Source organism: Oryx dammah, unplaced genomic scaffold (assembly GCF_014754425.2).
Source record: "Oryx dammah isolate SB20612 unplaced genomic scaffold, SCBI_Odam_1.1 HiC_scaffold_20, whole genome shotgun sequence".
NCBI lineage: Eukaryota > Metazoa > Chordata > Mammalia > Artiodactyla > Bovidae > Oryx > Oryx dammah.
In genome coordinates, this window is record NW_024070204.1 from 68,397,396 (window position 1) to 68,469,484 (window position 72,089).

The following is a 72,089-nucleotide window of genomic DNA, read 5'->3' on the forward strand; positions in this document are numbered from 1 at the left end:
TACCCAGAAATTAGGTCAGATTATGATCACAAATAGGTATAGACTCTTACATCATTTCAGTACATATAGTCAATGTTAGAAACAGAAAAACATGTGCAGAGTCCTATATTGTCTATTGTTTGAAAATACTACTGAATGGTATGTGTGCACGCTAAGTCGCTTTAGTCATGTCTGACTCTGCGACTCTATGGACTGTAGCCCTCCAGGCTCCTCTGTCATTGGGATTCTCCAGACAGAATACTGGAGTGGGTTGCCATGCCCTCCTCCAGGGGAACTCAGATACTGAACCTGTGTCTTCTGAGACTCCTGCACTGCAGGTGAATACTTTACTGCTGAGCCACCGGGGAAGCCCCACTGCTTGGTATGGGGGTCCTATATTACCTGATTCGTGAAGTCCTTTGTGTTTTGTGCTAATATTGGTGTTCTGCTGAGAGTTTATCTCCTTGATCTGGCAGACATTCTCATAGGTCTTTCCTTTTGGCCCACCAGTGCTTTCCTGGGTCACACAGATGCACTGTGGCTTAGGGATTTCTCCATCTACCAGCACCTCTTCATCCAAGCCATATGCCAGTTAGTGTCTACACTGACCATAGAGGTTATTATCTCTGCCCAAGTCACAGAGCTGACCTTCCATAGTCTCACTTTCCAAGCAGCAGCCACATCTATCTAACACAGTCCCAAACAAGCGGATTGCAAGCTGGGAGCACAGTTCTAAATCGTATTTTCCTTGGTCACCATCTACCCTGAATAATCTCAGCCAGCTCTTGTGATGCAAAGTGGGGAGACTTTACAAAACATGTAGTCATGCTGCAGAGACCACTGTGCTTACTGGAGGCCTCATTCCAAGCAGCGAACAGGAGCCTTGAATGTTTAGTTTTAAGCCAAGAGGGGGTAAAGTCTCCATTTCTTCTTTTTCCTCTTTCCCCTCCAAAAAAAAAAAAAAAATCACAAATTTGCCACCAATGATTTCAAGCCAATATTGACATCAGAGTCTAAGTCTAGAGAAGATAAATAGGATATTTAAACATCCACAAATGCTCTTCTGGGATGCAGTTTTTATAAGGACGGCTTTTGGGTTTAAGACAAACTACACTCTTGGCAATGGAAGTATAGTTTTGCTTCCTGTTGGTTCTGGGAGCCAAATCCTGAGACAGTTATTATATGAGAATAGAATTGTTTTATACCGTTTAATAGTGAAGCCCAAGAAGTATTAATGAAGAAAAATTATGTAACGTATAAAGTTGATTATCATATGTGATTTTTTAAAAAAGCTTAGGGACTTTTAAGAGTGCTTCAGAGTGATGAGTAATGCACGCAAGAGAAAAGTGTCTGATAGTGAAAGATGAGAAACAAATAAGCAAATAGAAAACAATACTTGTATGAAACAGACAATGTAGGGAATAGAAGGAAACATAAAAAAAGAAACTATATCTTTAGAGAGAGAAAAGAAAAATTTTCATCTCTGGAATAAGCACAAAATGCCATGATAAACATTCAGAGAAGAAGGAATAGACCTTGGAAATGAAAAATAAAGTATCAAAAATAAAAAGCTCACTAGTTTGAGGGAAAAGTTGACGAAATCATCCAAAATAAAAAGGCAAAAAAATAAGCAAGAAGAGATGAGATAGAGGGTCTTAATTCTGGAGTTCCAGTATCTAATTAGTAAAAGTTAAAGAAATAGATGCTGTTAAAGTGCTGCACTCAATATGCCAGCAAATTTGGAAAACTCAGCAATGGCCACAGGACTGGAAAAGGTCAGTTTTCATTCCAGTCCCAAAGAAAGGCAATGCCAAAGAATGTTCAAACTACTGCACAATTGTACTCATCTCACACGCTAGCAAAGTAATGCTCAAAATTCTCCAAGCAAGGCTTCAACAGTATAAGAACTGAGAACTTCCAGATGTTCAAGGTGGATTTAGAAAAGGCAGAGGAACCAGAGGTCAAATAGCCAATATCCACTGGACCATAGAAAAGGCAAAAGAGTTTCATAAAAACATCTACTTCTGCTTTATTGACGATACCAAAGCCTCTGACTGTGTGGATCACAACAAACTGTGGGAAATTCTTGAAGAGATGGAATACCAGACCACCTTACCTGAATCCTGAGAAATCTGTATGCAGGTCAAGAAGCAACAGTTAGAACCAAACATGGAAAAATAGACTGGTTCCAAATTGGGAAAGGGTACATCAAGGATATATATTGTCATCCTGCTTATTTATATGCAGAGTACATCATGAGAAATGCTGGGCTGGATGAAGCGCAAGCTGGAATCAAGATTGCTGGGAGAAATATCAATAACCTCAGATATGCAGATGATACCACACTTATGGCAGAAAGCAAAGAGGAACTAAAGAGCCTCTTGATGAAGTGAAAGAGGAGAGTGAAAAAGCTGGCTTAAAACTCAACATTCAGAAAACTAAGACCATGGCATCTGGTCACATCACTTCATGGCAAATAGATGGGGAAGCAATGGAAACAGTGAGAAACTTTTATTTTCTTGGGCCCTAAAATTAGTGCAGATGGTGACTGCAGCCACGAAATTAAGACACTTGCTCCTGGAAGAAAAGCTATGACCAACCTAGACAGCATGTTGAAAAGCAGAGACATTACTTGGCTGACAAAGGTCCATCTAGTCAAAGCTATAGTTTTTCCAGTAGTCATGTATGGACATGAGAGTTGGACTATAAAGAAAGCTGAATGCCGAAAAATTTATGCTTTTGAACTGTGGTGCTGGAGAAGACTCTTGAGAGTCCCTTAGACTGCAAGGAGATCCAACCAGTCAATCCTGCTGAAGCCAAAGCTACAATACTTTGGCCACCTGATGGAAGAACTGACTCACTGGAAAAGACCCTGATGCTGGGAAACATTGAAGGCAGCAGGAGAAGGGGACGACCGAGGATGAGATGGTTGGGTGGCATCACCGACTCAGCTCCGGGAGTTGGTGATGGACTGCAGTGTGCATGGTGTGCTGCAGTCCATGTGGTCGCAAAGCATCGAATGTGACTGAGGGACTGAAGTGAAGTGAAAGAGAAACAGAGAAATTATCACAGGGAAGGAAATTAACAAAGGAATCATACAGGAAAACTCTTCAGAACTGAAGGCCTTGTGTCTCTAGGTTGAATGGTCTACTACGAGCCCAACACAAATGAGGTCAGCTTCAAGAGTGATCAGTGTGATTTGGGGCAGTTTTAGGCTCCAGTGTGAATGTTGGGGGTGGGGGGAAGCATGCACACCCAGAAAAATTATAAATCCCTTGATGCATTTGATCATACTGAAAGTTTTATGGTACTGTGCAGAGAGCTAAGGATTAATTAGTAACAGAAACATAAAATACTGAAGAAATGAAAGGGCAATGCAATTATTTAATTCCAGAGAAAGCTATTATACAAGAAAAGAAAAAATATCAAGATATAACATTATTGTTGTTCATCTGTGAATAATATTTATATGTCTAAATCAATGAAAATATTGACTATCAGTTCAGTCAACAATTCTTATATTTTTATATTAGAAGGAAAGAAGAGGAGTGCTGTGGGGGAGGATACGGTGATTGAGAGTTAAACCTCATCTTTTATAGTGGTCAATTATAATTCAAAAATTTAAAAATAAAGAAAGAGCAATTAAGCATATTTTAAAAGATAATATGGTAGACAGTATGGGACTTCCCGGGTGGTCCAGTGGTTATGAGTCTGCCTTCCAATGCAGGGTACATGGGTTTGATCCCTGGTCAGGGATCTAAGACCCCACATGCCTTGGGGCAGCTAAAGAAAGCCTTTGCGCCATGAAGAAGACCCAGTGCAGCAAAATAACCAGTAATAATAATAAAGAAAATACAATAGGAGGTAGAGAGCAGAAAAAGCAGTCAAAAGTTGTTTGCTCTGGGGAATGAGAATTAAAGGTGGGAAGGGACGGGGCAAGGAATTGTTGCTATTTGTTTCAAGTCCTGTAGAACTTTTTAATATTCTGTGCACATATTTCTTGCTGCTAAGCTGCTAAGTCACTTCAGTCATGTCCAACTCTGTGCAACCCCATAGATGGCAGCCCACCAAGCTCCGCCGTCCCTGGGATTCTCCAGGCAAGAACACTGGAGTGGGTTGCCATTTCCTTCTCCAATGCATGAAAGTGAAAAGTCAAAGTGAAGTCGCTCAGTTGTGTCTGACTCTTAGTGACCCCATGGACTGCAGCCCACCAGGCTCCTCTGTCCATGGGATTTTCCAAGCAAGAGTACTGGAGTGGGGTGTCATTGCCCTCTCTGGCACATATGTCTTGGCTAAACATAAATTTTAAATTAAAAGTAGTAATAACTTGGTTTAAATCTTGACTCTGCCTATCACCACCTCATGACCTTGGGCAAGGATATTCACCAACTTGAACTTGAAATTTTCTTAAAATTGGAAAACATTTTGCAGAGTTGTGTGAAGATGTAATAAGATACCTCTGTAAAAGCTTCTAGGGGATACAGAAGCACTTAATAAATAGCAGCTTTTCTTTTCTCATTAGTTCATGGTAATCAATAATTATAGTAAAAGTAAGTCTTCTTAGAATAATTAACCCACTCTGGCACAGTAACCTTTGGCTGAATATCACTCTGGGCAGAATATTATATTGGCTTGCTTTAGACTCTTGCTAAGTGGCCTGGCTGTTGCCTGAGAAACAACCATTTAAACTAGACATATGAATTTCTGTCTAAGTATGATAGATGAGGCAGGATAACAGCTGGGAAGGGGGTAATCTCAAGAAAGGTGGGTGGGAAGGGAATTGATTTTGGTTTTCTTCAAAGGGCTGGTGTCATTTTTCTTAGATTTGTCATCATGTCTTGTTTGATCACTTGAAATCTAAGTGTCAGATACCAGCTGCATGCTTTACAAAAGCAGAAGGTTTTATAGAAGAATCTGAAAGTTTTGGGAAATAAAGAGGAAAGGAGGAGAGAGTGTCTGATGACAGTTGCCATCCTCATGAAGGACAGCTATCACAGGACAGGGCGCTTTGAGGGGTCCTTAAACCAGGAGGTAGGATGAGAGGGGCAGCAGGATGTGAGTGTTGAGGGGACACGTATGAAGCATTCTTGTGTTCCAAGTCTTGGCTTGAAACCTCACAGCCTCAACCTTAACCCAAGTAACTAGCTCAAGATAGGGCTATTTATACTCCCCTTCCCCACTTTGACAAATGAGCAAATTTAAGCAAAGAGGTTAAATAATTTGCCGGATAATGAATATTTAGCAGGGCCATGAATTGTACCCAGGTGAATCTCACTTCAAAGTCCATCGATATTTTTCATTCTATCATTCTCTCTCTCTCCAGACATGAATTTATTTTTATGAAATAATTGCATGTAAGTCTTTTGTATGGCATAAAGCATTATACAAATCCAATATACTTTAGATATTATTTAACATATGAAAGGCAAAGATAGCTGAAAATCAGAGAAGTGGTTATACTCATGTAACACTCAGTGTATTTTAGTTTGTGGAGCAGGTTGAAAAAAGAGATGGGAATATGAGGCCAAAATGGAGACAGAGATGAAAGGTGGTGAATTTCAGTTTTTCAAGAGAAAAAGAATAATAACTATTTCTGAGTAGTAGAAATCGCTCAATTGAAACACTTATTTCTTGCATGAAAAATTATACAATATGAATTTTCTAGGTATACAATTAAAAAGGGATTTTTTTGAGGCTAATCCACAAAAGAATTAGGTCCTTGCTACTTAAAGTGTAGCTTGGACAACTCACCTGCCTCACCTGGGTCAGTCATATCCGACTCTTTGTGACCCCATGGACTACCAGGCTCCTCCCTCCATGGGATTCTCTAGGCAAGAGTACTGGAGTGGGTTGCCATTTCCTTCTCCAGGGGATCTTCCTTGACCCAGGGATCGAAACCAGGTCTCCTGCATTCCAGGCAGACGCTTTAACCTCTGAGCCACCAAGGAAGCCCACCTCACCTGGGAGTTTGTTGCAAATGCAAGATCTAGGCCCCATCTGAGTCAGAGTGAGCTTTTAACAAGATCCCCGAGGGATCTGGGTGCACATTTCATTCTCAGAAGCATTGCTTTAGGCCAAAAGCCAAAGCTTGTGGATGAAGAGAAAAGGGCATAAATTTGGGTGAGGAGTTTTCAGGGCTACATTTTATGAGAAAAATGAATTTCAAGGAGTACCCTGAGTATTTTTTATGAGTAATCAGTATAAACAAATCACTCCAGTTGCCACAAAGGTGACTAGACAGTGGCCGGGAAGTGGAAATATGAAGGGAAGTTATAAATAAAGCTCATTAGACAAACAAAATGTCTACGTATTAAAAGAGATCAGAACATTTAATTCAACCTACCATTTATCAGCTACATTTTAATGAACTGAGAAGGACTTAAATAAAATCTTGAAAATTTAGCTTAAAAATTTCCCTCTAGTAATGTTATATATGTTATGAATAAAATAAAAGCAAAATTTCGTGGATTTCTTGCTTGTCAAAGCAATTCAGTATTTCATAAAGAAGTTTAGTTTACTGCTACAGTGTGCTAAGGAGGAAGAAAGAAGTATCTGGCACTTTGTGAAGAACCCAGCAGCGGAGCAGGAAATGGTACCCTTAGATCTCCTGAGTTCCCACTAGGGGATAGGTCACATTTCCTGGCAGCTTGTCATCACCATTTATAACTCTGCACTTTCAGCAGAGCATTATACTGGAAGAGATTGGTGGAGACATGAGGCAGGAGGACAAAGATTCAAGGATTCGCAGTTATAGCTTAGAGTCTCTGACCTAAAGGAAATTGCAGCTCCTGAAGTGCTCAGGGAGTGAATTAAGCACTTACGCTCTTTCAATCAATTAATTAACAGGCTTTTAGCAAACACATACTTTGTGAACAGCTCTGTGCAGTATACCAAAGTGTAAGCCATAGTTCTTCCAGAATATTTACATTTCCATGACAGAATTGGAAAGATGTGGGGGAGTCGAGGAGGGGGATGCACATTCGGTTAGGCAGGGGACCATAATAATTCACTGCTGTGTTTAGGACTTGACAGTAGACAGCACACATTCCGGCTTAGTAGCGGTCAGTTTTCTCCTATTCGGAACTGTGCAGACACATTTGAAGAGGTTTGATGACCCACCCAAGGTCATCTCCACTGGTAAGCTGGCAGATCTGGAAATAAAATCCAGATCTTCCACTGCTTAATTGCATGAGAAAGAATAGCCCAGAAGGTGATGGTGGTGATGGTGGTGGTGGTGGTGGTGATGGCGGTGATGGTGGTGGTGGTGGTGATGGTGGTGATGCCGGTGGTGATGCTGGTGGTGATGGTGGTGGTGGTGGTGGTGGTGGTGATGGTGATGGTGATGATGGTGGTGGTGATGGTGGTGGTGGTGATGGTTGTGATGATGGTGGTGGTGGTGGTGCTGATGGTGGTGGTGATGGTGATGGTGATGATGGTGGTGGTGATGGTGGTGGTAATGGTGTTGATGATGGTGGTAGTGGTAGTGGTGGTGGTGATAGTGATGGTAGTATAGTGATAGTAATGATGGAAGTGTGGGTGATGATGAGGATGTGATGATTGTGATGGTAGTGTTACCAAGTCCAAGTCTGTGCTGCTCACAGCTTGCCAGGCCAATAAGTTGAGAGACAAGGTGTTGGAGCAAGGAACAATGACTTTATCCAAAAAGCCAGGAAACCAAGAAGATGGCAGATTAATATCTTAAAGAACCACTTTAACTCACAATAGAATTCCGGCTTCTTTTATACTAATGGAAAAGGGGAAGCAGGAGGGTTCAAGATCAAAGAATAAAGGTGGACCACAGACTTCTTGGAGCCACCTGGCCTTCAAGGAAAGCATAACATTTCATTTCTCCACTTGGTCATGTAGGCTGGATCACAGGGTTCCTGCAAAACCTCGAGTTGTTAGCAGTTTACTATTTCTATCTTTGCTTATTTGCAAGGTTTCTGGGCTGGAAGTAAATCTATCTTTATCTACTGCAAGTATCAGCCATAACTAACCTGGGACCGTGGCATGAGAGCTTTATTCAGGGAACCTAATGAGCTATTTGGGCACAAGCAATATTCCTCTAGGATTTAACTCCTGATGTGCAGGGCTAAAATAATAGAATACATAGGCTAAAGACTGGGAGAGGCAGTTTCAAACATGGTGTTAGTTCTGTACTTCCTTTCTTACAGTGGTAAGGAAAGATGAAAGTTGAGAAAAGCAGTTCTAAGGACTCTCCATCTTAAACATAAAGGCATTCCTGGCACTTCTTCCACCAATATTGTTTGTTCTATCTGAAGGAGAAAAATGAGTGGCTTCAAGGAACTAAAACTGAGGAAGAAAAGAGGGATCCCAATGTGATCTTAGCATATATGGGGCTTCCCAGAGCTCTATGAAGTGGATGTAAGTGAATAATCCTTATTGTAACCCACAACAGAGGTTAAAAAATCAGGAGCTTCACTAAATGCATCTGGCAAGCATTTCGTCTTCCCTTAAATAAAATAAATACCCTTAATAAAGCCAATGGAGGCAGGGTTGGTGGGAGGGGTGGGGGGTGGAGAGGGTGTGTATGATTTATTGTGGAGCAAGAAGAGGGCCTTGATGGCTCTGAACTATCTATTTAGAACTGCTGATCCTAAAACGAAGTTGTACATTGGTTTCTCTTTTTGTGCCAATCTTACATTTTTTAAAAAATATAACTTTTATGAATATCATCATTAGTGCTATAAGCACAGGGAAGTATAAGTTAATTTTACAGTAAAGTGATTATTAAATCCATTAGTCATATACAGGGAATCCATAATTAACTTATTCTCCAGCATCAAGTAAATGATTCTACTGTGTGCTTTAAGAAAGCAATTGTTCACTAATATGCAAAATACAGCAGAACTATTAGATCATAAAGCTATGCAATCTTATAATTAAATTATAAATTTTACATATTTTAATAATGTGCTTTATATACTTTAATTGTTTTCTACGCAAGATTAAAAGGAGGTGCCACGGTTTTTCTCAGACATATTATATCTTGACCTGAACCGTGCAATACTTAATAATAATTGATGAGTATCTACCAGGGATGGCAGCAGTCTTTCAGCAGCATCAGATATTTCTTTGGATTATTGCCGAGGACGAAAATGAAGATATGCATTAGTCCTAAGTGGAGTCGCAGCCATACCCTTGGGCTTTTCTTTTGTTTCCCCGCCCCCTTTGCTGTTATAACAACCACAGGCATCCATGTTCCCTCTTCCCAAAACGGGCAGGCCTCCATTCTCACGGCCTTGGCCGACAGTGTGGGCAAGGCAACACGCACATTAAATTCTCTGCAGGGGACTTATGTGCCTGCATGAGCCATCTATTGTTGTTATTATATTTTGGATTAAATAATGATGCCATTCTTTTCCATGTGCACAATTAAATGTGTTTGAAAGGCTTGGGAAATAGCACAGATCTGTGCCTCGGGGGGTGCCTCCGTAACCTTCTGTTTTTCCAAACCCCGATTGCTGCAGTGGGAACCGGAGCGCTGCTTTCCTTTATGCTCCCTCAGAGGGCACCAACCTTTCCCAGATGGTTCCCTGTTCTAACCGGCTTTCCAGTTTTCAGGAGTAACATTGCATTGAAGATGCCCTCCACACAGGAAGAATAAGAAGTTCATTCATTCTGTGAACACTTATTGAGAGTTTACGACAGACATGCCCAGCCCTGAGCTTAACACTCAGATTTAAGTTTTTAAAAGATGAGGTTTTTTGACTTAGATCTGTGAATCAGGTTTATTGCTAAGGCTTACACAGTTTAGGCTTGTTAGGGCTTTCACAAGGTGTCACAGACTGGGTTACTTAACAGAAATTTATTTTCTGAAGTTCTGGAGGCTGAAAGATTAAGGTGAGCATAGGGTTGATTTTTTTCTGAGACCTTACTCCTTGGCTTGCTAACGGCCCCCTTCTTGCTGTTTCTTCGCATAGTCTTTCTTCTGTGTGTGTCTGTGCCCTAATCTCTTCCTAGAAGAACACCAGTCATAGTGGATAGGGCACACCAGAATGACATCATTTTAACTTAATTACCTCTTTAAAGTAATTTAAATGGCTTTCCTGATAGCTCAGTTGGTAAAGAATCCACCTGCAATGTAGGAGACCCTGGTTCGACCCCCAGGTTGGGAAGATCTCCTGGAGAAGGGAAAGGCTATCCACCCCAATATTTTGGCCTGTAGAATTCCATGGACTTCATAGTCCATGGGGTTGCAAAGAGTCAGACATGACTGAGTGACTTTCACTTCTTTCACCTCTTTAAAGACCCCATCCCCAAATACCATCCCAGTCTAACATACTGAGAGCTAAGACTTCAACACATGAATTTGTGGGAGTGCACAGCCTCACTGACTCAATGGACATGAGTTTGAGTAAACTTTGGGAGTTGGTGATGGACAGGGAGGCCTGGCGTGCTTCAGTCCATGGGGTCGCAAAGAATTGGACAAGACTGAGTGACTGAACTGAACTGAACTATTCAGTCAATAACACTAAGGGATCCCCAATACCAAGCCCTGGCTAGGTAAGGCTTTTTGAAGGGTAACTCTAGACCAAATTTCAACAGATAAATAGAAGTTACTCAGATGACTCATGGGGAAGGAGGGTAGGCAATCTCGGTGGACAGGGCAAGCTGTGATGATTAGTCTTGAGTATGGTCAGAGGTGAGTGTGAAATGGGTAGGGAAATAGATTGACACAATTTGAATCTGGAAGGTGGGCAAAAGAACAGCACTGGAGTGCCACGTTAGATTTGGAGTGCCAAATCGAAGGGATTTGGACTTTATCCTGAAGGCTCAAAGGAACCACTGAAGGATTCTAAGCTGGCGAGTGGTGAAATTTGTTTTATTTTTTTACAAAAAAGATGGTATGTTCAGGGGCCCAATGTCCCAAAGGTCACTAATATCCCAAAATATTTTCCCTATGTGATTTGCTTCAGTACCTGAAATTCTCAATAACAAAGAAGCTCTCCTTCGGGTCACTGTCCTGTAGATGCAATCCTATTTATTTTCTTGATGGCACTAATCAGGATCTGTAATGACTGAATTTGTTTTGAGTAGTTATTTCTTTGATGGTCTGGTCACTGTACTTCATCTGGTCACTATATTTCCCCTGGCATATAGTGGTTGCTCAATACACATTTGCCAAAAGAGAGGATGAGTCATTTCAGCCAAACAGCATGTTAAGCCATTAAAGCCAACAATTGACCCAGAACCCTTGAAATAAGGTGAAGATCAGATAAATTTTGGCAACAGGGAAGTGTTGCCTGACCTAAATGAAGTTAGGCAGAACAGGCCAGTGGGAGGAGCCACAGCACACTGGTCACTACCCTATTTAAGCCTGTCACTCGGCTGCTATGAGGGGTGGGAGATGATGACTAATTTAGGTGATACACATAGAAGTGATTTGCACACTGGATCGGGAAGCTAGATGGCCAGTGGGAATCACACTTCTGCCACTCACTACCCATGTGACCCTGAAAAAGTGCCTTGCACTCTCAATTTCCATTTTCTTATCTTGAAATAGGATAAGGATAGTTCCTACCTTTTAGGTTGTAATGAGGATTAAACGAGTTAATACAAGGAAAACTTTTACAATAGTTTCTGGCACATCGTAAGTGTTCTGTCAGTTTTGGCTATTATAATGTGTTTTTGAGTTTTACTTAGAGGAGGTACACTCAGTCCCCTTGATTCTGATCTCTGCTCCTTTTCTTCCAGCTTCTAAGCTATTCCTATTCAGTTTCTAAAACCTAAATCTTGTTACTTCCTTACTTGAAAATCTTAGGCATGAAAAAAAATTCTTGGCTCGAGTTCAGATCATCACACAGATATCACGTGAGTGTTAGGTTCCAGGCCCTGGAACAGAAGCTGTGAAAAGATAAATGCCGAAGTGCCTTCTATTAATGGCCTCACATGGTTTCTAGCAGCGTTTCTCAAAGCCTGGGCCACAGATTTCCGACTAGCATTTCTAGTGCTGAACAAAATGACAGTAAACCAACTCTGTAAGTGCTCAGAATAGACTAAGGCCAGAAGTCTAGGGCTTGACTCTGTCACCAGGATATGGAGAGTGTGCTAGAAAAGAGTGGCCGTAAGCGGGATACCAGGAGCTGCAGTATTCTCTCTAGAGAGCTGGTCACACGCTGTATACCACCCAGAAAAGAGCAGCGGGGCTGGGCAGGCCTCAGCTCTGAGAACAAAAAGGAAGCGTGTGAAGAATTCAGATCCTCTCAGGCCATCTCTGTAGCTACACTGTGGCTACCCAAACCAAACTTGGCTTCCTAGAATCAGCTGATAGCACAAGATCCTGTCTCATTTGCGAGTTCTGGACACAAAATCACTCTCTGTGGCGGCTCTGATATGGGTGGATGGGAGGTTTAGCTCTGTCCTGTTTATACAGCAGCAGTTGATAGATAGTGACTTCATAGCTGGATATTTATGAGAGGTTTCATTTCAAATAATATAGTTTTGGCCCGTGGCAATGCGAAGGCTCTTACCCATTATTACTGAGAAGCTAAATCTTTAGGATATTGTAACTATAACTGCAGGGTCTCTTTGATCTACCCGGAAGAACTGGAAAAGTTAATATTTTTCAAAGCAATGAAAGCTTTATTATAAAAAAAGTCTCATTAGGAAGTTATCTGTCCCTAAAACATATAGGCTATCAGAAGGTCAGGTATTAAAAAAAGCAACTTTTCATACTTTTCTTATACCTTATGACTTCTATCACATAACAAGGTAATTAAAAAGAAAAAAAATTTTCTTGCTTTCCATTACAGAAACCAAACACCTTGCCATGCCCTCCAGCCAGGTCCCAGCTCTGAGAGGACTGGCGAGGGCCATTCCTCACCCTTTCGGGACAATGGTCTTGGCTGTGTTAGGAACCGGGACTTCTACTGAGGCAGTGTTGTTAGCAGACCTAGAAACTGTCAGTGTGTTGTGAGTGTCCCCGGTTTCCTCGGCTGGGAAAGAACGCCACCCCCATTTTACACCGCCTGGGCATATCTTCCAACGTCTATGGGGTTTCAATCCTTGCAGTGTGATGGGAGATCCTTGGCAGTTGGGTCTGGAAAAGATGGGTGAGTAGGGTGGTACCAAAGCTCTTTAAGGTGGGTGCTGGGAAGCAGGGCTTCCCCGGTGGCTCCGATGGTGAAGAGTCTGCCTGCAATGCAGGAGACCTGGGTTCAGTCCCTGGGTCAGGCATTGATCCATCAGCCGGGAAATGTTCACGTCACTGCCGCTCTTCTCAGAGGGACACTGGATGGCACACAGGCAGTCTCTTGGTTTGGGGGAAGCAGATTAAGAGCTAAATGGTTGGAGAAAAATTGGGCAAGTAATGAGGGTGCTAGATTTAGCAGAGGGCTTGAACAATTTTCCCTTTTTACCTTTGTAGTGCAGGAAATTGACCAGGACACACACAGTAACCCGTTATGTTTTTAGAGGGCCAGTGAGGGGAGCTTTGCTGGTGTTACGGATGAACTGGCTCATCCTCTCCAGCCCAGCACCAAGTTCATTTGTTGAAGTCCTAACCCCTAGTACCTCCGAGTAGGACTGTGTTTGGAGATAGGCTCTTTCGAGAGATGATTTATTTAAAATGAGGTCCTTTGGGTAGTGCCCTAACCCAATGCAATAGTAGTCCATATAAGGAGAGGGGATTAGGACACAGATGTGCCCAGAGGGAAGACCACGTGCAGACAGAGGCAGAAGACAGCACCAATAAGACAGGGGTGAGACCAACCCTGTGGGCACCCTGATCCTGGACTTTCAACCACCACAATTGTGGGGATATACATTTTTATTGTTGGAACTCCCCTGGCAGTGCAGTGGTTAAGGCATTGTGCTTCCACTGCAGGGGACATGGGTTCAGTCCCTGGTTGGAGAAAGATCCTGCATGCTGTGGCATGGCCAAAAAAATTTAAAAATGATAATGATAGTAACTTAAAAAAATAACAGCAGACAATAAATTTTTTTTAAAAATAATCAATAAGGTTTTGATTTAGCCACCTAGTCTGTGGCACTGTTTTATGACAGCCCCATCAAACTAATACAGGTGTGGTTAAGTCATTAGCCAGCAAACTAATTCAGGTGTGGTTAAGGGGCGGGTGGGGTGGGGGAAGGAGAAGGGCAGAGTCTATAACCGTGCTTCACCATGCACAATGTACTTCTTTCCAAAGTGTGAACCACTTAGCGGGGCACTCTACCTTTCCCTATACCTGGACCCTTACCAGGCTGCACTGGGCTTCCACCACAGATTTTGCTCTCAAGGGCTACAGGGATTTCTTACCTTGGCCCAGGGGAAATGTTGGACTCTAAAAGTCTGAGGTTAGATTTTTTTCATATATTTTATGTCTCATTAATCAGATTTTAAGGAAAAGCTACTTTCTTGATAGAGTCAGGATTTCTTCAATACCTACAATATGAAAAAAAATATTTCGTCCCCAATTCTGCTTCTTGCTATGTTGTTACTATAGAATCTAATTCAGCCTTTCCCAAAGTGTATGCTATAGAATATACATAAGATACTCTAGTATATTTTATTCACAAAAAGGACTTTATTGTCAAAAACCTTTGGGAAACACTGAGTATTATACTTCCCTCTTAGATATTCATCATGTACATTACATATTAGAAGCTCTGAGAATTCCTGCATCAAAGGAAGCCCTTTAACTTTATTTAATCCTCTTATCTTTCAAAATTATTTGACTAAAAATACCTTTTATTCCCAGATCATCTAGCCAAAGTGATATTTCAAGAACTACAACAATAGGTTACATTTGCTCTGGCATTATTGTGTATAGGGCATTGCTTTAAGCAGCGCATTTATTTTAATTCATTTTCTACTGATAACAGCCCAGGAAAGTAAGGCCTATTACCATCCCCCATTGACAGATGAGGCACACAGAGGGGACTAATTTGACTAAGACGACACAGCTAATACATCTCAGCCAAGTCACAAAATCAGGCATTCTGACTCCAAGGAGGGGTGCTTGGAGAAACAGCTCTGATCTCTAGGGACAGAGTTTGGTTCAGTTTTCTTGGATTCAATGAATGTATTCATTCATTCAGTAAGTGTTAACTGGATACTTTCTATGTGAGAGTCGCTCTACTAAGCACTGCGGATGTCCAGTGAATAAGGGCAGACAGAGCTCTTTCTTGAAGGAAGTACCTGTCTCATGGAATGACAGTCACCAACCAATGCTTCAAAGAGGTGTAAAATTACAGCTGTGATCAAGTTACAGAGCTTTTTAATAAAAGGCATACACTGCTACAAAATATGGGGCTTGAGTTGTTCAGAGAGAGAGGGAGGTGAAAATTAAGCTTAAAAGTAACTCTATAAAGATCCAGCCCTGTGGGCGATATTTGGCGAAAACTCCCACAAAGACTTGCTTTAGTTTTGCTTATCTGAAACTATGAAGTTTAGTGTTAGTCACTCAGTCGTGTCTGACTCTTTGCAACCCCACGGACCGTAGCCCACCAGGCTCCTCTGTCCATGGGATTCTCCAGGCAAGAATTCTGGAGTGGGTTGCCATTCCCTTCTCCAGGGGATCTTCCTGACATTCAGGTCTCCTGCATTGCAGCTGGATTCCTTACTGTCTGAGCTGCCAAGGGGACACTAACCTTGAAATGAAGCTATGTGGTACCAGCCCTTGGTCAAATTGTCACTTCCAAAGCCCAAGGTTCCTGGCAGCTTCTTGCTCCTTCCACTTCTTTGTTCAAATGCTTCCCATTGTTCATTCATCCTGAGGTAGATGTTTTGAAGATTATCTTTCCAAGAGGACAGCTACATTTTCTCTGGGATTAAGCCATAAGCAAAAAGACTGAAAGTCAGTAGAGAGAGCTTCCTTGGGCAGAATCCCTGTTGAGAGGTGGTCTCCATTTCAGCTTGGCATGTAGCCAGGCTACTAATTTTCAGTGCATAATCCTATTTAGGAGAGTTTTTTTTTTTTTTTTTTTAATGTGGGAATGGTGGCAATGAGAGCTAAAGCTTTATTATGTAAAAATAAAAAAGGATGAGATGTGCATTTTAGGGTCTGACATATTAATTAGAAATTTTAGAGGCTTTATCTTAGCTAACACTCCTAGCAGCACCTGTTTCCTACTCAAACCAGAAAGAGAAATCAAGTGGGTTCTATTTTGAGCTGTTCAACTAAACTTAAGTGTTAGCTGAGTCTAAACAAGAGCATCTGTTCTTGAAAGTAAAAACCCGGTGCTTGAGGGCCATTGTTTGTTTTTAAGTCTCTCTTAAATCAATAAGTCTAGAGCCATTAGATGCCAACAAAAACCAGTTAAACCAGAAACTGTCATTTTTTTTTAATCAGTAACATGTCCTTTATTTTTTATTCAACAACCTCGTAGCTAAAGTTCTAATAAAATATAGATAGCATTTATTAAGCATGCAACAATATATGCCAGGTATGGTGTTAAGTATACTGTACATTTTGTATCATACAAGTCTACAAGGATATTTTCCTTTCTTACAGAGAAGGGAATAGGTTGAAAGAGGTTAAGTGGGGTCACATAACTGACTAGCAATAGGCAGAGCCAGGGCTCAAACCCAAGTTGACTCAGTACAAAGCCGTATCGTCTAACCTCTTCAGTGCACTGCTTGGATTTCTCACAGGGTCAGTTTGCTTTTTCTCATCACCCATGAGTGACTGGCTTTGGAGATGGAAATTTCAGTGAATATACAGTGGTTGAAGGAGTCATGTTCTCACTGTTTGAATTTGTTTCATTCCATAGCATCATCTAATTTGGATCCAGATTCTGAAAATTTCTAACAGCTCATTGTAAGGGGGAGATAGTATGATATAATGGATAAATCATGGGTCTTGAGACCAAATACACCTTGGATTCAAACCTCAGCCCTGCTGCTCACCAACTGTGTAACACTGAGCTAGGCAGTCAGTCTCATTGAATCATTGTATTTCTTATCTGCAAGATGGGTTAGCAGCATTTACCTTATAGGAGTATTGTCAGGGTGAGAGACAGTGTAGGCTAGGTGCTTAGTATATGATTGACACTTAATAAGTTGTATCTATTGGCTCTGATTTACATACATGGGGTCCTGTCCTTTTGTGTGACTCATAATATCAAGTCTATCTAAAATATCTGGGAAGAAGAGAAATGACTAAAATGAGAAAACCACTGATGGACTGCATTGTGGTAATTATTCTTAATAATTTCCCCTAGTAGAAGTTTGAATAAAAGTTATTTTATGCCTCTATTCTACTTGGAAAACATCATAAAACTTTGAGTAGACAACAGTGGTGATAGTGCAGTGAGCTTTTCTGATAAAGATATAACTTTATTGCCCTTTATGTACTCTCTTGATTAATAAAGTAAGCAAATGGAAGGTAATTTGAAATACCGTTTCTACCATTTACAGTGTCAGAATACACAACTTACCTTTAAAAATGCAAAAGATTCATTGCAATGAAAGGTATGGCTTATACATACAAATGCATTTTTAAAACAATCCGCCTGTGTAGTGCTGAGAGGATTCATGATCCGAGATCTTTCACCATTGCAGAAATGAAATAGGATTTTCTTGCTAATTGTGTTTGAGGAGCAGCTAGCCGGGTCAGGGACATGTTGTGTGGGCAGGGGCTTTTAGAAGGAACGGCTGAAAAGCTGGATCCTATGTGCTGAAAATGGCTGCAGAAAGTCCTTTCTAGGGAAGAATGATCTTATTTGGTAGCAAAGATTCCAGAGATATACTCTGCCAAAAATTTCTGGGGGTAGGACAGTCCTGGCAGCTTGAAAGAGATCTTTGAGACATAAGCCACAGAGGATAACTGTAAATCTGAATAGGGTTGTGACTTTTCATAACAGTGCTGTGGATGTGGTGATCTTGCCATGCTGTGTGTGCACAGGCAGCGCACAGAGCCATCTGAGGAGGTAATCGAATCAGTGAAGAGAGTGCTGGGCTTAGACGACATGCCTTCTAGTCTTGCTCTGCACTGTGTTTGCTCTGATGCCTCTGACCATTAGGTACTAAAATGTCATATAAGCTTGTTGAATGTCATGATGTCCCAGCCATATCCCAATTCTGATTTTCTAGGGGTATGTAATATGTGCATAACCATATGTCAAATTAATTAGGACCCGCTTCTATTACACATTTCCAAAACACTTTCATGTTTATAATCTCCTTTTTAACTCTATCACAAACCTGATGGCTCAGCAGGTACAGAATCCACCTGTCAATGAAGGAGACGCAGGAAACGCAGGTTTGATCCCTGGGTTGGGAAGATCCCCTGGAAGAAGCAATGGTGACCTACTCCAGTATTCTTTCCTGGAAAATTCCATGGACAGAGGAGCCTGGCAGGCCACAGTCCATGGGGTCACAGAGAGTCGGACCTGACTGAGCACGGGGCACACACACACAAACCTGTGGGATAGGAAGGGCAAATATTTTTGCTTCATTTGACAAATTAGTGAACTTAGGCAAATAGAGATTAAGACAATGGCAGAGCCCAGATCTCTTGACTTTCTTTCCTGGGCTCCTACACAAAATGAAACTGGATTAACCTTTCATGCTTTGTTGAAAGAGTATGGAATTGGTTTCTTTGTGGAAAAAAGATAATTAGGTAAGTTACGTTCAATTACTACAGGAGTAGATAAAACAAAGACCTATTTCCATTGTTGAGAATTTACCTGTGATTCCCTCTATAAAATGGATAAGAATGTTCTGTTAGGATGTAAAAAACATACAAACCCAGAAAAGGTACATCTCATATTCTTTTAAATGGATACTTTCTCCTGAGACTCCTTTACATTCTGAAAATTCCCTTTATTATTACATTCTAAGGTTCGTAGCTTTAAATGCCACAGCATCTAACTTTTATTGGTGATATTTGTGGTTATCACTTTCCCCTGTCATCCTTTCCCATTTCCTTTGTTTTGTTCCACAATACGATTTGATTTATGAATGAGGGCTTTTGATGCTTCAAGATATATTTTGGTGAATTGGTTCAATAACTTGTTATTGAAAAGCAAAATCCATCAGGGACATATTTGCCTACTTCCCCTAAAAAGAAATCTCTCATCAAACCAACTGTTATTCATAAGTCATGCCATGCTTCTGTATGTTATGAGGACATATCCACATGTTTGGTTAAATATGTCATAAATGTTTGCAACCTGAGAAGCCAGCTTCAAGACTACTGTTTAATTTGGAAATTAAACAACTGTTGTAATCCAGAAGATAGTAAGTGTTAGTTGCTCAGTCATATCCGACTCTTTGCGACCCTATGGACTATAGCCAGCCAGGCTCCTCTGTTCAAGGAATTCTCAAGGCAAGAATACTTATGAGTAACCATTCCCTTCTCCAGGGGATCTTCCAGACAGAGATCAGACCTGGATCTCCCACATTACCAGCAGATTCTTTACCGTCTGAGCCACCAGGGAAGTCTAACTGTAATTTGGATTCTGGCTAAACTTGCAAGACCTGCTTCTGGTGCAGATGCAGAGTAAGCTGGTGAGCCAGCAAAAGAGGCCCTAAGAATGGAAAAGAAGTCCGGATTCGGAGATGACCTTTTACGTCACAGCTTTGATAATCTCATACTTCTCAACTGAATCTTCTTCTTTAGTCACTCTGAGAGTTCTTATTTTAAAAAAACTTTTTACTTTTTATTGGGGTATGGCCAATTAACAATGTTGTGGCAGATTCAAACAAACAAACAGTGAAGGGACTCAGCCATGCATATACGTGTATCCTTTCTCCCTCAAACTTCCTTCCCATCCAGGCTGCCACATAACATTGAGCAGAGTTCCATGTGCTCTGAAAGTTCTTGATGAAACTTTGGGGTCATACTCCTAGGCTCCCTGAGAGCTACCTTCAAACCTAATTCAGTCCTGCTGCTCCTCCAACCCATTGCAGAAGCCAAAGTCTTTGGTTGCATGGAGTCTAATTCTTTGCTTCCATATGAAGGTTTTTAGTTCATTTCTGTGCCTGTTGAGATTTAGTGTTTCACAAACCAGGAATTGCAATGAAGAATTGCTGTATCCTCCATATGCCTTCCTAACTCCTCAACCACATGTCTTTCATTAGGTGTCTTTTTATCATGTTGCGGCCTATCAGAAATAATAGGTGTCCCATTCCTTCTTGGGGCTAATATAGAAGATTCCATGAGACAAAAGAAAATTTTGCTTTCCATCTGCTGTATACATTATTCATGTTCAATAATCGTGTTGAGTTGGACTCCTCTTCCATGTGGCAAACACACTGTATTTTTTTTCCTAAGCTTAAGAGCAGCTGTTGTCTTTTCCACCAAGGCATTTGGCATCTCTCTTCCCATTTGACTTGACATCAGAAACATCTGGAGAGCTCTGAAAAATGTAGATCTTGAGTCCATAGGTCTAGGGTAAGACTCTGAAATCTATTGTTTACAAAGCTCTCCAGGTGAATTTGATGATCAGCCAGATTTGGGATCCACTCTTCCAAAGCATGGGCTTCCCTGGTAGTTCAGCTGGTAAAGAATCCGTCTGCAATACAGGAGACACTGGTTCAATTGCTGGGTCAGGAAGATCCCCTGGAGAAGGGACAGGCTACCCACTTCAGTATTCTTGGAGTTCTCAGCTGGTAAAGAATCCACCTGCAGTGTGGGAGATCTGGGTTCAATCCCTGGGTCGGGAAGATCCCCTGGAGGAGGGCATGGCCACCCACTCCAATATTCTTGTCTGGAGAATCCCCATGGACAGAGGAGCCTGGCGGGCTACAGTCCACGGGTTCACGAAGAGTCGGACACGACTGAGTGACTAAGCACGGCACAGCACAGCACTTCCAGAGCACATGTGTTGGGAGTCCCTAGGACCATCCATAGGTTCAGTGATTGTCCATGAGAACTCACAGGACTCAGCGTACAGTGGCACCCATGGCTATCATGTAGCAAAAGCACACAAAACACAATCAACTGAGGGAAACGGAAAGCACATGGCATGAAGGAGAGAAAGCCAGACACGGACTTCCAAGAGGCTTTCCCCTGTGTCGTCCCTAGGACATGCTCGTTTCCGGCACCCAAGTGTGACAGGCGTGGAATGCTGTCTACCAAGAAGCTCCTTAGAGACTCAGTGTCCCAGTTTTCACCTGGGGCTGCTCACACAGTCACCCCTTTGCTTGGCATGATCCCAAACTCCACACTCCCAGAAGAGAAGCAGGTGTTCAGCATAAATCGTATTGTTTGTACAAATAGGTTAGGCCCAATGAGCCACTCTAACCAATTAGGGAATAATGAGAACTCTCCCTGAATCCACTTTCCCAGATGCCAACTAAGGATCACCTTTCAAAGAGACCGTCTTTAAGGATAGCAGTCTCAGGCTTGTTATGTTAATAATTTTCTACACAGTAAGTGAACTAAGTTTCTGTATTGGGTAGGAGGAGAAATTTACAGATGAAGATAGAGATTTAGGTGATGAAGTGTGAAATCCTATTCCTTGAGGATTTGAATAAAATTCATGCCTTGACTTGAACAGGAAACAGGCCCATCATGAATGCAGAGTATGAACCACTTCTTTGCTCTCAAGATTGCTTAGCCCATGGCCCTAGTCTGGGCTTATTAAAGAAGAGATAACTGGTTTGTAGAGGCAATTGTTCTCGAAGATCACAGAGACATTGGATCAATATACAGCTAATCACTCACTTTTTGCCCTATTCCCCTTTCTAGTTTTCCAAATGGGATTGCTTCTTCCCTAATTTCTGAAAAGGCACAATTTTAAGTAGTTAGATTGAATGGTCAAAGCCTATCTCACATCCAAGTCACTGAAAGCTGTGGGTCACATGACTCCCTTTCAAATCCCCCCAAAGAAAGCATAATTTTGGAACTCAACCCTGTGGGCCACCAGGAATATTCTTAGGCATACATTCTTTGTTAGCAATAGTTGTTATGACACTTTAATTTTTTGAAGCCAGAGGCATCTCCTTGTATCTACAGTCTCCTAAGATCACTTAGCAGACTCTTCTGCTTTCAAACAGGTGGATGGCAAAATCAAAGAAGAGAAAAAATTATTTATTCTCATGGGAAATTTCCAGATGGAGACTAGATGTTTATCTGAGCATTTCATTATTCAACTGCATTTCATTATCCAAACTGCACATTTTCTTTCTTCAAAGCAATTAGATTTTAAGTTTGTTTCTATTTACTTTTATTCAGTTCACTTACTCAGGTGAATAGTGGAACAGTATGTCTCATGTACAAAACCTTCTTGAACCTAATGACAGTCATTATCATTTAGTCTTGCTTTTCAAAGTGCAAAAAGGCCTTCTTATTGAATCTGTTTTCCAAAATTTTAATCACTTCTGCAACTTTTCTTTGACCCTTTTTCCTTTTCTGTACATCCTTCTTAAAAGTGTAGTAGCTAAACTTGGACTCCATGTTTTTCAACCCAAATATACTACAGTCTGATATATACATATATAAATTCTCTACAAAAATTTAAAAAAGGTGTATATTATATATTTTAAAAATTATTTTTAAAACATGAGATATGTAGTCAAATGTTCTTTCCTTCTTTAAATTCATTAGTAAAACACACAATTATATTGACTGTATAATGGGGTACAATTCCTGTTAAGACTCAATTTTTAAAATGTGTATTAAGAAGTGAAGATCTTTGGCAGTAAACACATTACTAACTGATCGGAATTAACTATGAGCACGTAGCTGAGAAGAGCTGTGTGCGTAAGAGTAATGCATGGTACTGAGGAAAGACCACACCTGGTCCTGGTGGCCCAGCTTCCCCTAACTACAGATTATCACTATACTTTCCTGTGACGGGAAACCCAAACTGTATTTTTTTCTCCTAATGGCACTCCTCTGCGTTGCCCACTTATTTTCAGCTTGTGGTCTACTGTAGTATCTAGCTCTTTTTTGCTATGCTCATTTCTCCGTTTCTTCCTTTCATTTGAAATTAACCTGCTGTCATCTGCTTGTTATTGAATATATCTACATCTATGTATACATATCTTCCTCCCTGTATTGAGAATATCGATATTAAATATCGATATTCTCAATATCAAAATAATTGATGAGATTAGTCTTGCTATTTTTACCCAAGAAATAAATGCTTTGGATAAAGCAAGTTGGGGACTGATCTGGGTAGGTACGATACATGGAACAGACTTAGAATATTTGGAGTGTTTTTACTGAGAGCTCTAATATTGGAACCTACATAAGTTTCATTGTGACACAGAAAATCCAAGAATTTTTTCCCCAAAGTATATTCTCAAACTATAAAAATATCATTCAACAAAAACAAAAGAGAATTTAAAAATTAATGAAGAAGATTTGGAAGGGAATCTAGGACATTTTTTGAGAAGTAGGTCTTTCAATACCACCAGGCCTAGCTATTTAACTGCAAAGCAAGTTAAACAGTGGTACAGTGGTGTCAAAGAATGACACTGACTATTTCATGAGTGTTTACCTTCCTTAGTAGGAAATAGTAGAGGTGTGTGTGAATATATATGTGTATGGTCTAGGGTGAAGGGAATATGAGGATGGAGTCCACTGAGTTTGTATTATGATGAACAACTTTTCCAAATGGGATCTTAAACATATTCTATAGATGACCACTTGACTTGGTATGTAGCTAATATATTTATTTCACAGTTTCACATCTTTATACCTTTTTTTAAAATTAATGCTTGACTAGAGTTTCAAAACAGATATTTCCTTTCAATCTTTATTAAAAAGAATCACAAATATTATTGAACCATACAGTTGCATCCACCTCTTTAATTCTTCCATTCCCATCAGAAACATTTCGTTTAAAAAGCTCAGATGATCAAACCCATAGAAATTGAATTGTTAGCGGTATCATAAAGGGGGAAAGAATGAGAGCCTATGGTACAGGGATAGGAGAGAGAAGATCTTCCAAAGCCATAGTTTATTTCTGAAAGGAAAAGTAAAAGGATACATTTACTAGAAAAGGAAGCTAAAGAATTAAAGATGGCAAGATTCTTTTAAAAGATTGGGCCTTTATCATGGCACACCCACAAATTACCACTTATGGTACTGTCGGCTGAGCTAGGCCAGGAGGCAGGGATGCACCTAGGGTGCTTCTTTTGTTGGGGTGAGAGTGGCTGGACTTGGAAACGATAGCTCGCCTGCAGCACTTGTTCTGTAACAAGCTACTGACTCAGAAAGCTCTGGACCCAGGAGCAAAATTCTCCTCCTGAGGCAGGATAAGCCACTCAAAGTAGTGCAGCTAGAAAGATCAGGGGTCTGAGCAAGCCACTTGTGATAAGCCACTTGTTTCTGGGTGATGCAGCTCATTATCTGTTATAATAAGCATGCTTCCTTGTCATTAGAGCACAGGGATAAAAGCTCCTCATGGAAGGAGGCAGGGGATCCGCTGCTGGCAAACTGTTGCTCAGTGTCGAAGCAGCAGATAGAGCTGGACTTGGTTCTGCAAGGCTTCGTGACAAGAGTCCGTATAAAGACTCTTAGAATAAGGTTTTTTAAAGTTCCTCCATTTTTCCCATGACGTGAGGAAACAGCTTCAGCATTGTTTAGGACAGGCTTGCATATAATAGTAAAATGATAAGATATGTCAAATGGGGAATGAAGCTCCAGAGCTCTCCCAGTTTGGGGAATCCATTATATCTTATAAAAGAAGAGATTTATGCTTGAGATTATTGGTCGGTCCACTAAATTTTTCTTCACTTATATTTGATTTTCAATGGTAGGACTTATTGGAATATGCGGACAGTTCTGCTGTGGCAATAGATACTATATTAAAAACTCATCTTGGTATTTATTGCACTGACTTTCAGTTAATTTATGTAAGCCCACATTTCATTTTAATCAAAACCAAAAACTAGAAAATGTTACTCCCCAACTAAGCAACAATGTATTTTTCTAAGCACTGTAGAGATTTAGTAAATAGCATGTGTGATTAATTTAGAAACAACCTCTGCCACTTAACTCAATACATGTAATAGCTTCCTTTTCCTTTTTTGTATGAGTTAAATGAAGACCAGGGAGCCACTGGACAGTCAGTCCTGAGTAGGCTTGTAATCTTGGGCTCCACAAGGATGTCTTTCATAAAAATAAAAAATAAATGGGTAGATATTTCTATTAAAAGACACAGTGCTAGGACTTCTACACAGCTTAAATAACGGTTGGGTGAGCCATTCTTTGAGGAGAAACGCTCAAATGTTATTTTAGTCACTTGTGGCACCATTAGTTTAGGGTGCACACTTGGCTTAGAACATCATTTACCTTATTACGTTGCTTTATTGATGATCTTTGGCTTGCAAACAGTTCAACATCTTCTCAAAAATACATATAGTATGCCCAGTAAAATACATTGGCTAGCATAAAAATCAAAGGAAATAGTAGCTTGGAATATCGATCAACATTACTAGGGTTTTGAATTGTGAAATAATCAACAATCCTGCCCAACTTATCTCGGAAGACAAACTTGAACTTGTCACTGGTTTTCATCGTCAAGTTGCTGTAGTCAACGTTATCTCCGGAAATTTCAATGCTGGCAAAACTGATCTTCCGTTTAAAGCTGGAGATGGAGCTGTTGATAATGTTAGTAATGTTGACTTCTTCCACTTCCTTTGCTTTCCCCTAGTTCATAAACATGGTGGTTAGTTTGACAGATGACTTAGCAAAATAAGTAAGTGGGTATTTATATACGTGGGGCTTCCCTGCTGGCTTAATGGTAAAGAATACACCTGCCAATGCAGGAGAGGTGGGTTCGATCCCTGGGTCAGGAAGATCTCCTAGAGATGGAAATGACAACCCATTCCAGTGTTCTTGCCTGGGAAATCCCACGCACGGGGTAACCTGGAGGGCTATAGTCCATGTGGTCACAAAGAATCAGACACGACTGAGTGACTAAACAACAACAATTCATATACTTAGAGGTCTTAATATTGAATAATTAGGTTTAGAAGAGAGCAGTACTGAGTGCCTTATATACTGGCTGGTAAGCAAGACTTGGCAGTCTGATATCCTGCTTATAGGCACCTGTCTTTAAGTCATCAGCTTGTATAATTGGGCGAATAACCATTGCCTATTCTAGATGTGCAGAGCCGAGTGTGTGTGTATGTGCATGTGTGTGCTCAGTTGTGTCCAACTCTTTGTGACCCCAAGGACTGTAGCCCACCAGGCTCCTTTGTCCACAGAATTTCCCAGTCAAGGATACTGAAGTGGGTTGCCATTTCTTTCTCTAGGGTGCTAAATGTTAATTGCTCAGGCTTTGAAGATAACTGACCGGGGTTCAGATCCCATTCTGTCTTTCACTGTTGTGACATTTTAGTCTCCCCAGTTCCTTTAGAACTCAATTTCCTTGCCTGCAAAATGTTGATGACATTAATACCTACCTCTTGAGAGTGATGGGAAGATTAAATGGTATAAATTATGTAAAGCATTTAGTAGGTGTTTGATGATTTCATTCTATTCCAGGGAGAAGGGAGTAACTGATTATGGAAGTTAATAGAAATCAGCAGTGTCTTAAGGTTTTTGCCACACAAATAGAAATAATGATGGTTCTTGCAACCCCATGGAGTTGCCATTCTCCACCATAGCTGGAACAGCATAGCATGTGGACTGGAAAGAAAGCTCAGCTGTGGAACGCAGAGGCAGCTTGATCCCAGGGCAGAGCCTGGGTGGGGTGGTGGCCGCCGTTGTTGATTCTTCTCCAGCAGCACATCAGAAGCAGCCCAGGCCTCCGACGATGGGTGGTACACCGTAGCTCACTACCCCCAATCCACACAGAGAGTCTCCCCAGGTCCTCGCTTGCCCTCGCTTGCCCTCGCTTGTCCAGCAGGGCTGGGGGTGCAGAGGCTGGAGGAGTGATCAGCCTCGAAGGGAAAGGGGACCTGGACCCGAGGTTGCACCCGAGCAGAGCAAGGGCAACAGCTACTGGTACCGCCCAGATAGTACATCAGAGAGAACTCGGACCTCTCACTGCAGCCTGCCCAGCCTATAGGCCTCCCTTCCTTCAGCACCTCCCTGGGGCTGGGAGAGGGAAAAGCATACATTTAAAAGGGATAGAGCCAGCATGGGCCCAATCCTCAGGGCTTCTGCTCCAGCAGCTTGGGATCAGATCCTACCCTAATAGGGTGAGGAAGGAAGTCACACCTCACACCAGGCTCTAGTTCTAGCCCCTCTGCAGTCCCACCTTCCACCAAGGTGACAGCTGCCAGCACATGCTGAGGAAAGACATGACTAGCTTCCACACCAAGTTCAGCTTCCCCAGGAAAAGCACTCTGTGTAGGGACATATCCACATAAGGCCTATGCAAGACCACAATAGGTAGCTGTTTCACCTAAACTCGCAGAGGCAGAGAAATTTAAGCAAAATGAAAAGTCAAAGGAATTGATCTCAGTTGAAAGAGCAAAAGAAATCCCCTGAAAAAATAAATAATGAAACAAATAAACAATATCTGATAAAGAATTCAAAACATTATTATTAATAATGCTAACTGAATTAGGGAAAAGAATAGATGAGCATGGTGAAAATTTTAATAAGGAACTAAAAAATATTTTTAAAAAGACCCAATCTTAGGAATTCCCTGATGTCCAGTGGTTAGGACTCCACACTTTCATTGTCGAGAGCCTGAGTTCAACCCCTGGTCAGGGAATAAGATCCCACAAACCACACAGTGTGGCCAGAAGAAAAGAAATGAAGAATTTAATTCTGAAGTAAAACACACTAGAAGGAATGAAGCAGACTAAATGATACAGAAGAACACATAAGTGATCTAGAAGATAAATAGAAACCACCTAATCAGAACAGCAAAAAGAAAAAAAAATTTAAATGAGAACAGTTTAAAATTGAGAACAGCTCTGGGATAATATCAAGTGTATCAATGTTCACATTATAGGGGTCCCAGAAATAGAAGGGGATAGAAAATGTATTTGATGAAATTATGACTAAAAACTTCCCAAACCCAAACAAGGACCAAATATCTAGGTGCAGGAAACACAGAGGGTCCCAAGCAAGATGAACAAATTCATACCAAAACACAATTAAAATGCCAAGTGTTAATGATAAAGAGAGAATTCTAAAGGCAACAAGAGAAAAATACAGAATCATATACAAGGGATCCCACATAAATGTGATTTTTCTGCAGAAACTTTGCAGGCCAGAAGAGTGTGATATTCAATGCTCTAAAGGGTAAAACCTTCAACCCAGGTTATCCTAGATTATCATCTAGAATTGAAGAAGAGATAAAGAACTTCCCAGACAAGGAAAAACTAAGACAATTCATCAATAGTAAACTTACTCTAGAAGAAATGTTATAGGATTTTCTCTAAGTGGAAAAGAAGAAAGAATCTGTAGGAAAGGGATAATCCTAATCCCTTTACTAGGAAAGGCAAACAGTACAGTAAGAACTGAGGCTCAACCACTTAATTAAGCCAGTGTGAAGATTAAAAGACAAAAAAATTGTAAAAACAACTATAATTGCAAAAAACAGTTGGACACATGAGATGTAAAATATGACATCAAAAACACAAAGTGTAGGAGAAAGGAGTAAAAAATGTAGCTCCTTTACAATGTGTTTGAGCTTAAATTACTACCAGTTTAAAACAAGTAGATACCACAAGTCGAAAACCTAGAACAGATACACAAAAACGAAAAAGAAAGGAATGTAAGAATGTTATTAAAGAAAACCATCAACCATAAGAAAAGAAACAAAAAAACGAAATGAACTGAGAAAACCAAAAAAAAAAAAAACCCAACTAGAAAATAAGTAATAACATGGCAGTAGGTACATAACTGTTAGTAGTTATTTTATTTTTTATTAAACTTTTTATTTTGTATTGGGGTATAGCCAATTAACAATGTTGTGATAGTTTTGGGTACAGCAAAGGGACTCAGCCATACATATACATGTATCCATTCTTCCCAATTCATTGAGCTCCCTCCTAGATACACTGCTATATTTAAAATGGATAACCACCAAAAGTCTACTGTAGAGCACAGGGAACTCTGCTCAATGTGATGTGGAAGCCCGGATGGAAGGGAATAGTTACTTTAAATGTTAATAGACTAAATGCTTCAAATAAAAGACAGGGTGAGTGATAGAATTAAAAAACAAGACCCACCTATATGCTGCCTACGAAAAAGTTAAATGCACACAAAGACTGAAAGTGAGGGGATGGAAGAAGATATTTCATGCAGACAGAAATGATAAAAAGTCAGGGTAGCAATACTCATATCAAACAAAACAGACATCAAACAAAGTCTGTCACACAAAACAAAGATGGAAACATACAGTAATCAAAACAGCATGGTACTGGCACAAAACAGACATACATCTCAGCAGAACAGAGTAGAGAGCCCAAGAATAAATCCACTTCATAGTCAGTTAATCTATGACAAAGGAGTTGAGAACATATAATGGAAAAAAGAGTTCTTCAATAAGTACTGCTGGGAAGACTGGGCAGCTACATTTACAAGAATCAAATTAGAAAAATTTTATTTAACTTAAAATTTTTAATTAATTAAAAATTAAAATTAAATTAAATTTTAAATATTGTATAAAATTTAATTGTATACAAAAATAAACTCAAAATGGATTAAACATCTAAATGTAAGACCTGAAACCCTAAGACCCCCAGAAGAGAACACAGGGAAAATACTCTGACATAAACCATAGCAGTATTTTTTTGGCTCAGTCTCACAAGACAAAAAGAAACAAAAGCAAAAATTAAACAAATGGGGCCTAATTAAACTTAGAAGTTTTGCACAGCTAAGGAAACCATTAATAAAATGAAGTGACAGCTTACTGAATGGGACATAATATTTGCAAATGACATGAACAGCAAGAGGTTAATGTCCAAAATACATAAACAGGTCATACAACTGAATATAAAAAAAACAACCCTATCAAAAAAATGGTCAGAGGACCTGAAGAGACATTTTTCCAAAGAAGACATACAGAACGACTAACAAGCAAATGATACTTGACATATCTAACTATTAGAAAAATGAAGATCAAAACGACAATAAGATATCACCTTGATCTGTCAGAACAGCTACCATCGAAGAGTCTACAAATGAATATCGGTTAGGACATGGAGAAAAGGAGATCCTTGTACACTGCTGGGAATGTAAGTTGGTGCAGTCACTATGCAAAACAATATGGAGGTTCATCAAAACACTGAAAATAGAATTACCATAAGATCTAGCGATTGCACTCCTGGGTATATATCCAGATAAAAATACTAATTCAAAAAGATACATGCACTCCAATGTTCAGAGATGCACCGCTTACAATAGCCAAGATATGGAAGCAATCCAAGCAATCCAACCTCAACTGACCAATGGAAAAAGAATAGGTGAGATACATATATATGTGTATATATATATAATGAAATATTAGCCAACCATAAATATGAATGAAATTTTGTCATTTGCAGTAATCTAGAGAATATTATGGATCTAGGAATCTGCAGGATCTAGAGAATATTATGCTCAGTGAAATAAGCCAGAGAGACAAAGACTGTGTGACATCACTTACATGTGAAATAAAAAAAATAAAACAAATGAAAACAACTAGCAAAACAGAAACAGACTCACAGATATAGAAACAAACTAGCGATTATGAGAGGAGAAAGAGAAAAGAGAAGGGGCAAGACAGGAGTATGGAACTGAATGATTTCAACTACTATGTATAAAACATATAAGCAGCAAGGGCAAATTGTATAGAACAGGCAATAGTAGCCATTATTTTGTCATAACTTTTAACGGAGTATTATATATAAAAATTATCATTACCCTGTACACCTGAAACTCATATAACATTGTAAATCAACTCTACTTCAATTTAAAAAGTAAATATAATTAAAAAAATAAATTAACTTAAAAAAAAAGAAAGCCTACAGGGAGTAAAATAAATGAAATATATATTCTTTGGCTGGCACATATGATCATTTGCCTTTAGTACTTGAGTAATATGACTGTGTGAAACATTGTTTACGATAGTCAAGCACAAGAGAAAAGGCAGCTGGATCTCTGGGCTATTCTTAATCCTCCTTTTCTCCCCATTAAACCTTGTACAGTCCTGGCCCTTTGTTGAAGGTGGGCAGCTCTTCTGCATTGGATCCCTATCTTTTTTTTTTTTTGCCTGTTAGCAGGAGCTTTAGTATGCCCATGTGTATCAAACTGGGCTTCCAAAAAGTCCCAGGGTTCCATGAGCCTGCAGAGAATAATAGTTAAGGGCATGGTCCATTGCCCACTGCAAGTGGAAATAACAGATGTGTCAGACTTTGGAGCCAAGCAGATTTAGGTTCAAATCTCAGCTCTGCCTTTTCCTGTCTTTGTCCTCTTGAATAAATTACTTATCCTCCCATACTCAGAACCCACAACTGTAAAAACAGGGATAGCCTTACTGAGTTGTTATGAGCATTTTTAACAGGTCTCTACGGATGGTAAAGAATCCGCCTGCCAAAGCAGGAGATGTGGGCTCGACCCCGGGGTTGGGAAGATCCCCTGGAGTAGAAAATGGCACCCCACGTCAGTGTCCTTGTCTAGAGAACCCCACGGGCAGAGGAGCCTGGGGGCTACAGTCCATGGGGCTACAAAGACTCGAACATGACTGAGCACATGACCACGAGCGCTTTAAATGACATAATATTTGCAAAGAGCTTGTGACCGTGTCTGGCACATACATGCTCAATTGATAATAACCATTATTATTATTCTGAGCGATGAGCCATGGTGTTTCACTGCTAAGCCAGATAATGAGTCTCTCCCTGTTAGCAGAAAAATATGCTAATCATGAAATTTGCCAGGTTAATTTTGCCATACATTTTTCTGTAAACCATTACTTGTATAATTTAAGAAAACAAAAAGGCAACAAAACAATAAATAGTAAATATATATTAATCTGGAACTTATAAGCAGCTGATCATGTTTTATTTGATCCTAGGTTTTTCATGGATGCTTGTTCTCGTGGTTGTGATTTTATGTTGCATACAGATAACACAGTTATTTTCCTGCTAGAAAATTAAGCATATTAATATCTCACTGGCAAAAAGAGTATAGTCTTTTTAAAAAGGTGTCATGACTGTCAGATTCCTCCAACTGAACAAGGATGAGAATCACTGGTGCAAAGTGAATCCCTGGGGGTCAGGAACCAGGTCCTGGTCTTCTCGACAGACCAGTTTATGGCACAGGTGATGAATTATATAGAGTCCTCAAATTCTTACCCGATCTTTGGCTGCCATCTGCTGTAAGGAGCTGTAGTGGGCAACTGCATATTCCAGGAGGGCCCCAAACACGAAGCTAAAGCATATCCCCAGGTACACATCGATGGCCTTTATGAAGCAGTTGGTGTTCGGGAGAGAAGTACGGGACCCAATCATCAGTGTGGTCATTGACAATACAGTGGTCACTCCTAGGGAAAAAGCGAGCAATGTACCCACGACAGAGGGCAGTGCACCTGCCTTCACCCCCTGGCAAACTGTCTCCATTCAAGAGCTGGCAACACGGGGACAGGACTCAGAAACGGGACAGAGCTCATTCTGAGAAGTCTGTGGGCTTCTGGGAAAGAGTTGATTTGCCCTTTTGTTCGGGTATGAATGATATGACTTTCTAAATATTTCCGTCTTCTCACTGGAGGGAGGTATTCAGTAAACAAAATAACCATTCTTCCTTATCTGTCACTGTAAAACAAAGTTTAAAAATACACTGTTCCTAACGTGGTCTCTCTTTCTCTCTCTCAAGAAACCAGCTGCTAGAACTGTCCTGCGAATATCAAATAAAAGAATGGCAGAAAGTTAAAAAAAAAAAAAAATAAAAGACCTAATAACCCAGTTCTTAGAAATCTCCCATTGGAACTACTTACCAATGCAGGTTCTTGCAGGAACTGAATCAAGGGAGATCCAAAACGAGACCCAGGATAACACCACCAGGAAAGTGGAAGGAACATAGGTTTCCAAAATGAAATATAGGACATTCCTCTGAAGCTCAAATTGCAAGACCAGTCGTGTGTAATTTCCTGAAAGAATGAACAAGGGATAAGAGATCAACCCTACTCACCGGCATTCCCTGTGGGATGTTTAACTTAGCTGTATTTACCTTAAACCATCCATTGTTCACCAAAACATAGTTAATAATGAACTGCCATTATAGTTTCAGTGAAAGAAATTGTGGTTGTATACGGGAGTGCTGATGCCCCCAACCATGAGCCTCTTCTTGTGACTTTCTCTGTCACAGTATTCCTGCAGCATCACTGCTGGTTTCCAGGGTACCTGTTTCACTAGACTGTGAGCCCCTGGGGGACCATCTCAGTAGTGGGTATAAAGCAGGTAAAAGTGCCAAGCCAAAACGCTTGGCATATCACAGAGGGGTTCTCGGGCCCAGAAGGGGCCAAGTGAAAAAGAGGCGATATTTCAGACTCAGAATACAACTAGGCTATATTGCTCTTGTGCAAATTGTCCTGTGAGTTACCTGTTTCTTGCTGTGATCTGGTAACTGAGGTGAAATATTGTTGTATGGTATACTGAGCAAGTCGCAGGTTCTCCAATCCCCGCACAGAGTCGTTCCCTCTCAGCCAGCTGAACTCTACGTCATTCCCATCATAGCCCCCTGCCGAGTGAAAAGGTACCCTGATCAGTGCGAGAAGGTGGCAGACTGAACTGGTCTGGAAAAGGCTGTGAGGCAGAGACGACAGAAGCTCTGTCCTGATGGTGCAAGTCCAAGGATGATCCCATGCGAAACCTGGCGTGATTTCTCAAGTGTAATTACAGTGTGTGCCCAGAATGAGATGACCTGCTAGGGCTTATCACCGTCAGCGAGAACCAGTTCTGCGCTAAGCATTCTATACACCTAGTAGATGATAAGTAACTAGAAATGGCCTCTATCATTATTTAAATGATATTTTTTGAACACATATCTGTGAACTCACAAAGATCAATAGAAGCTATTGCCTTTCAGGACAGTCTCACATTTTGGAGGGGATTCTCAGGGACATTTGGTCTATTCATATTTTCATATTGGCATAATACAACAAAAAAAGAACCCCCCAAAACTTTCAGCCATCCACTTTATTGATGTCTGCAAACGTAAGTATTTGATAAACCTCAAAGCAGTTTTACTAATATAGTTGGTGATAGTAATAATAGCTACCTTTTATTAAACATTTACATTAAGTCCTTTACACATCATGTCTCTAAGATTCTCACAAGCTTGCAAAGTAAAGCTATATATTTCTTCATTATTTAAAGCTTTTTTTTACATTTTACGAAATTGAAATGGATCTCACAGTTGTTATATATTAAGTAGAGCTTAGAGCCTACGTTTTTTTCTGCAGTGTTACTATTCGATAAATGCTGTGCCTTAGAATTGAGGAACTGTAATGTTTTGTCCCTTTTATACATGAGAATTATCAGATTCAGAGAGACTGGATAACTTTCTCAGGATAGCAAAGCAAATGAGAAACAAACCAGTATTGGACCTCAAGAAAGTTTAATACCAAAGCCCATGGATGATGATGATAATATCTTAGTAAGCAATTACCTTTCTAAGTGCTTTACAACATTATCATCTCATTTAATCCTCAGATGATACCTCTGAGAAGATAGATGAGTAGTTAATAAGCACATAAAAAGATTCTCAAAATCATTAGTCATAAGGGAAACACAAATCAAAACCACAGTAAGATACCACTTCACATCCACTAAAATGGCTGTAATTAAAAAGATAAGATAGACAATAATAGATGGTGAGAGTGTGGAGAAGTTGAATGTTGCTGGTGGAAAAGTAAAATGGTGCAACCACTTTGGAAAATGGTTTGACAGTTTCCTGAAAAATCAGACATAAATTTGACCTGGCATTTTAGTCCTAAGTATCTATCCAAGAGAAATCAAATCATGTCCATAAAAGGACTTGTACAGAAATGTTCACAGCACTGTCATTCATAACAGCTGAAAGGAGGAGACAAGTCAGACTTTGCTTTCGTAACTAATGGTGGGGTTGTCGTCCAGTCACTAAGTTATGTTCTACTCTTTGGGACCCCATGGACTGCAGCACGCCAGGCTTCCCTGCCCACCATCTCCTGGAGCTTGCTCAAACTCATGTCCATCGAGTTGGTGATGCCATCCAACCATCTCATCCTCTGTCGCCCCTTCTCCTCCTGCGCTCACCCCAGCATCAGGGTCTTTTCCAGTGAGTCGGCTTGTCACATCAGGTTGCCAAAATATTGAAGCTTCAGCTTCAGCATCAATCCTTCTGATGAATGTTCAGGGCTGATTTCCTTTAGGATTGACTGGTTTGATCTCCTTGCTGTCCAAGGGACTCTCAAGAGTCTTCTCCAGCACCACAATTTGAAAGCATCAATTTTTCAGCACTCAGCCTTTTTATAGTCCAGCTCTCACATCTGTACATGACTACTGGAAAAGCCATAGCTGTGACTATATGGACCTTTGTGGGCAAAGTGCCTGGAAAATGCTCACAGTCATTACCTTCTCATTGCTCTTTCCCTGAGTGGATATGGGCAATTGTGGCGTGGTATCAATTCTTTTCTAGGGATATCATTCAGGAAAAAGCCCTTGGTGAGGTTTCTGAACCCAGGTTCAGTGAAAGCTTCCTCTGCTCACTGGGGACAATATTTATGCAAGCAGAGTGCTGGAGTTTCCAGGAGAATCTCACTCCTGAGATTTGAGATGAGCACAGCCACCCGTGGAGGGCAATTGCTCTCTGTACATGGGGCTGAAAATGAACTCTCTTTTTGTTAACCTCAAGTTTTAGTCTGCCCCCAAACAGCTGCATTGCTTCAAGAAGGCTTTTCATGCATTTAATCAATAAGGTAATTAATCTGCCTGCCCGAGTCTTTAATTAAATGTCTACCTCTGAAAAATGGCTGCTGTCTCATAACGGTTCTATTTCTTGGATGTTGGCCACTAGTGTCCTCAAGAAGCACCCAGTGGTTCCCTGAGCTTGACTACAGTTTTTCCTTCTGTGCAAGCCATGCCTTGATGCCTTAATAATCGCTGTCTGTGGCATTTTCTTCCTAGGACTTGTATCACAGGTGCCACTTCCCTGTGGTGGGCATTTTGGAGTGGTTTACTAAGGAACCGCAAGATCACTCACAGGGCCAGGAGTTCATCTGACAGCCATCAACTTAGAGTAAATCTTCATTCTTCATCATAAGCAAATCCCCAGGACGCAGTTGAGATGTCCACTTACTGGCACTATGCTATTAAGCTTTAGGTATATCAAATAATTTATTTTAGAAGTTTAAAGCAGTCTTGCAATAAAGGCCAATGATTGTTTTGTATATCTGCCATTTCTTACTTCTGCTGTGCTCTTCCTGGCTTCCATAACTTAGTAGTTCCTGAGACTTCTTCCTAGGCCTATTGACTCCTGTTTGCTTTGCTGTCCTGTCTAGTTTTAGGTGGAAATACTTGGTGCCAATGCACAGTGGTCCTCTCCCAAAGACATAATGTTGAAAGATTTATTTTTGAAAGTCTCTAAATCTCTCTGGACATACACCCAGAAGGGATGAACCCATTGTCATCAACATAAAGGAGAGAAAGTCTACTATGAATAGGATACTCCTCACACATACACAGATCTAAGTCACCCCAGAAACTCATCTAAGGGGCCCGCATGACGTATACTCACAGCTCTCTAGTTGCAACTTGCATGTCTGTGTGTCCATGGGGTATTTAGACAGGTCCATGTTACATGCAACAGTTGTTGTGATTCTAAGAAAGGAAAAATGAATTCGTAGAGAGTGTTATAAGGATGCTATAGAAAGTATACACTCCCTCTTAAGGGCCACTCCAAGAGAACTTTCACCTTGTCTCTTAGAGTGAATGTGTGACTTGGTGCCTACATTCAAAGCAGTCCTGAGTTTTTCTGCAGTAAGCAATACCGGAGAGACTTGGTTAAAGCCTGAGTCCAGAGTGCAGAAAGTTAGAATGTTGGCAATTCAGAGACAAACTTGCAACAATATCACAAAACAGAATCATTCATTGGCTTTTTTGAGATGTTTCTGCATCCAGTTCATTCTGGGCTCTGAGAGTCAATAACTTCCCTAAGGTCCGAGAGCAGTGACTTGCCCTAAATCTGTCTGACTCTAGAGCCAGGCTATTAACCATCATCCATTATTTGTTATCCTTGTACAGCACACTCACACGTGCTGTGGGAATGCAAGGGAGGGGCAGCTTAGTATTAACTGGAGTTAGGGTCAAGGGAGAGGTCTATTGGACTTCTTGAAAGAGGTATTGAGGTTTTGGCTGACCTTTGTGGCTCAGCTGGTAAAGAATCTGCCTGCAGTGTGGGAGACCTGAGTTTGATCCCTGGGCTGGGAAGATCCCCTCGAGAAGGGAAAAGCTACACACTCCAGTATTCTGGCCTGGAGAATTCCACAAACTGTATAGTCCATGGGGTTGGACACAACTGAGCGACTTTCACTTTCATGAATATTTGGTCCCTGTGTGTGTGTGTGTGAAGTCGCTCAGTCGTGTCCGACTCTTTGCGACCCCGTGGACTGTAGCCCGCCAGGCTGCGCTGTCCATGGTCCCCAGCCTTCTACTGAAGGCCTCTGGCAGTGTTAGGTTGGCAGTCATTGTCTAGCCCTGGCAGAGGCAGTGGTGAGTCCTCTGCCTGCAGGCCGCCCCAGGGAGCACCTTAGCGGCATCTTTCCTGTTGCCGCCAAACAACAACGTGATGAAGCTGTGAAGGGTGGAAGGAAGTTTTGGCCTCGGGGATTTGAAGAAGGGGCAAAGCAGAACCCATGACTACAGGTGGTGAGGCTTTGGAGGACTGTACTTTGATTTTCTACCTGTACGAGAACAGCTCACCTAAGTAGAGATGTATTCTGCGGCCACCAACTGGCCCGTTGCGCCCAGGAAAAGGAAGTTTTTTGAATCACCTCTCTGTCTGCGCTTGCTGTTCCCCTTCCCTCTTCCTAGCTAACTTCCTTTCACTCTTCGAGACTCAGCTTAGAGTCCTGCGAAAACCTCCTCTAACATCACCCCAAACCACTGTCCCACTCCTGCCTCGGGCCCCCAGGCCCTGACTTCCTCTTGCTTCTGTGTCTGTGTCAGGACAACATCTGATTCAGCCCCATGGCCTCAGCATCCAGCACAGGCCTGACACGGAGCACGCATTCTCAGTAGAGACTTGTTGAGCCAAACTGGACCGAGAAAGGGCCCTTCTGCTCTGGGGACAAGGACCTAGGAAGGCAGGCCTACGAGAAGGGGAGGTGGTTACCTGAAGACTGGCCAGAACATCCTTTGCCTTTCCTCCCTGCTCTCTCCCCTCCAACCCTGAGGCCACAGGTGCCCGGTCACCTGAGGGCATACAGGACTGTGCCATTGGAGAAGAGACGGATGAGTCGGTTTCCCACAGTGACTTCGTGGAGGAAGGACTTCTTGGACTCCACGATGTAAGTGTCTGGCACCCAGAGGAACTCCACTAGGCGTGCATCCAGAGTGAAGCTCTTGTTGCCTTCGAACACCAGCCGCTGGTCCGTCCAGCGCTGTCTGAGGTATATGGTGGCTGTGTAGTCCTGAAGGGCAGCCGGGGAGAGGAAGTGGATGGAAGGAGAAAGCTCAGAAAATGCAAGGAAAAGGGTCACGTCTTACTTCCCTCCCCACTTCCACTGAGGTCAAGAGCACATGCCACAGCAGACATGGGTGAATGAAGCTTGCCTTGAGGTGGTGGCCTGCAGCAACATGAGAACAAAGCACCTTATTTATTCCAGATAACACCCACTGCCCAGAGGGAGCCGCACAGGATATGTTCCCTTGATCACAAAGGCCACACTAAGGTTTTCAAGGCTTTGGTGTGCGAAGTGCTCAGGTTGCCCAGTTTACCTGCAGTCTACAGCGGACTCTTATGGCAAACTGCCTGCAGTGTCCCCCTGTCTAAAACATGTTCTCTTAAGTGACAGGGTGGTTGGAAGAAGTTACGTGATTGTTGGTTTTCATCAGCTTGTCTCCTGCTCTGTGAGGAGCCACGTGATATTTAGGCTTCCTCCCTGCATTTCATTTTTCCCCATTCTTATCCCTCACCCAGCACACCCACTCCCTCATTTTCCCCCTCCTAGCCTTTGAATGCACCCTTCCTCTGATACTCAGAAGATTTGTTTTACAAGCATCTTCCACTGTCTTGAGTTTCAGGATAGGTCTCCAGTTCCTGCCATTCCAGTAAGTCTCTGTTCTGTTTTGCATAGCTAGAACGGGTTTCCTCATAAAACACAGGAAAGGGGCTCAATGGGTGGAAGGCGAGGGAAGCACACATACCATATTACTCTCTGAAATACTGGAAATACTTGCAATATCCAGAGTCAGTGCTATCTGAACAGGTTCTCCTAAGAATGGAGAAAAAACAGAAAGCCTTACATAGAAATATAAACAGATTTGCTAACATTAGCACAGTTAAGAAATATATAGTTATATACATTAATAATTAATAATATATATATAAGAAGTATATGGGCTTCCCTGGTGGTGCTAGTGGTAACGAATCTGCAATGCAGCAGATGCAAGAGACGCAGGTTCGATCCCCGGGTCAGGAAGATCCCCTGGAGAGGGGAAAGGCAACCCATTCCAGGACTCTTGCCTGGAAAATCCCGTCGACAGAGGAGCCTGGTGGGCTACAGTCCAAGGGATTGCAAAGAGTCAGGTAAGGTCTCAAAGAGTCAGACACGATTGAAGCAACTAGGCAAGTACGCACATAAAAATATATATATATTAGAAAATTTAAAAAGTAACAGTGACCTATTGCACAATTTTAAACAATTTAGAAGCTTATAAATAAAAGGTTAATTTCTATCCTCCCCCTCGCAGGAGAAATGACCATATAGGGTGTGCCTCCCTTTTGTATGAAAAAGCAATGCACACATATACACTTAGCTAAACACACAGACACGAGACCACACTATAGCCATTAGTGTTTATTTGAAGGAATGGGATGGTATCTGCTACTTCTTACTTGGAGGATTTTTCACTATGATACTTGCGAGGGACTCATTTATTTAGAAATGTAATAGAGATTTGTACACAAATATATTCCCCCCCGCCCCAACCAAGTAAATTTACCACCAGATGGCATTCAAGACTGCTCATGGTTAAGCTTCCACTCACCTCCTGACATCTTTCTCCTTTTCCTTTGCTCTCCAGGAACCTTAAACTATTTAGAATTGCAGAACCATCCCCATTTGGTCTGGTGTACAGACACTGGGCCTCAATCCTGGAGTCTGGGCAGATGGGTCTGACTTCTGAGGGTGCCTGTCTTACCTCTCAAGTGAAGTAGGAAGAAGTGAAGAAGAATGGGAGCCACCATTCTCAGTGGCCAGGCCAGGAATGGTTACTCCCCCTGAGACTAGAGATGTGGAACAAAAGTCCAGGAGTCAGGAAGATGTGAGTTTTGATCTGGGAAGTTAGCAGACCTTTCAGAACTGCAGCTTTCTCACCCGCAGGTTTGAGTAATGCTAATGACATCAGAGGGTCATGGAGAAGGTTAAATGAGAGAAGATGTGTGGTAGCTTCTTTGCAGGGTGGTGACAAGCCAGAATATACACGAACTGGCTGCCTGGCTAGACATACAGAAGGTGCTCAGAAATAATTATGTGTACAAAGTCCCCAGCATGGTTTCTATCATGTAATACCATGCCCTCAGTAAATATCATTTCACTTCCCTTATCCCTCTCTTCCATGATCTTAGCTAATTCTGGAAAAGAAACAACTTTCCTCACTAGGTTAATAGGTGGAAAGCATTTACTTGGGATAAGAACTGGGGGTACCTCAGGGAACTGTGACAACACATTAACTAGGAAAAGGAGAGGTGGAATTCAAAATGCTTCACCACAGCAAACTGGGAGGAATCAGAGAGCAGCCTAATTATTAATTGAAGGAAATCAAGCTGCAGGATATAGGTAAGAACTTGGAATTGGAGTTTTAAAGCCAGTGCAATTTAAAAATAATTAACTGAATACTTGGAAGAAAGGGGTAGATCTTTCAGGGCAGACCCTGGAAGGTGCTGAAGGAGTTAAGGTGCTAAGTGGCTCTCTGCCCCTCATGGCAGCAAGGTGTTGCGTCAAGAAGAGAAGCTTAGGGTCAGAGTGGCCACATCACAGCAGTGTGACCTTGAACAAACTGCTAAACAGAGAGGTTTAAAATAGAGCTACTAATGTCGGTCATCAGGGTGGGGTTGGGAAGGTCACGGGTTCTGTTCTAAGAGCTTGGCACACAGCAGGTATGGGTCAGCACTGGTTGCCATCCCCGAGGAACATGGAGAACTGAAGATGTACAAGTGCTTCAGGCTCACTGTGGGTTTTGTATGTTTAGCTTGTTTCTAGGTAGTCTAGTCCCAGCTTTTTCTCAGTTGGCTGCTTTATGGACCAGAGTTTGTTCTTTCTTCCCTGTGAGTTAGAAAAGTGAGCAGTGCCACCAGAGGGCAGCTTTCTCCTAGGAAACAGGTCAAGGCCAAGTCCTGGGCAGAGGCTTGCAGACCCGTGCCACCAAGTTCAGTCCCTGAAAAGCCCTACAGAGGTCTGGTCACTCAGGGACCTCAGGGTCCTGGACCTGGGTGGACAGACGTTACTCCAGAGAACTACAGCCCCTCCGTGGGCCTGGAGGCTGCCTCATACATGTAGGTTCTGTTAGGAGGCAGAGTGCCAAAGGTTCATGACAAGGGATGGGGGTGTGCCTTCCCTTCCTTTTGACTGAGGACCCCTTGCCCCATTTCCACCCCAGGTGGGTCTGCACCTCATGTCCCTGAGGGCCACCTCAGGCTCAGAATGGGTACATTACCCAGGGACTCTGCACCCTGTTGGCCTATGAGCCAGCAACAAGAAGGGCAGTGTTCTGGCCCAGTTATTTGGCATTTGGGAGGCAGAGAAGTTGTTCAGCAAATCTAACCAGATGTGCACACTCCCAGGCTTATCATTAGCATTCAGTTGGTCCTGGGAAAACCAGGGGAGGTGGAAGCCCCCCAAAGTCCCTTAACTTAAGGACCTCAAATCCTAAATGTGTGGCCGTGAGGTTGGGTCTCTCAGATCTCCATCTGAAGGAGTGTGGGTGGCCCCAGCTGCTGTGCTCTGAAACCTTTCACCACACCTGTTCAGAGGCCACACTTCCCATCGTCTGCATCCCACTGGGGCCTGAACATGTTAGGAATACTAAGGCAGGCCTGCTCCTGGGAGGCACAGAGATAGGAGACTCCTGTGATGGGAACTTCCGCTCAAGGACTCCATGGTGGACTTTCCGAACACACTTAGAACTGCACTGTGGTCTAAGGCACCTCCACCAGCCTTTCTTCCCTCCCTCCCTTCTTTCCTTCAACCTTCCAGCTTCTTCCTTTTCCTGCCCCATATTTTGTCATAGATATGGCCCCAATAAATATCTTGCAAGGATAATCCACTCTCATTGTCTGCTCCTCAGAGGACCTGGACTAACCCACTAATCCTAGATCTGACCTGATAATTTTATTAATATCAACTGAAGGGAGGAGCAGGAAGGCAAAGGGGTTAAAATAGATGGCATCCTAATGATATATTTAAACACTTCATTAATCCCACTGTGAGGCAGATGATATGCCCCCTAGTTACAGAAAGCTAAGATGCTTGCCCAGCAGTTGAGCCAGGAGCCAAACTCAGGTTTATTCAACTCCAAGGCTCTTTCTACTACTTAAGGTAACAAGACATTAGTAACCACATTGTTCAGTCTTGCATTTTATAAACAGAGAGGCTGAGACCCTGTAAGAAGGAGGTAGGTGGTGGCCTTATTCTTTCCATCCTTGCCTCATTTTTCAAGATATATTAATTGATAACTTGTTACCTGTTGAGCACTGAGATATCACTGGGGCTAGTGAAGTAAATAAAGCAGGATTTCTGCAAGAGATTTCAGCCTAGAGCCGAGACAGACATAAAGCCAGTGATAGTATCACCCAGTAACAGCTATGATTTAGAAGTATGTTCAAAATAAAGAGTGAAGAGAGGGCATGAGGCCTGGAGGAATCTGTGTGGGCTGCTCATAAGAGGAAGCCTTTGATCTGAGACATGAAGGAAAACTGGCATTTTACCAGGAGTCAAATTGGAACAAGCTCTTCTTGGCAGATGAACAATCTAAGCAAAAACCATGGAGACCAGAGAGGCCAAGGAGGTCTGGGGGCATAGCAGGGAGAAGCTGGGGAAATGAGGTTGCCAGACAGATAGAGGTGGGGCTGGGAAGTGCTGCGTGTGCCACGCAAAGGGCTCTGGACTCTAGGCTGGAGATACTGGGGAGCAGGAAGTATTCTGAGCAGCAAAGGGCGCAGGTGGGTCATCCGAATGGCAGAGTAGAGGGTTAGTCTTGAGGTGGCAGGCTGAGGCCAAGGTGAAGAACAGGTGGAACAGTCCTGGTGAGACATAGCAATGATACTAGAAGTGCGGGTAGAAGGCAGACAGTGGGTATGGGGTAGTGAGGAAGCTCTAGTAACCTCCCTGGGGAGGAAGATTTCTGTATCCTGCAGGTGGAGGGACCAGAGAAAGTGCTTTCTCCCAAGCAGCATGAAAAATAATTGGCAGCTGCCAATCTGTTAGATCAGAAAAAGCAGTCAACTACAGTCCTGAAACCCTCGTCTGCACATTATCTCTGGTCCTCTTCCTTTCGAATTGATGTCCTGGGCAAAAAGAAAGACCTACCGCCAAAATTGGGCCTGAGAAACTTGTTATATCCTGCTGTGAGATTCTCAAAGCCAGGCAGGGACAGCTTGTCGCTTCTGCTGACCTCAGTGTTAAACTGATTCCCCTGGACGCACATCCTGCAGAAGAAAACAGGTTTCAGTGTACATGTGTGCTGATGTGTGGATCAACATGCATACGTACAAACTTGAAACTCGAGCTTGTGTTTGCACGTATGTGTGTGGTTATATGGGCTTCCAGGTGGCTCGGTGGTAAAGACTCTGTCTGCCAGTGCAGAAGACACAGGAGACACAGGTGTGATCCCCGGGTCGGGCAGATCCTCTGGAGGAGGAAACGGCAACCCACTCCAGTATTCTTGCCTGGAAAATTCCATGGACAGAGGAGCCTGGAGGGCTGCATGCAGTCCATGGGTTGCAAAGAGTCAGACGCAACTGAGCACGCAAGCACGCACATGCGTGTGCTTGCACTCGTGTACCGTCAGCGACTCTTCCAAAGAGAACCCTCCAGTTTTCAGCTGCTGAATTACACGTGTCTCTATCTCACCCCACTTTGCTATGCATTTGCCATGTATCATAATGTGGTGGTAATCTGGAAACACTCAAAACCTTCCCCCCAAAACAAGAGGGATTTATCCATCTCTGACCATTTTGGAAGCTTGACTTCTCCAGTTAGAAAAAAATGGCATGAAACTGTATGTCCTGGTGCGTCAGTGGGGTGAAGGCACTAGGTTTTGTCTTGTCGTTGGTAAGTAGAAAGGACTGCCACCCCACCAATCCACCCCACCCCACCCCCCGCCGCCACTGTAAGCAAAACACAAAGCAATTCAGACCGAGGCCACTGAGGGGTGGCAGAGCTCACCGTGCAGAGAAGAGACTCAGACACACGAAGGTCAGGTGGAGGCTGCGCCTCATGTTGGGGAGCTGCACGGGTAGCGCGAGGCCGAAGTAGAAGCCACCTGGGGAAGCAGATGGGCAGGTGGGAGGCAGCCAGCCCCCGGAGCACGCCTCCTCGCAGCCCAGCTGTTCCCTCCTGGAGGGTCAGGCACAGCATTTTCTCCCCCTCTGGGGGGAGCAGCCTCTTCCCACACCCACATGCAGCTCCTCCCTGCATGTCATCCGGGAATGCCTTCATTTTGGAAGATCACTTTTTTTTTTTCACTTTTCAAAACTGGAATATAATTCCTTCACAGTGTTGTGTCAGTTTCTGCTGTACAACATCATGAATCAGCCACATGTATTCATATATCCCCTCCTTCCTGAGTCTCCCTGCCACCGCACCCCCACCGCACCCCTTGAGGTCATCACGGAGCGCCACACTGAGCTCCCTGTGCCACCCACCAGCTTCTCACCAGCTATCTGCTTTACACACGCGAGTGTATATACGTCAGTACCACTCTCTCTGCTCATCCCCTCTCCTCCCCGACCACTGTGTCAACAAGTCTGTTCTCTACATCTGTGCCTGTATTCCTGCCCTGCAAATAGCTTCATCGGTACCATTCTTCTAGATTCCATATATATGCATTAATACATGATATTTGTTTTTCTCTGACTTACTTCACTCTGTATGACACGCTTTAGATTCAGGCATATCACTTCAAGTCACTCAGTTTCGTTGGAGGATCACATTTCAAATAAAGGCTGAGGACTTGTTTAGAGAGCGGTTCTCTAGAGCAGAAATGTAGCTGGTGCGTCCTGAGGTGCATGTGTGGAGAGCCCCAGGACAGTGCTCACCCTGTCCTTGTTCTGATTTTCCAGGAAGGATATCCCAACCACATACTCCCCCTCCGACAATGCCATATATAGAAGGGTCTAGGCCTGTTAAGCAGGAAATGAGAACTTCCTGAGGACTTCCATGGGCCAAGGAACATGTTAGGTACTTTTCCAAAGATTCTCCTCATCTGTGCTCACAATGGCCTTGTGAGATGGGCAGGTTTATCCCCATATTGCAATGAGAATACAGCGCTCCCAGAAATGTCTCTGTGCCGGTGAATGTCAGAGGAGGCTTCACAGATAGGGCTGGCAGCCTCAAGACCCAGTCATGGGCTGCTCTCTACCCCTGGACCTGCTCCCTGGTGCTTTGAAGCTGCTTAGCTGGTGCGAGTGAGCACTGTGTGCGTGCAGACTGTCAGGGGAGGCACGGCCTAGGGGCTGGCCTCCTCGGTTTGGGGACTGCTGTCAGATGTCTCTGGGAGGAGCAGGCACCCAGGCGGGCGAGCCTGCGAACTGTCACTCTGGGGACAGCAGTGGAGGTCCTCAGGGCGGGGGCGGGGCTCCGGTCCCAAATTTGACCTCTTTGGTAGGTTCTGTGAACAGGTCACTTTCTAGAGTCTTGCCATGCTGGGGCTCAGGGTGCAAATCAGCCATTAATTAACATTACTTACAAAACAAGCACGTGGTTATTCTAGGAATGGAAATGAACTAGAGATGTATACAGTCAAACATGAAAATCTCAGTGATGTGTTGAAGTAGGTGTATCAATTTGACACATGTACCACTAGGGTGGGAGATGTTGATGGTGGGAGAGGCTGTGTATGTGTATGGAGCTCAGTCGTGCTGTGAACTTGAAAGTTCTGAAAAAATTAACTCTTAAAAAAACAGTGTAAATCCCTCCCTCACTTCTCTAGTCTCATACATCCGAGATAACAATTGTTAATGGCTGCTTTACCCACACATCCACTCTATTTTAATGTACACATATATCTTTGCATGAAGAGAAAGATTTAAATGCAAAACTGGAATGATGGCATAGAGTTTTTGCTACATACATTTTCACTTAATAATAAAAGCAAATCTTTATTAAATATTGAATGCAAGCTTGTACTATGCCAAGAACCTCTTCAATCCTCACAACAACTTTTTGAGGTAGTTACTACCATTGCCATTTTACAAATGAAGAAACTGAGGCTTAGAGATGATAAGAAAATACCAAGGTTATATAGCAGGTGAAGAACAGAACTGAATCCAGGCAAGCTGAGCCAAGCACTTTTTTTTTTTTTTAGCATTTTATGGGTTTTTTTTTTGTGGTTATTTCACTTTCATATTTCTTTAAAAAGTTGAAGTATATTTGACCTACAAGCACTTTTCATCACTGTACCATGACACACACTCTTTCCCAATGTCAGTGGGAACTTTCCATGTCATTTCTATAGATCCGCCTCATTCTTTGTGATGGCAACAAGATATTTCATAAGATTAGTGTACTAAAATTTATATAACACATGCCCTATATGGTTACTAAGTTATTTCTGAATCTCTTACTGTTCCAAAGCCAGTAATGAACATCTCTGTGCATGTGTAAACTCCTAAAAATCTGCACTGTCATATTTCCCTGCCTCAGTCTTTTCCTGCTCATGCGCCAACAATACCAGCCATAAAGTCACCATTATCGATCCACCAATGTTCGTAATCACACTTTCTCCCTTTAGTGCCTCTCTCCGACCCTTGTCCTTCCTCTTAATCCCAGCGTCATGTTTAAGAAGGTCCAGGGAGCACTCCCATGCCTTCTATCCCTTCATTCAACTTTCCAAAGGCTTAACGGGATCCTCCTATGAATCAGACTCATGTGAAGCCCCCCAAGAGCTGCAGTCTGCTGGGGAGAGAGGAGTGTGAGCAGTGAAAGAGACCGGAGTTCCCGGTGACTGCCCTGTGACAGGGGCCGAGGTAAAGGGATTCAAGGAAAGAACACGAAGGCAGTGCGTGGCTGCTCCATGGGGGACGGTGCCACAGCTCTGGGACGGAAGTCATAGAGAGGGTCATGGGTCCCTGAAGGATGTGTGTGCAGTTGCCAGGTGAACGAAGGAGGCCAGGGGCCTCCAGATGGTGGGGACAGACGTGGAGTCTCGTCCATGGACACCCTGCTACTTACTGCACTTAGTCTCTCCCTGCAGCCCATGGCCTCTGACAACTTCTTTCTAGTCTGGCCTGAGTTAGCTCCATTCTCATCTGGGATACGTCTCAACTCTTTCTTCTCTCATAAGGCACCCCCCTCAGTCAAGTCAGTTAGAAGCACCCAGTCTTCAGCTCCAGGACTCCAGGTGAATCGTGTGCTTCCTATGGTCAACCCTAAGTTAGGAAGAGAGAGTGTCTGGGCCCTGGGCCTTTGAATCTGCTCCAAAGAGTCCATGCTCTGAGAAGCTTTACCCAGGCTAGACTTAGATGTGTGACCCCATCTCACTCTGCTTGCTCTGGTTACAGTGCTGAGAATGTGTCATTTTATAAGGGAAGAAAGGAGAAAAGGAGAAAGCCCTCTAAATGCCTGCTAGGTGCCACTCTTGGTAATCTCATTTAATCCTCACCAACTGACCCAGTAGGTGTTAATTTCGAGAGCTGACTCTCAGATCAGTGAAAGGTTTTGACTGAGGTCACATGGCCATTAAGTGCCTGTGATTTGAACCCAGGTCTTCCAAGCCCCTATTTTATGTGCTATATCTGGGCCTCAGGTCCTGGAGCTGAACTGGGTTCCACCAAACCCATCTCTGGGATAGAGGACCGCAACCACAGCACGGCCTAAGTGGCAAGTGCGGCTGGTGCCCGCGTCCCGTGTGGCAGAGGCACCAACCCTTAGGTGACGGTTGTGTACCCGCCTGCCTGAATGGAGGTTTGGGCCACCAGCTGTGATACAGACTCTGGGAATGGCGTTTGGCAGAGCTGTGCACTGAACCACCAGGGGGTGGTGCCCAAAGGGTTGTCTTGCAGCCACAAGACTCAAAGATTCTGGCTGGAACCACCAGCCTCTTGCATCTGTAGGGAACATGGGACTCAGGCACTCATATCCACTCCTGAGTAGGGGCAGCCCTCACCCTCTCACCCTCCTCTGCACTCTCACCCTCCACTGAGGGCATCTCTGCCAAGATCCAACTTCCACTGGTAGAACCTGAACTTTGGATTCAGGCACCCCTGAGTTGTTTAACCTCTCAGAGCACTGGTTTTCTCATCTAACAAAAGGGAGTAGAAAGCACTCAGCAAACACTTGCCTTCATTCTCCTCTACCTTCTCCATCTTCCATAGGGACTTTGGTGCCTCCACGATGACTACAGGAATCCAAAGCTCAGGCTCTTTCTAACACACCCAGGCTGTGAGCTGACTGTAGTGTCGCTCCGAGGGCACTCAAGTTGGCATCACCTCAGGGAGGACAGTGTCAGACACAGGACTTCAGGGTCACCTAGGTGACTGATGCCACCTTTCTCTAGCTGGGCTCTGAGAAGCAGTTGTTGTTTAGTTGCTAAGCCATGTCCGACTCTTTGCGACCCCATGAAGCAGAAGTAATTCCAGTATGCGCTGGTTTCCACTCCCATTCCCAGAACTGCCATCACACAAATACTGCGAACTTAAACTCGTCATGTTAGCCTCCTTCCTCCGTGGGCACTGCGCCCCTGTCATGGGTCCCTTCTGCATAGACAGAACCATTTGTTGGAAAGCAGATGTGGCACCTGAATTAGGCTGAGGTGAGGAGAGACATTATCACCACAGGTCCACCTTGAGAAATCACAGAAGCTGGACTTGTCCAGTGTGTGTCCTGGGTGGCAATACAGAGAGGAAGTCCTGTGGCTCTAGGATCAGATCAAAGGTGCTCTAATCTTGATTCTGTGCTTTCTCTGAGATTGTTTAACTTCTCTCTGAAGTTTAGTTCCCCCCACTATATTAATAAAAGGAAAAGTTTTAAGACAACTGTGAGGCCTCGTACAAAGGAGGTGTTCTGCAAATTCCAGACCCAGCCCCCTTCCCCGGGTCCCTGTCGGGCTTAGATTTGGCTCCCCTGCCCTTTTCTCGCTCCAAGCACGGAGAGGGGCCAGCAGCTTCCTTACCAGTTTCCTTACTCTGTTAGTACAGGGCCTTCAGGTCTTCAGGCTGGGCTTTCAAGTAGGGCATAGTCTTCCGGGTCCCTGAGATTCTTCCCATCGTCAGCCCTGACCCCTGGGACGCAGACACACAACCACTCTCTGATGGAGTGGCTCTCTCTGTGGGAAAGAGGAAGCTGCAGGACCGGACCGGCAGAGCCTCTCACAGCTCCTCCCCCGGGTGGGGCTCTGAGGAGGTTCCAGGTGTCTGGGAATTCTCAGCTCTGGCTAGGGCTGCTGGCTGCCAGGGACTTGATTCTGAGCTGTGTCTCAGCCATGCTCCTGGACCAGAGAAGATTCTTAAGATGCAAGACCCACGAAAGTCAAATAAAATGGGCCACCCACCCATCATGTCTGGAAGATGAGTCTATGGTTCTGGATTTGGGGGACTTCCTTCTACCTTGGTATGATGGATGAAATGAGAATTTGCAGTGTGTATGACCTTGGGCAAGCCACTTCACCCCTCTACTCCTCAACTTCCCATCCATAAAATAGAACTCGACCATCTCTAAAATTATGATTCCTGGGTATGTATTTTAAATGCCTCTTTGGGATCAACAGAGAAACTTATCTGTGTATAAGATTTGCAGAGCCCAGCACCTCATGCTTTCCACTCTGTGAAGTTTCAAAAAGAGACACAGAAGTCAAGAGAATAGAGGATAGAGGCTGAGCAGACCCACCCAGGAAGAGATCGGAGGGACTCTGGGACAAGTCTGGAGAGATTTCTAGACTGCTCCAACTTCCCTGTCCCCACCCCTGACTCGGATGATTTTCCATTCCCTGCAGAGTCCACTGTAAGAGCCTCCTTCTCCCCTGGCCAGTGAACCTCCTAACAGAAGTGCCTCACAGCGTTCTCTGAAAACTGAAGTGCCCTCCTTGTCACTGTAGCCAGTGGCCTCGAAACTCAATCTTGGCTTCCTGTGGGAAGGCACAAGGAATTCCCCGGAGGGTTGGCCTCACACCCTGAGAGCTGGGGGCCAGGGAGGGAGTCGGATGGAGAGGCCCAGCGGGGAGCTGGCAAGATGCCCCTCAGCACCTCCTACCCTCCTGACATCACTGCAGGGCTCCTGCCCAGGTCCCTGCCTGTCCGGTAGATGGGGCAGTGGGGAGAGAGGGAGACAGTTGAAGAGGGAGTAAATGAAAGTTCAGGAAGCTAAAGGAGGTAGGAAGGATAGAGGGGGCCTCTATGGGCGATGCCCCATAGATGCCTTTGGCTTCAAACAAGTTTCCTTAATGTGCCCCTAGAGCCTGGCCAGCATCACAAGCATTTCTGTGCTAGCTGGCAGGGAGTAGGTACCTGAAAAGAAAGCTCTTTGACTTCTCTTGAGAGGCCTCACTTTGACCTGAGGAACTTGAAGGTGGCCAGGAAACAAATGGAGGAGAATCCAGGTTCAGGTTCTCAATGAATGGAAAGTAGTTTGGGGGTTTTCTCAGAATTGCCAGATGTTCTCACATAAAACAAAGGCTCAAAAGTGACAGAGACCGTTCGGAGATGGCAGGTGGGGATGGGAAGCGTGGGTGTCCTCTGACTCAGGAGCAGTGAGATGAAAGACCAGGTGGCAGCTAGCTGGGTGGCTTTGCCAAGTTACTTGACCTCTCTGTGCCTCAGTTTCTTTCTCTGACAAATGAGGATGATGGTTTCTCACAGTGTTGCTGCAAGAATTCTGCAATGACAGGTTTGAAACTAGCTCGCGTATTGTGCCTGGCACATTGTGGATACTTGATAAATTGTTCTTTTTATCTGATGTCATTGGTATTTTCTCATGTTTGTACTTACCTATTTAAATCTCCATCCAAGTATCTACCTACCTACCTACCTACCTATTTAGCTTTCTATTTATCTATTTAGCTGTCTATCTATCTGTCAATCTAATCATCTACCCAACCAGCCAGTGTTTAGACTTCCCAATCAGACTGTAGTAGATTGACTGCATCAGGATCAGGGCAAGCCAGACCTCAAGGTAATAAAGTAGGTATGATGAGGCTTCTTACCTCCCAATTTCAAATGATGCTTCAGTTTAGTGCCAGCTTCTCTGATTTCTTTCAGATCAACTGAAGAAATGCTCAGAGTGGGGAGTTTGCAGGAAAGGCATGTTTTTATCCAGAAGACCCAGCATCGCTGCACCATCCAGGTCTCCTCATTTCCAAGAGTGACCTCTTGTCTCCAGATGCCTGAGGTCAGTGGTATGTCAGGATGTTCAGCTATGCAGGCACACTGCCCATGGGTTATTCATCATGGTGTTCACCTCTTAAGTCACCTGGCCACACACCCTCCTAGAATGTGTCCCAGAAAAACAAAGGCCAGGGCGAGTGCCTTGCCGGGGACCTTGATCACTCTGCACATAGGACACTCATAAGTCATAACAATGCTGTGCATTTATATAATGCTTTGCTGTTTTCAGAGCCTTTTCACATGCCTGTGCCTTAGCTTAGTTGAGCCACATTATAATTCTGTGAACAAACAGGATTTGTTCCCTTATTTTCAATTTGCAGATGAGAAAGCCCAAGAGCCACACAACTACTAAGCAGCAGGCCACCACAGACAAGAGCCCAGGCCCTGGGACTCGAGTCGGCTGCTCGCCCCACACCTCTGTTCAGGGACGACAGGGAGTGCAGAAGGACAGGGTCCAAGTGAAGCAGGGGATGCAGACAGCCCTTGCATCTTCTCCTGGCCTAGAAGGCCATGGTGGGAGCAGCTACCGATACCTGCTTGTCAGACTGATGCCCCACCCACCTGCAGCCCCAGCTGGAAGCTCTAGGCAGTCGTTACCCCTTTAGTTTCTGTCTCCCCTCCCCCTTGCCAACACCCAAGGGACCCCTACCCCAGACACCTTTCCATTTGTCTCATCTGCCAGTGCCTGACTCAGGACTGTCTTGCCTTGGAGTCTGTGGTCTCCAAAAAGAGGCTTGCATGCACCAGGTCCTATGAAAGACAAGTCTCTGAGGTGTAGGGAGAAAACAGTGGAACTTCTATGGCTTCAGACAATAGGAAAAACATCGCACTCTAGAAATATTTACTGTGTAGGTGGACACTGGCCTCCCATTCCTCTTTTGGTCAGACTGGCCAAGGCCACATGCCAAGGGCCACGTACCATGAACAAGCCTGAGGATGGAGCAGGGGCTTCAAACGTGGAGGGCTTGCAGCCTCCACTCCTTTTCTGTCAGTGTGACTGGACCTTCTGCAGTGCGTGTTGGCCAGGTTAAATGGATTTATGATTTGTTTTCACCAAATTAACCCTAAAGAATGGAAACCTGACTTAAAAATGAGTCCTGCAAAGAGAAACTACTGAGAGAAGATAGCATTAATAATGCAAACAGAAGCAAACAGCAAGAAAATGATAGTATTAGTATTGACACTTTGCCTACCTAATGCCTACCTTAACTAAACATCTTCCAAATGAAGCGTTCTAGTGCTTTTCAAAGCTTTGGGTCAAAATATAAAAAATGCAATAAATAGCTAGCAAAAACAATTGATAGACATCAGAGAAGAGAGAAAGTCATAAGCTGAACTTAAAAACCTTTACAGTAGTATTTTATGTTACTGTGATACATTATCATATTTCCATTTGGGTCTCTGAACCTTAGTGAAGTATCTTTTTTTTTTTTTTCAATTCTGAAAACTATCAGAACCAAATATCAAAATAATTTGAACTTAAAACCAGATGGTATAAATGTTGAATGGCAGAATGTTAGTATGGAGGGAAAACAAACAGAGTAAAACACACCAACCGTGCGTGCATCGTGTGCGTGCTCCGTTGCTAAGTCGTGTCTGACTCTTTGTGCTGAAAATATTAGCATTCAAAATAATTCCTTTCAGTGAAAAGTTGGGTTTTTTTTTTTTGGTATGGTTAGCAAACTAAGAGCTTAAAAGGTAATGTAATTTCATCTTTAGCTCATCTATTTAAATACCTCTTTCTGTCTATGTCTTACTGTAGGAGTGAAAGCTATAGCGGTATCTTCTGTGACTTCTGGACTGACCCTAGGTTACTTAAGGATGAGGGCCAGTTGCCAGAGGAGCCAACTGTGTGATTAAAGGTCTGGAAATTTCTGGACCTCCAGGAGGTTAAAGAAGTTGGAAGTTGAATCAGTCACCAGTAGCTAAAGATTTACTCAGTCATATTTAAGTAATGGGGCCTCCATAAAACCCCATAGGGATAGTGTTCGGAGAGGTGGGCTGGTGAACAAGTGAAGAATCGGGAAAGTGAATTGCTCAGAGATGACAGGAAGCTTCCCATCCTATCCTCACACCTTGCTGTATACATCTCATCCATCTGGCTGTTACTGAGTTATATTCTTTTAGAGTAAACCAGTAGTCTACTAAATAAAACATTTCTCTGAGTTTTTTGAGCCATTCTAGCAAATTAACTGAACGCAAGGAGGGGGCCCCTTGGAACCTGTTGGTCGGAAGCGCACGTGACCGCCTGGACTTGAGATTGGCACCTGAAGGCAGGGCAGGGCAGGCAGTCTTGGGGTTGAGTCCTTAGCCTGTGAGATCTGGATCCTGTCTCTGAGACACTGAGTCAGGCTGGGCGCCAGTGTGTTCTGGGGCCAGACACCCACTTCTGGCCTCAGCCGCACTGTCTCCTGCCTGGTTAATGCCAACGTCTTCCCCACCGCTTCTGCTCTGACAGCCGTATCTCATATTCACCTCCCTAGCCTTTCCAGCCGCCTACCCTGCTCTTTCCTTTTTCTCCACATCTTATCCTCTTCTACCACTCTCCATAATTCAGTCATTTACTGAGTTTATTGTTTATCATCCGCTGGGCTCCTCCCTACAGAATGCAAGCTCTACAGGGTCCTTCATCTGTTTTGTTCCCTGATGTATTCCAGTGCCTGGCACATAAAGAAAGTTTAGTCGCTCAGTTGTGTCCGACTCTTTGCAACCCCATGGACTGTAGTCTACCAGGCGCCTCTGTCCATGGGATTTTCCAGGCAAGAATACTGGAGTGGGTCGCCATTTCCTTCTCCAGAGGATCTTCCCGACCCAGGGATCGAACCCAGGTCTCCCACGTTGTAGGCAGACGCTTTACCGTCTGAGCCACCAGGAAAGTCTGGCACATAGGAGGTCTACAAATGTGTTGAGTGAACCGTAGCAACTAACTGCTGTTGGCATTTCAGGACTCCTGTTCTAAGAAACAGCTGGGGAGGTGGATGTCCTGCCCAGAGACACACAACCAGGGAAGGGCTGACTGCCGTCCGCACCTCTGCCCCTGGGCCTGGCTGAGGCTGAGCTGATGCAAGCTGTGTGAGGTGGTCTCAGCCTCGGGGGTCCCACTGCCCCTCCCCTTGACTGAACTCCCCATGGGGTTACTAACTAAGCATCCTTACTCAGCACCCCATCTTTTGTATTGAATAGGGAGAACCCCTAGGCTAAGGAGCTCTGCCCTAGTTAGAGCCTGGGGGAAGAGGCCGTACTTGGCTGTGGTGGGCTTGTGCTGAACTTTCTCATGCTCCAGAATATAGAAGTCAGAGACGCTTGGGGCAGGGGCAGTGGAGTGGCTGGCAGGCAGGGAGGGCCTGGCAGAGAGATGAGGCTTGCACAAAGCAGCTAATTCTGACAGTGTCTTGAAGACCCACCTTCTGAGGCTAGGGAAATCAACCCCACCCATTTTACCACAGGTTCCTGGCTTGCTCCCATCCGCTCTTTCCCTGAATCTGATAGCCAAGCACAGCTTTAGAATGTGGCTTTCTAATCCTTGTAGTATGCATTTGCTTTGTAAACACTCATGCAGCCAGTTCAGGTGTGGCCGTGACCCTGGCCTTGCCCGACCTTCTCCTGGGTTGCTGCTGGCATCTCTCCAAAAGGCCGGGGCTCCTGCCTAGACCCCAACGCGGTGCTGAGGTCTCCAGGAAGGTCCCGCTGGTGTGACCCCAAATGGACTCATCCTCTCCCCTTCTCCTGTCTCTGCTCTGCTGCTGCCACACCCCAAGCATGCCACGTTTGGTCACACCCCTGGCCTTTGCAAACCCTGTTCCCGCTTCCTGGAACGCCCACTCTGCTCTCCCCCACCCACTGAACTGCTCCTCATTCTTCAGGAGCCAGACATAGTGCTGGTCTCTCCAGGAGGTCTTCCCGCTCCCTGCCCCTTCCCGTGTGGATGTGTGCGTGCACACGTGCACACTCTCACACACAGATATTCTGAACACAGACATACGCATTTATTTTCCATATACACACACACAACATGCACACATGAATTACATATACATCCATAATTCCCACCCCCTCCACAGGTACACACACCATCAGTCAGTCGTCATGTCTGACTCTCTGTGATCCCATGAATCGCAGCACGCCAGGCCTCCCTGTCCATCACCAACTCCCAGAGTTCACTCAGACTCACGCCCATCGAGTCCGTGATGCCATCCAGCCATCTCATCCTCTGTCGTCCCCTTCTCCTCCTGCCCCCAATCCCTCCCAGCATCAGAGTCTTTTCCAATGAGTCAACCCTTCGCATGAGGTGGCCAAAGTACTGGAGCTTCAGCTTTAGCATCATTCCTTTCAAAGAAGTCCCAGGGCTGATCTCCTTCAGAACAGACTAGTTGGATCTCCTTGCAGTCCAAGGCACTCTCAAGAGTCTTCTCCAACACCACAATTCAAAAACATCTATTCTTCGGCGCTCAGCCTTCTTCACAGTCCAACTCTCACACCCATACATGACCACTGGAAAAACCATAGCCTTGACTAGATGGACCTTAGTTGGCAAAGTAATGTCTCTGCTTTTGAATATGTTATCTAAGTTGGTCATAACTTTGCTTCCAAGGAGTAAGCGTCTTTTAATTTCATGGCTGCAGTCACCATCTGCAGTGATTTTGGAGCCCCTCCAAAACACACACCATAGTCCCTTCCAAATAGACTCACTCGCACATATACAGACATATTCCACGTCCCACACATGTTCACACACCCTCCTGCCCTCTGTACCCACTCTGCAGACACAGCCCCCAGCCACCCCCTTCTTTATGCCTCAGATCACTGGGCACAGGTGTCTTTTAGCAGGTCCTGCACTGGACCATGGTGGGTCATTCCTTGTTCCTCAACCTGGACCAGAAGTCCTGCCTGAGTCCCACTTCCTAACAAGGTGGCTGGCACACAAGAGGACTGAAAAGCAATTGGGAGGTGGGGACTGAATCAAAGTGAACTCATAAAGAAAGAGCGGGGTGGAGATGAACCCTAAAAAGGATTCCAAGAGCATTCAGCCAGGGGCCTCAGCAGAGCTGAGGCAGACAAGGGTATCTTTACTTTGAAAATCAAAAATAAACAAGCACAAAAGAAACAAAGCGACACAGCACCTCCCCAGGTGAGTCTCACGTGCACCTCTGGGCAAGAAGCCCTGGTCAAGGCCACCAGCCCTCTCGTTCTGAGCTGGGTCGTGGAGGCCATAGTTCACACAGCTGGGTCGGGACCCATGCCCTGGTTCCTAAACACCCTGTAATACACAGGCAGCGCCCCTCCACCACGCCAAAAAAGAACTGTTCAACCTAAAATGTCAACTACGCCCCCTTGAGAAATACTGGTGGAGAGGAAGAAAAGAACATGGGTTTTTGGAAGCAGCGTGAATCCCAACGTGCCCCTTCCTGTCCACGTGATCTGGGACAAGTCATTTCTCTGCTGCCTCTGAACCTCAGTTTTCTCACTTGCAAAAGGAGGTATTTATGCCTATGTCACATGGTTATCGTGAGGATCAGATATACACAAAGCGGGAATTCCCTGGTGGTTCAGAGACTAACTCTGTGCTCTCACTGCTGAGGACCTGTGTCTGATCCCTGGTCAGGGAACTAAGATCCTACAAGCCACGGGGTGCAGCCAAAACAAAAACTTTTTTTTTTACACAAAGCATCTACCTAGCTGAGTCACAAGGCACATGGAAGATGCATGATTAACAATGGCTTCACTTTAGCCCTGAAGCCTTCCAGAGCTAGACTTCTGAAGCCAGGCATTTTCCTCTGCCACGCCTTTAGCAGGTCTTCCTCCTAGTATCTCCCTGCTCTCTTGGTTTCAGAAGTGTCTTTGTTCTATCACTGGCCTTCTTCTCTTATCTTTGAACTGTGTCCATGTAAGCTGGAGTTCTGAGCCCTGCATCTTCAGTCCCCCACCTTGGATATATATATATATCTGCTTGAGTGCCTGTGTTAGCTGTGGATGGGTAAAGCATTCCTTGAATGCAGGGCATGGCATGTGTGTGTGTGTGTGTGTGTGTGTGTGTGTGCGCGCGTGCCTACATGTTCACGTGCATCTGTACACTTTTCTAACTTCTCTGATATGACTTTCAGAAAGGAGATGGTAGGGGAATCCCTGATTTGGAGGTGTGGCATTTTCATTTCTAAAAGCGTGAAAGTTCACATCCTTCCATGGTAGCTCAACTGGTAAAGAATCCACCTGCAATGTCGGAGACCCCGGTTCGATTCCTGGGACAGAAGATCCCCTGGATACGGGATAGGCTTCCCACTCCAGCATTCTTGGGCTCCTGGAGGCTCAGATGGTAAAGAATCCACCTGCAATGCAGGAGACCTGGGTTGAGAAGATCCTCTGGAGAAGGAAATGGCAACCCACTCCAGTGTTCTGGCCTGGAGAATTCCACGGACAGAGAAGCCTGGCAGGCTACAGTCCATGGGATCAGAGAGTCGGGCAAGACTGAGTGACTTTCACTTTCACTTTCAAGTATACTCGTGACATAAAAATAAGAAGACCCAATAATAAAACAGTGCCCACAGCAGAAAGTGATGTTCCCCATCTTCTCCCAGTCTTGCTATAACCAACTTTTAGAGGAAACTGTCATCCTTGTTTGGACAGAAGAGTGTCAAAGAACTCTAGAAGGGGACTGTGAGGGCCCCTTACCCTTCCTGAGCTTCTCTGGACGTTGATATGCACCATCTCAAATATTTTGTCTAAAAAATATTTGTTTAAAAATAATAAACTTGCCTTTTGGTATTATAGAGGAGCAGAATTTGACACCTTAAAATGTGTCTCTTAGTTATATTAATTATTTTAAGCTAATTATTTTCTGAGAAATAGGATATAGGGGAAGGACTTGGAAAACAAAGTAGGCCCTTTTGTAACTAACAGTTACTTTTGCAAGAGAAATCCCCACTTTTAAGTGTGTCTCCCTCTCTTACTCTCAAAGGTCACCTTTATAAGATCACCAAAATACTGATTCAAAACACTGGGAAGGCTCTTCCCAGTGGAGCCTTTCGGGAGCTTCATCCTTGATGCTTTTGCCTGCATTTACTTCCATCTGCCATCCGCTGCCTCGGGTCTTGTTCCAAAATGCAGTTCAGATTATGTCACTCCCTTCCTCAAAAGCTTCCCTGGTGGCTCAGACAGTAAAGAATCTGCCCGCAATGCAGGAGACCCTAGTTTGATCCCTGGACTGGGAAGATGCCATGGAGAAGAGAATGGCCACCCACTCCAGTATTCTTGCCTTGGAGAATTCCACAGACAGAGGAGCCTGCTGGGTTACAGTCCATAGGGTCGAAAAGTGTCAGACGCGACTGAATGACTAACACTTTTCCTCAAAAGCTATCAGCAACTCCCCATCATCTCTAGCAGAAAGTTTGAAAGTCTACGTTATGCCCTTCCAGGCCCTCCACCAACTTCCCTGGCCTTTACTCCCACTGCAAGCTCACTCTCAACATGCTTCACCCTATGTCCCAGCCACTCCAGTATGTTCTGTCTTTCCTCTTTTTTTTTTTTTTTTGCCTTTGCTGCTTATTTCACCTGGATTACCTTTTTCGCTTTTGTTTTTGCTATTTTCTTCATCTGAACTACCCTTTCTTTCCCATTTCCCCCTCTCTAAAAGTTACACCTTCCTTGGTGGTTTAGATGATAAAGAATCTGCCTACAATGCAGGAGACCTGGGTTTGATCCCGAGTCAGGAAGATCCCCTGGAGAAGGGAATGGCAACCTACTCCAGTATTCTTGCCTCGAGACTTCCTCTGACAGAGCAGCCTGGCAGGCTACAGTCCATGGGGTCGCAAAGACTCAGACATGACTGAGCAACTAACACTGGGCTTCCCTGGTGGCGCTAGTGGTACAGAACCTTCCCGCCAATACAAGAGACATGAGAGATGCAGATTTGATCCCTGGGTCGGCAAGATCCCATGGAGAAGAAAATGGCAACCTGCTCCAGTATTCCTGCCTGGAGAATCCCATGGACAGAGGAGCCTGGGGGGCAACAGTCCATGGGGTTGCTGAGTTGTACACAACTGAAGCGATTTAACACACAAAATTTACTCATCCTTTAAGACACCCCTCCGACACTTCTCCCCTCCCAGAACCTCCTATTTGAAGTTCTCCCCTCCCTATAATATAGCCAAGTGCTGGAGATGACTGGATGCACATTTTTCTTCTCCAGGACTGAAAGCGTCTGAAATTCAGGGACTGTGTCATTAATCATTGTGGTCGATCTCCTTCCTCCTTTCCTGCACCCACGTGCTTGGCACAGAGTAGGGATTAAATAAATCATGGAATTGAAAGGTTTTCTACAAGCCCTTATAGGGACCGCTGACACTAACAGATGGGGAGCGGGGCCTGATGACTGCTGGAAATCCTCCCCAGCCAGGCAAATAGCGGGAGAAAGTCCAGGAAAGACTCAAAGAATTGTTGAAACGTGTATTCCAGTGGTTGGAAACCCACTCCAGATGACGCCGCCTTATTTTCCCTTCTGTAAGAGCCAAGCAGCCTCTTCCCTTTCTAGCCCCCTCCCACTTCTCTCCAGCTCCCATCTCTGCTCCTCTCCAGGGGAAATTTATGTCTGTAATGGTGGAATGATTAGCTCCCAATCCTGGTATGCATTAACCTTGAATTGATGGTGTCAGCTAATGAGAGAGATGCTCAGGCATTATGGCGCCTCTAACTGCAATCCTTTCTCTAGAGCTTGGCTTGAGCTGAGCCACAGCTAATCGACTCCCAAGCCCTTGCACGTTTTTTTCACTCCCAACTAGGGAAGATCATTATAGTTTTTTTCATACTCTATGACATCAGTAATCTCCATTTTAGTCAAATCTTTCTCCCTCATCCTCATCCCAAATAAAGTTAACAATATATTTCTTCCCACAAAGGTTTTTTTACCTGTGGACTTATTTTTGCCCTGGCAAATGGGAGGCACAAGGTATAACCATCAGTTATTGACTGTGACTCTGGATGAGTTGCCTAGCTTAGTCTGTTTTCTTATCTGTAAAATGGAGATAGTTATAATATCTACCTCATAGGATTGTTGAATGGATCCACCAGTTTGACATATGTAGAAACTCAAGCATAGTGCTGTGCCTAACTACTGTTAAGTAGTCATGATCATTGCTTGGTCCACATGAGCACTGGCAGCCTGTGCCCTCTCTGGGCCTCAGCATCCTTTTCTCTAAACTCGGGGCTGAGCCTAGAGGGGTGGGATGGGGGAGTGGTGGGAGGTAGGCTCAAGAGAGTGGGGGTATACGTATACATATAGCTGACTTATGTTGCTATACAGCAGAATCTAACTCAACATTATGAGGCAATTATACTCGAACTTAAAAATGAAGAAGTAAAATAAAGAATATAAAGAGAATTACAATAAGACAAGAGTTAAGAAAAAAAAATGAAGCGGGGGCTCAGACTTAGCCACCTGTAACTCAAGTGAAATACTAAGATGGGATAGTTTTTTTTTTCTTTAACTTTTTATTTTGTATTGGGGTAAAGCCAATTAACAAATAATGTTGTGATAGTTTTAGGTGAATAGCGAAGGGTCTCAGCCACACATATACATGTATCTATTCTCCCCCAAACTCCCCTCCCATCCAGAGTTCCCAGCAGGTCCTTGTTGGTTATCATTTTAAACACAGAAGTGTGTATATGTAGATCCCAGACTCCCCGGCTATCCCTTCCCCTCATCCTTCTCCTAACAACCATAAGTTCATTCTCTGAGTCTGTGAGTCTGTTTCTGTTTTGTATGAGTTCATTTGTATCATTTCTTTTCAGATTACACATACAAGCATGTCATATATGCTAAGCATTCTCCTTCTCTGTCTGACCTACTTCACTCAGTATGACAACCTCTAGGTTGAGATGGGATAATTCTTTGGTCTCCTCATCACTCTATTTATATGTCAATCTGGCTGCTGTTTCTTATTACTTAAAGTCTCGCTCGACTTGCTCCACTCACCAGTGTACAAGATTCCTCTAACAGTAGCCATAATCGTCCTAGTAGCATGACTGCAGAGAAGGGACTCCCTTAATTAGAGCTGCTCCCTGCCATCCAGAGAAGTCACTGCACTTCGTCAATTGCTTCCTCAGATGGTCTTCATCTCTGGCAACCAACAATATCAGTTCACTTAGTGGTTCTTGTCTAGTGTTTTTAGAGAGTTTTCCATCTCAGGGGTCTCAATTCGTCCTCTCAAGTAATCCCATGGGTAGCTGGAGTAAATATCTATCAATCCCATTTTATAGATGGCAATACTTATTCGTTCGTGAATATTTGTGGAACATTTATTTGTACAGCTGCCCCGGCTCAGATGACTGGTGTGCGTGGCTGAGGTGTTGTGGCTCTCAGTGGCGTCTGGGTCCCAGGCCTCCCTGTGCCGGGTCCAGTGTGCCCTGCCCTGCCACACCCTTCCCCTGGAGGTGGCCCAAGTCACGACCCTGGTTCCTGGTCCTCAGGCCCTCACTCGATGATCACCTCCAAGAGAGGCCGTCAGCCCGGGCAGCCCCCTTGGTGTCGTTTGCTGGGCCCGCCGTTCCCTGGTGAATTGCTACTCACTCTCTAGGCTCCGGCTCCTCCCCTGTGGACCCTCCCTCACTGCCTTTCTTTGCTCCTCCCAGCAAGGTCCTTTCGATTGTCTCCATGACCACACTTGTCACTAGTGTGATGACCTATGTACACTCCCGCATGTCTGTACCTGCACACCCCCACCCCTGCATACATCCCCATCCATATACAGTGCTACCAACTGGAAAATTCAGGAGGTTGAGGGCCCATTCTTTCATTCCTGAGTCTCAACAGTCAAGCCCAGCATCAGCAAAGGCTCAGCAAATGCTTGTTGACTGGATAGAGTAATTCTGAATGGGTCATTCCCTCTCTGAGTAATGTTGGTACCTTACATCCTCTGGGTGTAGCTGGGTAAGGAAGGGGAGAAGATGGGGAGATGGTAAGGGGAGAGAGTTATTAAAGATGTAGGCAGAATACCAGGCCTGGCACCTCTGTGCTTCCTGGGGTAGATTGTTTTAATATGAGATGTGTCTCGTTTATAGATGTCCAGTAGCCACTGTGGATAAATACCCCTCCCAATTTGCTGCCATGCCCTTTCCTCCCAGTAGATCCTGCGTCAGGAAATTAGAAAGACACAAAGCAACGAGGCAACTTGCTTAGCAGGAATGAAAGGGAGTTTCTGATGGTCTCTCAAGTGCTAGGCTTCCTTGTTACTAGGTAATAGTATCACCATTTTACAGGTACACAGTAGATCCTGGGCCAAGGTGAGATTTGACCTAAGACCTAAGACCTCCCAGGGCCAGGAACACTAAATGTCTCCAGCCTTCACTGGGGACCAGAGAGAAGGGTCTTAGATTGAAACCTAACCGGCTGGGAGGTGGGAAAGGGAAAGACTTGGAGAAAATGATGTCGACTCTGGGAAGTGATTGATGTCGCCACAGGCGGACCCTGCCTCATGTCTATCTGGTGTTGTCTGGTATTATCTGTCTATCTGGTGTTACCTGGTATTATCTGTCTATCTGGTGTTATCTGGTATTATCTGTCTATCTGGTGTTATCTGGTATTATCTGTCTATCTGGTGTTATCTGGTATTATCTGTCTATCTGGTGTTATTTATCTGGTATTATCTTACTTGTAAAGAGTTACTGAACTCAAGAAAGTCGGCAAGAGTAGGGGACAGTAAGAGTCACGTATCTCTCCTGAAGGGACCCCCACAGAGGGGCAGATGGAAAGCTGTAGCATTGTTTGAAGGGACCCTGAAGTAAGAGCTCCAAAGCTCCGTGAGGGAGAGGGCTGTGTCTGCGTGTCTGCCCTCATGTGTGTGAACTGTGAATGCATGAACTGTGTATGTGTGTACCACATGTGTGGACTCTCAGGAGCATAAGCCGAGCCTTGTTCAGTGTGGTTCTCTGGGTTCCTGGCATCACCAGCTGTGCCATCTGCAGTGAATCTTCCTTTACTTCACTTGGCTCCTGACCCAAAGGGCCATCTGGTCCACGCCCCCTCACCCTGCAAGAGCCCCTATTTGACCAGCTCTTGAGCTAGTGTAGAAAGTGTAGATTAATTCTGTTTTCTCAAGAGTCACATTGTCTGGAGAACCCTCTCTGGCTTTCAAGCAAGTGCCTGGACTATGGGCTGGCAAAGTGCCATGGGGCGGGGATAGTCGGCTGAGCACACAGAGTGCCAGCTCCTTCCTTCATCTCCTTTGTGTTCAGCACCCAGGTGGGGCTCAGGCTGAGCTTTGGGGCAATCAAATGACCCACCTGTCCAGTCCCCTTTCCCTGGCCTCCCCCGGTGCTCTGGTACTGAGCCTGGAGTCTAAGTGGTTTCCTGCCTGTGTATTGGCCCACTGAGGAAGTACTGGCATCATCCCTTACTCACACCCCACCGTGACTTCCCTGTCCCTTCTACCTAATGGAATAATGGTGTGTGCGGGACTCTTCATAGACTATGAACCCTTCATAGATTGTGAACCGTTTCATCCAGCAGCTAATTTACAGGCCAGGGAAAATACTATTTGAATTATCTATGGTTTATTCATTCACTGACTCAGTGAACATTTATTATACCAACTCTGGGCTAAGCGCTGGGGAAATAAAGATGTATAAGACATAGCCTGTCCCTTGAAGGGTTCATGGTCAGCTGGAGGAAAGTTGTAAACAAGCAACAGGGAGCAAGGGAGCGGCATTACCGAGAAAGGAGCCAGTGAGGTGGGGACGAGAAGAGAGAGGATGGGGCCACTTGCGGGCTGAAAACTTCGCCAGGGAGGTGACAGCTGAAATGGTTCTTGAAGGATGGGTGTCTGTTAGTTACCCAGGTGAAAAAATAAGGACAGGGTCCTTCTGGGCAGAAGAAACAGTGTGTATGAAAGGCTAGAGCGGGAGAGCGTGTCCCAGGAAGACACCAGGAGAGGGGAGTGTCACACAATGGGCCGGCACCCATCTGGAGAAACCGAGAAGTTTGATTTTATCAGACAATGAGGAGCCAGCAGAGGACTGGCCAGAGAGCCGCCTGCTTGCCATACACGGTGTGAGAATATGGTGAGTAGGTTAGAGAAGCTCCCCAGTGCTGAGGTCGTGTGGCTGGTGCCCAAAGAGGTGGTAAGATTTGAGGGGGGAAAACCTCACTGCTGGGAATGGCTTCCCACCTCATTAACTCTGCAGATCTGGCAGGAAGGGGAGGTGAGGTGAAGTCGCTCAGTCGTGTCCGACTCTTTGCGACCCTGTGGACTGTAACCTACTAGGCTTCTCCTTCCATGGGATTCTCCAGGCAAGAATACTGGAGTGGATTGCCATTTCCTTCTCCTGGCACGAAAGTGTAGACAAACTCCAGTCCCTACAGCTGGAACATGCAGCTATGCTGAAAATACATCTTGTGCTATGAAGCACAATGTGTAATAATTAACAGGAATAGATCCTTCATTCTCCAGCCAACATGGAAATGCAGATGTTTACTCATACAAATTTGGAGTGGAAAAGTCCTAATACCTTTTCATTGGATTTTGTTTTTCCAGTGAGTTTGGGGACTAAAGATCCTCCTCCTTTTCCTTTTCCTTTTCTAATGAACAAAAACCTTCCTTTGTTTTAAAGGTTGGAAAGCCAAGACCCTGAAAATGTAAGTGAATCCCTCCAGATTCCACTGTGTTCAATGGCAGTGTTTATACTCATGAAGATGGGGGTGGGGCTTGTGATTCCTGAGTATGAAATGGCCCATCTATGAAGTCCTTAGAAGGATGCACTGATGCAATTGCCCAGGAATTTTTTTTTTTTTTTTGAAACACACAAAGAAACAACCACCCTTTATCTTCCACTTGAATTATCTGGATCTCAAGGCCAGAGGTTATTGCCACCCATGTTTTCCCTAGCTTCTGCAAGATTGGTCTTATCCCAGGTAGAGGTAACCAGACAGCGGGAGGAGTGAAGAAAACATCTCCCTTCCTGACTACTGCCTTCACTCCAACTCTTTTATTTTTATTTAATTAATTAATCAATTTGAAGGAGACCATTCTAAAGTCTTTACTGAATTTGTTACCATGCTGCTTCTGTTTTTTCCATGCATTCTTTTTTTTGCCTCGAGGACTTTCCAGGCGGCACAGTGGTAAAGAATCTGCTTGCCAGTACAGCAGACACTAGAAATGCAGGTTCGATCCTTGGATGGGGAAGATCCCTGGAGGAGGGCAGGGCAGCCCACTCTGGTGTTCTTACTTGGGAAATCCCATGGACAGAGGAGCCTGGTGGGCCACAGTGCATGGGGTCTCAAAGAGTGGGACACGACAGAGTGACTAACACATGCTTGGCCACTAACACACGCTTGGCCACGAAGCATGGGGGATTTCGGTTCCCTGACCAGGGATCGCGCCCGCAGTCCGTGCATTGGAAGCCAGGCTTCATCACTGGACCTCCAGGGAAGAATGGGGCAGGGCTTTCAGCTCGGAGCATCTTTGCAGGGCTGTCAGTGGAGGGCAACATTATGAATAGTATAGCCCTCTCTGCTGCCCTTCATGCCGGAGAAGTTCTCAATGCAGGGAAGCAGCCCCCTTGCCCCTCACTCCTACGATGCCTTCCTCGGGTTTGAGCCTGCTCTCAGTGTGACTCTTTTGCTACTGTTGTGGGGCATTTCTGCAGCTATGTTTTATATTTTAAAACATTAAGAAGTGTGAATTAAAAATTTTCTCTTTCATTCCTATATAGGGTAACTGGATTTGGCAAATAGAAATAAAAATATAGGACATCCAGTTAAATTTGAATTCCAGGGAAACAAAGAATACTTTAAAAAATATGTGTGTTCCAAATATTGCATTATTTGGTGCTGATCTGAAATTTTAATTTCACTGGGCATCCTGTATTTTATGTGGCAGCTCTACTCTCTCCACAAGGAAAATGGCTCAATATCTGTTTTCTCTGACCAGAGCAATTGTTTACACTTGTTTTTGCCATGATGATTTGCTTTGAGCTTGTTAAAATAATTGGTCAAAATATACATGTGCCTGGGGAGTTCAGATGTCTGCATTTCCAGAAGAGTGTAGGAAATTGAATCCAAATATTGATATTTCTGATGATTAATCATTAGCAGTGTTTGTGGCTGATGCAAGCTCTTCCTTTTGACTGAACTGGCAGATTAGTGAAAAAGATAGCCAGTCACTTGCTTCTACCTAAGCCCGTATCATTAAGTGTCTTCACATTTCAATGGGTTGCTTTAATGTGTACAACTATTGTAGTTAGTGTGTAATTAAGACATGGAAAATACCTCCTTGAGGCTAGAGGCCGTCTGGCTCTGTAAATAGTACTTGTACTGACCAAGCCAATAAACTGCACACCTGAGGGACAAGCTGTGCACCAAGCCCCTACCCCCACCCCGCCACTGACACCAATAATTTAGAACTAAGGTAGTCCTTTAAGAGTTACAGAATAAAATTCACAGAATATGAATGAAAGAAATAATCTCTAGACATTCTAGGGGTTTTTGCCACTATTTTCCCAGAGCCTTTTAATTTTATTGTATAAATTCCCATAGATGGGCAGGCACAGATCAGGAGTTAAGGGAGGCTGGGCATCTAAAGGTGGATAATCTCCCGTTAAATACTACATTTTAGAGAAAAAAAGGGCTTCTCTGATGGCTCAGCGGGTAAAAAATCTGCCTGCAGTGCAGGAGACACAGGAGACATGGGTTTGATCCCTGGGCTGGGAAGATCCCTTGGGGGAGGAAGGGGAAACCCACTCCAGTATGCTTGCCTGGAAAATTCTGTGGACAGAGGAGCCTGGCGGGCTACAGTCCACGGGGTTGCAAAGAGTCGGACACGAGTGAGCGCCTAAGCACTCACACTCAGAGGAAAGACGAATCTCCCTAGGGTGAACCACAGCGAGTGGAAACTATGTGGAGTGGTGCTGTATAGCATTTGGTGTTCTTGTGTCCCCTGAGCTGCGGAGTTAGCACTTCAGTCTGTCTGCCAACTATGTGAGGAACAGGCCCCAAAGCCTCTGTAGTCAGCAGCAATCCACTGCTGGCTTCCCTTGGCAAAATGCCGACTGGCTAACCTTTCTGCATTGCTATAGAAAAGGTGAGTGCGCGCTCAGCTGCTCAGTCATGTCCGGCTCTTCATGACCCTTGGACTTAGCCCTCCAAGCTCCTCTGTCCATAAGATTCTCCAGGCAAGAATACTGGAGTGGGCTGCCATTTCCTCCTCCAGGGGATCTTCCCAACTCAGAGATTGAACCCACGTCTCCTGTGTCTCCTGCATTGACAGGCAGATTCTTTACTGCTGAGTCATCAGGAAAACCCACAGAAAAGGTAAGGAGCTGTTCAACATTGCAAGTGCATGTAGAGGAGATACACTTCTGCCATCATCCTCTACGCTTCATACAGTGTGTGTGATGAAACTGCACACAGAGGCAGGGGTTCTGTTAGCAGGTGAAGGCTGACTGTGCATCGAATTCCATTGCTACTGATTCTGGAGACTGTGTCTGCCATGAAGATACTGAACCAAAAGAAATGATTAGAGTGGCATTTCAGGTTTCTCTCCTTTTGGGTTCTATTTTGTGTCCCATTGTTCAGGAGATTAACTTAATATAAGAAGGAGGCAATTAATTAGTTTAAGGGAAGCCTATTCACTCATTAAATAAACATTAGCAGAACACTTGCTCTGTGATGCCCTTTTGGCCTAACAAGAACAAACAGGAGAGACAGACATCTTGGTTGCTGGTTCGGTGGTGCCAGCGATGTGTGGTTTGGTGGCCTAGACCTATGTCTTTTTGTGCATATTAGAACTATAGGTCACCACTAGGTCATGAAGACGTGGACGGAGCTGAGTACTATAGGCATAGGACAAAGTGGGGAGGACAGGGCAAGAATGGTCTGGGAGCTGTCCAGACCTGGGCAGGGATATGAGATCCCTCCAACATTCCAATCCAAAGCCCTCAGACAGAGTACCTGGGTCTAATTATCTATGTCGAATGGCTTTAGCCAGGCAAATAGCTGGCAAGGTAAGTGGTTAAAATACTGGATATGATGGCAGGAGCTCAGAAAGCCATAGGACTGGAAGGGAGAGGGTTGAGTAAGGCTGCCAGGGTGCCATTTTTCTGTTCATCTATTCATTCACTCATTAATTCACTCAGCAAACATTTATGAATATCTGTTCTGCAAAACTCAAAGATAAATAAAGCTGACTACGTACCCTCAAGGAGCTTAGCACCTTGTGGGAAAGAAAGGCAAGTGACAATGATTAGAAATCTAACTGAAAAAAAGAGAGATACCAGCTAAACCTTGCTATGTACAGTCTTTTTGTGCCAATTCCCAACTTCCTCAGGGTGACAGAAAGAGAGCCGGGTGTCACTCGCACATGCTGTGGATGGCAGTACAGGAGAGGAACTCTGGGCTTAGGGAGCCCATTGCTTTTATAGTGGAGAGTAAGCCTACCTACCCTTTACTTTGAAAGGGGATGCTATCTACCTTCTGAGTCCACTTGCTATATAAACTTTCTTGGAAAGATAACCTATAGTCAAGATAGTGTCTCCATTCACAAGATGTGCAGAAACATGAGAGACTCCGGAAAACTGTTTTCTCAAAATAAACAGGGTCACCAGCAGGAGGGGGAAGGGGGTGTGGTGTAATCAGACACTCTCCTATCGGCCAATGGTAAAGGATTTTCTTTATGAGGAACATGCGGCTTCTCCCTATGAGCATCTCAGAGCAGATATCTGAAGAGAAAGGCAGCCTCTGAAGGAAGGAAGGAACTTAAAATCTGCTGAGGACCTCCTGTATCTCAGGCTCTGCAATCAATATTTCTACAAGTTCCATTTCACTTTGTCTCATAATAAACTTTCTTTTTTATTGTGGTAAAATTCACATCACGTAAAATTTACCACTGTAATCATTTAGAAGTGTACAATTCAGTGTCATCAAGTCGTTCACCTGGTCGTGGCAACCACCACCACTATCTAATCCCAGACATGAGCATCAACCCAACAGAAACCCCAGACCCAGGAAGCAGTCACTCCCCATTCCTCCCTGCTGCTCAGCCTCTGGCAGCCACTAATCCGCTTTCTGCCTCTATAGGTCTGCCCACTCTCTATATTCATAACAACTTTTTTTTTTAAAGACTTTCTTTGGATGTGGACCATTTTTTAAAAGTCTTTATTGAATTTTTTACAACATTGCTTCTGTTTTCTGTTTAGGTATTTTGGCTTCAAGGCATGTGGGAATCTTAGCTCCCCAACCCGGGGTCAAACCCACATCCCTGCACTGGAAGGCAAAGTCTTAACCGCTGGACCACCAGGCAAATCTCCATATCAACCTTTTGATATAAGTATTGTCATTCCCATTTTACAGATGAGGAAGCCATAGCTCAGAGAGAGAGGTTCACGTCCTGCCCAAGGTCGCAGAGCTGGTCGGTGAGGAATGTGATGGACTCTGCGCTGAGCCCTCCCGGTCGAAGAGCATGGTCAGTCACTTACGTGGCCTTTGAACTTGGCTTAGAAAGGCTCTCAGGAGCGTGCCCCAGTTAGTGCGTCCAGCGTGTGGAGCAGAGCAGAGGAAGGGGAGCAGCAATCCTGTGCACCAGGCCTGGATCAGAAGGCAGACAGGAAGGAGAGGAGCTCCAGGTGGAGGAAGCGTCCAAGGTCCAAGCGTCGGCCGGTGGAGCCAGAACCCCTGCTGAGGGAGGCTCTCTCTCGGTTAGGTAGCATCTGGTGGTGGGGGCAGGACCCTGATTCTCCAAGCGCTTGCAGCTCAGAAGGCTGTGGCTCCCTTAGTCCCGCTCTAACATCTCTGTTTATTTGAGACAGCCTGACAGGAAAGCGCCCGAGAAAGCCAGTTGACTCAGGTTTCGTTTTCTCCAGGGAAACCCAGACCTGTCTTTGGCTGAGAGTCTCTCTTGGCAGCTGCCAACACCCTGCACTGCCCCGGGGGTGCTGAGTGACTGAAGGGGCGTTCACGAGCAGCCTCTGGTCAGAGCAGCTGCCGCGTGAGGTCCCCCCTGGCTGTGTGAGCCTTTTGTCTGTCTCCTGGGAACCCATGAGAAGCTGGGTCAGGGCCCCACACGCCTACGGCACCCGTCTCCTTCTGCCTCATGGGGCCACTTTCTGGGCCTTCCCCCAAGCCTCTGGGACTCAGGGAGCCCCTTTCCTTGCTTGGGGGAGTATGGTAGGTGTTGGGTATGTTCCTTCTCAGATTCCCGAAACTCAATAAGCTCATGGTCTCTGCCTCTGGGGAATGTTGGCTTCCTGCCTCCCCAGCGCTGGCGGCAGCAACGGGTGGGGTAAGGGGGGGTTCTTTGGGCGGTCCCGGCTCACCCTCTCCTCTTGAGGATCTCTCTCAGAAGGATATGCATCCCTCAGCTCTGACCCGAGGGTCTTCAGAAGGGTTATGTATTCAGCAAAACGAGCCTTTCCAGATGGGCTGAGCTGCAGCAGCTGTCACACAGGGCCTCCGCCAGCCCCTGCGGGCCTGTGGGATGCAACTGTCACTGCATCTGGCTATGTCTGACTCCAGTCAGATGAGCTGGGACGTGAGGTGGGTGCCTTTCTCCTGGCAGGGAGCTGGGCAAGCCTGTTCTATGGGTTAGGGTGACGACCCTACAGGTGAGTGGGAAGAAAGGGGGGATGCCCTAGAAGATGTCTGAGTGCCCACAAAGATGGATCCTGTCGCAAATGCCCTATTCTCACTCGGCAGAGTGGACACGGAATCAGGACTCACTGGGCTTCATCCAGCTTTGCCACACGTGGCCAGGTGGTCTTGGGCGAATCCCTTTGCATCAGTGAGGCTTTGCTCCCTCCTTTTACAAAGTAGGTAATACCCACCTCACTGAGGTGTTGTGAGGCTTAAATGAAAATGCGTGAGATACCCGATAGATGGGTAATAAATGTGAGTTTATTCAAGTCTGGTTATTGGAGACTTTGACTTTCCATGTAGCATTCAAATATCCTAAGAGAATGAGTGGATTTGCTCATGGCCCCTTATCTCTTGGCTTCAAAGCCTGCCTTAGCCATTTCTGGGACATTTTTCTGACCAGTCATCCTGGTTCCAGCCTCTGTCTGACTCAGGAAGGGACTCTAGTTCCTTCCAGCCCCTTCCAGTTTCTGTGCAACTCTGTAAACTAAAGGCTGCAAGCTGCGTTTCTAGCTGTTGAGTGAGGAAGTCCCCGTGAGACCCCCGCTCTCTCTGCTTAGCTCCTTTTGGTTTAGAGTGATCGAGGCTGCGTGTGTGATTTCTGCTGTCCTCTGGCGTGGGAGGCAGAGAGAAAGATGGCTGCGTATGCTTTGGAGCCAGACAGCTTGGGGTGAAATGCCGGCTCCATCGCCAATTGTCTAGGTGAACTTGGGCCAGTATCTTCATCTCTCTCTGCCTTAATCTCACCTTTTCAAAGAGATAGACATGACTGTCTTACATGCATATGTCAGGGCTATTGGGCAGATGAGATGAGCCAACACACACAGACACGGAGGACAAAACATGGAAGAAGGAAGGACGCCATAGCTTTCCGTTGTTATCAAGACCTTAAG

The 72,089-nt window shown here is 44.3% G+C and overlaps 1 protein-coding gene across 1 annotated transcript; it reads right to left on the reverse strand.

Moving 5' to 3' along the window:
• Positions 1 to 23,627: 23,627 nt before the first annotated feature.
• Positions 23,628 to 49,567, reverse strand: LOC120879686 (gamma-aminobutyric acid type A receptor subunit pi). Its single transcript, XM_040262771.1, has 11 exons — positions 49,382 to 49,567; positions 44,437 to 44,533; positions 43,579 to 43,697; positions 39,197 to 39,264; positions 38,243 to 38,460; positions 36,567 to 36,649; positions 33,393 to 33,530; positions 32,788 to 32,940; positions 32,150 to 32,337; positions 25,197 to 25,553; positions 23,628 to 23,865 (listed from the first exon to the last, which is right to left on the reverse strand). Exons 2-10 carry the CDS (start codon positions 44,487 to 44,489, stop codon positions 25,251 to 25,253), a joined length of 1,323 nt encoding a protein of 440 aa, XP_040118705.1. The 5' UTR covers positions 44,490 to 44,533; positions 49,382 to 49,567; the 3' UTR covers positions 23,628 to 23,865; positions 25,197 to 25,250.
• Between the last annotated feature and the right edge of the window lie 22,522 nt (positions 49,568 to 72,089).

Bases quoted from the DNA above. Each gene is read 5' to 3' on its own strand.
- LOC120879686 (XM_040262771.1), bottom strand. From the start codon at position 44,489: ATGAGGCGCAGCCTCCACCTGACCTTCGTGTGTCTGAGTCTCTTCTCT. The intron at 38,461-39,196 runs GTATGTGTGCTT...GCTGCCCTTCAG, and splicing joins GTATTTCAGAGAGTAATATG to GACTACACAGCCACCATATA. The intron at 36,650-38,242 runs GTGACCGGGCAC...TTCCTTTCTTAG, and splicing joins ACAGTCCTGTATGCCCTCAG to AATCACAACAACTGTTGCAT.